General features: G+C 37.4%; 1 long non-coding RNA gene across 2 annotated transcripts; it reads left to right on the top strand.

The window, feature by feature from the left end:
• Nucleotides 1-25,890: 25,890 nt before the first annotated feature.
• LOC141436034 (uncharacterized) lies at nt 25,891-29,156 on the top strand. Of its 2 annotated transcripts, none has more exons than XR_012452250.1 (3): nt 25,891-26,475; nt 27,079-27,184; nt 27,661-29,156. It is a non-coding gene; the product is annotated as an uncharacterized lncRNA (long non-coding RNA). The 2 variants fall into 2 exon arrangements; XR_012452251.1 differs by lacking the exon at nt 25,891-26,475 and adding an exon at nt 26,741-26,785.
• Nucleotides 29,157-72,089: the final 42,933 nt, after the last annotated feature.

Below are 72,089 nucleotides of genomic sequence, written 5' to 3' on the forward strand. Positions count from 1 at the left end.
AAGCGGAGCGGTGAGCTGAGCGATGAGTGAAGTGGTGAGATGAGCGGTGAGCGAAGCGGAAAGAATCTGGTATTCACAGAGGCGTACGTTGAAGTTACACAGTAGTAAATATTTCGAGCTTTCACAGTAATTGTTACAACTAAATTTTTAGGATAGGCTCTCTTTCTCTAGAACTCTCTTTCACTATAATAATTTTATATTTTTTGCGTTTAACTTACTACCAGTCTCCGTTATTAGCTAATGCCTAAATCCATATTCAGAGTATTATTTTAATTTAATTTTTTATTATGAAAGGGAGGCAAACAAGTAGGTTTGGTCAAATTTTGACCAGTCTTTGTAAAAAGATATTATATGACCACTGTTTAGCTTACTTGCTTAAAGCCATCTTAATTTAACACTGTCTACAAATAACAAAATAAAAATCCCTTGGTAGATGCCTGCACATCTATCTCCCCTTTAAGATTGTCGTACTACTTACGGGAAAACCTGTAAATTAGGTAATATTACAAAAGTAATGCACAAGTGCGTTACTCTGTCTGCGTGCGCTTGAAAACACCTAATGTGTATCAAGTCTCAGATTCATTCAATCGCTGGTCTTTCTTCCTTCGCGTCCTGTCAAACGAAGACGCAGTATTGTGCGCAGCCATACGTCAAGTTTGACGTTTATCCAATATACTACGTGCTCGCGGTGGCTTGATCTAATCGCTGGCTGTCGACTCGGTGCTGTCTGTTGCTTCAATGATCTGTTCTCTGTTCCGGTTCTCGATGGAATCTGAAAGAGAATTCAAGCCGTTAACACATTCAGAGACCGCAATGGAAACATTTTCCTGACTTTCGCTCAGTGCTTTCAACGCACACATATATCTAAGAGAACTTTGGCCAAGTCGAAACGGAGAAGATTCGTTCGCGCTTGGCGCTCACATGGTCAACTACGAACGCTTACATGCGCATTTGCACCAACAGAATAGAATACGATTATTGAAGAACTTAGATATTTCCATTAACAATACTAACGGATCTTCAAACATAACTGTACTCCTGTACCACAGCAATATCAATGCAGCTTCTAAACGATTTAACACTACCGCACTGTTGCTAGTTATCCATCTATTTCTCAATTGAAGTTTTATTTTTTTAATTCCAGCCAGCATCGACGGATGCAACCTCTAATTTTCGCGGCGGAGCAGGAGCATCTAGGAACATCATCACACGAGTAGTTGCAACCTGTCGCCAGTAATTAAAGAGCATGGACGGTAGTCAGCCCTTTAGCTAGTCACGATAACTACTTATATGTTTTGGTGAAATAAATAAATATGTGTTAGGTGCATGGTATGAGCACACTCACAGACTCTGTATACACGGACAAATCGGACATGTTTAAATTAGACTACTTCATTTGTTCACTTGACAAATGAACCAAAGTATTATTGTAAATTGAGCAAAATCGAATTTAATACTCACTTATTCACAAATTACCATTCAATCCATCCAATGTCAAAGAATCTGCATGTTGTCTTTCAGTTTGACTTAAAGTTTACTCCACAACAAAGAATAACAATATAAGATTGACATTGCGCTTCCCTGCACCAATGAAAACCAGCGTCATGTCTCGAGAATATACTGGAGGGGGTCGCTGACATCTTTTTCAAATAGCCAAAGTAACGAGCCTATTCGTGACACAAAACCTTATAAATTTGATATTATATGACGAACAAAAGCGCCACTCGGTTGGCCAAATATTTGTTAAACATTGCCAGTCGATTTCACCGCAGCTTGGGTTTGACAGGGGACTATTTTATGGCATTCTCAAAAGGGAGTACGATTGTAAATCATAGACACATTTCGGGGTACCGCGGTAACATGGTGCCGTTTAGTGGCATATGTCTTTGAAAAACTGGCCAGCACTTTACCCCTGTTAACGATCGATGTTGAAATATTACACTCTATTTTTGTCTCAATGGACTGTTACTCTTTCAATCTGGTTAATAAACTTCCCATCAAATGTTGCCGATGAATCTATTGGTGCGAGCGAATAGTGATAACGGTGATTAAATACGTAGACGATGGAAAGTCTTTGGTTAGAGAAGAGAACGACCTGACTACACTACAAAGTTTAAGGTCCTGGGTTTGTACCTCGGTCGAGCCGGTATATTTGCATGATAAATACGAATGTTTATTCTCGAGAGTTGGATGTCGGATAAGGATTTAAGCATGTATCTATTTATTTAAGTATGTTTATCTCTTCCTTATTTAGTACCTACCAATAACAAGTTTTGCTTATACCTTGGGACTTGGTGAATTGGTGTTAAATGTCTCTGATATTTATTTATTATTTTATTTAAATAGAGTCTAGGCCGCAATTACTCCGTTTGACCATAGATTTGCAACATTTTCTCTATGAGATCATTAATAAAAAACACCATACTATTATATCATGATCATTAATCAATACAGTGGTTTTTACGATGAATACTCTGAGACTAAAGGTTTATTTTTGAAAGAGAAAGAATGAAAATAGGTTAAGATTGTTTTTTTTTTTGGAATCTTTTTGTATTTTTAAGTTCAATTGCAAGTAGTAATGTGTCCGTACAGATAAGTCAACGTTACATATTCGAAAAATGTATTAAGTTACATATCATTTCCGTGCACTACCTATCTACTACATACAACAAGTCATCTTCTTAAGTTTTTATTTTTTACCTAGGTATTGTAGGTATGACGGTTAGTTATTTCAGAAGTATCACACTTGTTAATGAAATCACTTTTAGGGTACCCAGCACTTTTGCATACAAAAATCTAAACAAAATAGAGTTTACCGGAACCCTCACTACAGTTCGCGAACAGGTTATTTGAGTTTTTGTCCATGCAAATCCTCCCTTTCTGACGTGAATATTTGATCAATAAGGCTCTCCGTAAGACGGTTTTACTAAAATATCTTATTTTTCTGCAACTGACGATAGGCCTCGGATTATTGAGGGAGCTTTTAATACTTTTTTATGGCCAAAAATCTAACATTAATATTTCACGATGGAAGGATTATATGTTCAGGTGCACGATGGGAATTGGATTAGTTTTTTTTTTGCAACCAAAACGTATGTTATTATTAGGTTTATTATATTTCAGCTCTATTAAAAAAGAAACGGAGGTGTATTTAGACGACCGGATGGCCGAGTGGTTAGAGAACCTGACTACGAAGCTTAAGGTCCGGTTCGAATCCCGGCCGGGGCAGATTATTTGATGAATAATACGATATGTTTGTTCTCGGGTCTTGAATGTTTAAATGTATTTAAGTATGTATTTATCTATATAAATGTTATATCCGTTGCCTAGTGTCCATAGTACAAGCTTTGCTTAGTTTGGACTAGGTCAATTGGTGTCAAGTGTCCCATGATATTTATTTATTTATATGTATTAAGAAGTTCATCATCATGGCAGCCTATATGCGTTCCACTGCTGGATTGGGAACGTCACACACATCAATGAATTGCTTCGCAGGTTTGTACCGATTTTTTCCGGAGGCTTTCCTGCATCTCAAAGTCCATGGTAAATTTCAAATGCAATTTAGCAAATGAATTTTGAAAAACTCAGTGTAAATAAAAATAAGTTTTCGGTAAAAAAATATTTTTAATACAAACTTTTTCTGCCGAATGTACTTTTTGTTGACTGTACTTACGTTGCCACCCAAACTACATTTGCATGCCATTAACCGTTGAAGAGTTCCGTCCTGCGTAGACGATCCTGGCCGGACTACCAGGATGTGATTGCCTGATTATTGTATTGTAACGCAATTTACATAAGTACACCAAATTTCAAGTCAATCCAACTACTGAAAGTTGAAAGAAAGAAAGAAAGAAAGAAAGAAAGAAAATACATTTATTCACAACACAAGACAACAATATTATTAGGTACAAAAAAAACAACACAAAGGTAGGTATGTGTCATTGCGGTTGTGAATCGGACACTGGCTCAGCATAATGCTGAAGCGTTAAAAACACCCCGGCGCTGATTTTCAGTTGGTCGAATTCAACTTGCAAGATTTGATTACAGACAGACAGACAGACAACGGGACATGTAAAATTAATTAAAAGCTTGTAAAACCTCTTCTTCTTTCAAAATTATACCTATGCGAAGCCAATACGGGTCGCAAGTTAATAATTATGCCTATTTAATATACATACCTATTAAAATTCATTAGATTTCTGTAGTCATCATTGAGGGGTCGTGTAAGGTAGCCTGCCGGTAATCAAGTTGCCCACTGTTGCAACGTGCATCACGCCCTGGACAGAGTACTCTAGATCAGATCCTGTATTTAAAGAAAGACAAAAAAAAATACATTCAAAACAACATAAGACAAGAAAACAACAAATAGACAACACGAAGGAAAGAGTGTGCCATTGCGTTTGTGAGTCGGACACTGGCTCAGCATAATGCTGAAGCATTTATTAATACTCCAGCGCTGATTGCGCCAGCATTTGACATTCTCAGAAGGGATTTTGTATTAGGGGCTAGCTTTTGCCCGCGGCTTCGCTCGCGTTGAAATTGGTATGACGCGTAAAGGTCTCTTATAGGCGTATAGTTTCTGCTCCATGCACGCTCTTGGTAAAAAATATATATGTACGGGAACCATCCTTTATTTGATATAAAAACTACCAATAAACTGAAACAATAACTTTGCTCACCATATACGGAAATTCTTCGAAGAACTAAAGTCACCGACGTAGCTGGAAAAATATGCAAGTTGAAGTGGCAATGGGCGGGCCACATCGCTCGAAGAACAGATAACCGTTGGGGAAGAAAAGTCCTCAAGTGGCGACCACGAACCGGAAGACGAAGCGTTGGCAGGCCTCCCATCAGGTGGACTGACGATATCGTGAGAGTTGTGGAGTTGTCGTTCATTGTGGCGTTCTTAGGGGGAGGCATTTGTTCAGCAGTGGACGTCTTCCGGCTGATGATGATGATGATGATGAACCTTATGTTAGCTACGTTTATGCAAGAAATGCGTGTTCATGCAGCAGTTCTTCCACCTCCACACTACAAGAGCACTCACCAATCAGGGTGACACTCTTTCCCGGCCCGGATAATACCGGGATGGAAATACCGACCCTGTTTTTCGTGTATACGCCCATAGAAGCTCCTGTCAGTTTCTATGGGCGTGTACACAAAAAACAGGGCCGGTATTTCCATGTCGGTGTTATCCGGGCCTGGAAAGAGTGTCATCCACCAATCACACTAATCCATCTATCACCGCCACTACACTACACTGATGTGTTTTGAACTCAACCAGAGCTCATAGAACTTTGATGCGCTTCATCTTCATCGCGAAACAACCGAATTTAGTAAATCAGAAGTAGGTAGCTACTTTACGTTAGCTACTCTGTACATAATACACGATCGATGGCGAGCTTACGTCGGTTTGACATCGATGTTTCATGGACAATTTACGCGCGTCCAGCGGCCAGCAACAATATTGTTGCACATAAATATCCAACACAACATGCATGCACCAATATACCCTTTGAATGTCGGAGTAGCGGACACTGTATTGCCACAATATACGTGACCTATGTTGGAATGCTAGAGCATGTGTTTTGTTATGCATTGAATTGCGCAAAATTGTGTGTGTGTGTGTGTGTGTGTGTGTTTGTGTTTTACTCTTTTGCATTAAAACGGCTAGATGCTAGACTTGATCGAATTTAGTATGTAAATAGTTGAATCTTTAGGAAGCAACAAATATAGGCTTATTTATATTCTGATATCGGGATCGGAATGTGCCTACAGTCAAGTCAAGTGTGTATACACGACGTTATTTTTTGATACTTGGGCCATATCGATATCTTTGTAATTGACTGTATACAGAACTGGAATTGCGTATTTTCAACCGTTAAGTCAAATTTTGCAGTGATGACAGGAGCTTCTATGGGCGTGTACACGAAAAACAGGGTCGGTATTTCCATGTCGGTATTATCCGGGCCGGGTAAGAGTGTCACCCTTCTGCATACAATGTAAACGACCACGACGTAACTTTTGGTTCGATCAGTTCCACTTTTATTTTCATTTTTAAGGGGCTGTCTCACCATCCATTGATTAGTGTTAACTGACGGTTAAATGTGATGCCGTCTCCGTCTATTCGAACAAAACAAATAGAGACGGCATCACATTTAACCGTCAGTTAACACTAATCAATGGATGGTGAAAGAGTCCCTTAGTGTGTGCTTTTGAATGTGCTTTGATTTAGTTTGACGATGATGCTCACATTTAACATTAAATAAAATGTTCTTAACAAGGTTAAAGAAACGAGACAAAAGTACAAGCTTTGCTTAGTTTGGGACTAGGTCAATTGGTGTCAATTGTCCCATGATAATTATTTAGGTTATTATTGAGAAGGTCACTGGGCATATTATCCGTTTTAACACAATAATTAAATCAGGCATAAGCAAATTGTGTCATTTAAGTTTAGTGTCGTCACAGTGTTGTAACTAATCCCACATGACCAATAAGATTAATCAAAATATTAAAACTTGTATATAACAGTCACAGTAGGTAATCGTAAACCGGTTTAAATCGCTTAAGAGCAGTTAGCGATGGTTTCCTCTAAATAGACCGCCAGTGCTATCTCGCCTTACCATGCATGCCGCTAAAACTTGGATAACGCTTACAGCGATGTTGTACAGCGAGATGTAATGTGCCAAAAAACGCCCGGCTTTTTCCTGTATTCTATACAACCATTGCATAATGAGAGGTCTTAAAGCTATGTTTAGGCTATGAGGCTTTGCTGAGTGTGCTAAATTAGTAACGAGATTTTAAGACCTAATTATGAAGGTAATGATTGTATAGAATACTTTTTCTACGAGTTAAAATACTGAAATAAATCAATATCTTAATTAATATTACAAATTAAACGTACCGTTTATTGAATGGAATAAACCTGGATAACCCACGTCTTAAATCGAGTTTACCTTGACATATTTCGCGCTAATTTGTAAACCTTCCTCTAGAGGCAACGGCGACACGGCGACTGCTGCAAAACGCGTACTGCGCGCCACCGCTCTGCTCGCGCGACTATATCTCGACCTTACGAATTTTCGTCTCCTATAATGTTAAATTTTAAATTTTCGAACAGTTCTTGTTAAGACGCGAGGTGCAAACTTAGTTTGGTCGGGTAGTACCTGTCGAAATGAATACCGGCGCACAACTACCCAAACACCCCCAAAGTTTCAAAATCAGCGTTAAAATAAACAAGTAAACAATCTTAAGTATACTTAATTTTAGGTAACTTGCTAACTCCGCTGACCGCAAAAGGGTTAACTACTTAACTGTTATTCCGGAACTGAGAATATTATGAAATTTTACTTTAAAGTCATTTTAAAATTGTTATTACGTAAAAACTGGACTATTTTCAGATAACTAGGTAAGTACATCCAGTGGCTAGTTTTACAAATAATTTTAATGACTATTGTTAGTAGATACTTACTTAGTACTTACTATCAATGCGCAGTGGCCTAAGGGATGGGGGGAGGGGGTCAGTGAGTTGAGTCTTGGACTTCAACCCCAGATCACGCCATGCTTTTAGTACAATGTGTCTTAAGGGCGGTAAGTAAGGAATTACGCACGAGAGTCTATTAGAATTAGAAGCCCGAAATCGAAGACTGAGGGCTTAAATGAGTCGATGTTCGTAATTCTAGTACCACCCGTGCGACATACAATGTTTTTCATCACATTTGCGAGTAAAATTTAATATTTCTAAAAGAAAAAATATAATTCTTCAAAATATTGGCGATACCTTAGGCTGCGCTCTTGGTAGTGCCGCCCTCCCCTCCCGCAGCATGCGCCGCAGCGTGCGTGTGTGTGCGGGCCTGCAGCAGCGCTATGCACGTGCAGCAGCAGCGCGCGCAGCAGCATCAGTACGGGCATTGACTCATTTACCGACCTTGGGTTTCATGACAAGCACATCAAGGTCGAGAGGGTTTTATTTGGGGGGTTGCAACCAAGCTAGCCTGCATGTTACGACACTGTTTACGAGTAAGTGTGATAAAAACGATCTTGAGCCAGCTCTTGCCAGCCTTCGATCGCGAGATCCAAAAGGTTTTTCAGGATCTCGTCCCTTCAGCGGTACCTGGGACGACTAACCAGTCTACGTCCACTCGGTCGTCCCAAGTATGCTCTCATTTACGGCTCGATACTCGCCCTACCTTTTTTCCTTTCCTTTGTTAGTAGATACATAGACTAATTAAACTAAGGCATAACATCTGCCTTGAGAGAGATCTCTCAATCAAAAAAAAATCCCCTCATCCTGTCCACCAGCGAGTCCGCTCTCTCGATAAAGAAAAACAATTGAATGTATATCTGGTTAAAGTTGCGGGTTCACGGTGGATGCAAGCCGCTTCCAACCGAGGCAACTGGAGGTTTATGGGGAGGCCTATGTCCAGCAGTGGACGTCTAACTCCTTATTGTACCTACATTTACGTGAAATTAACTAATATTAGGAGAAAGAGATGTACAAAGAAAGGTGAATCTACCCCTTAAAATGATTCCTTCCAAATCATCTCTTTTAAATAAAAATTTAAAGTAAATAACATAAACCGTACTTGTGGTACCTAACCACAACAAATGACTCGATTTTTTTTTATACTGTTGAATCTTATTATAAAATCTACTCGAACATTTGCCAAAGGCGATACTGGCCATGTGCAAGCCTATTTTGTGTAAAAAAAAAAAAAAAAGTTTATACTTGATAATTCCACCCTCATATCGTATGGCATCCACACAGTCTATCTGGCCAGTCATTTTTCAAACTCACCGATACCTATATCCAATTCATTGTTGACCCGTAAACTTACCACATGTTTATTTGCCGTCACCCTTAGATTTACGATGTCATCTTACTCGGGGTCAACGAACTGCAGGGGGCATGAATAGTGTAGCTGGCTGGCGGATGTGTTTTTTTCACAGAATTTCAACTGTAAGTTATGTACAGTCTGTCGCTAGTTTTTCGCAATATTTTTTGTTTTTTTTTTTTGTAATTTAGACACAAGGTTTGTTAATATAATTTTAATATAAGTAGCCAGTGTGATTTTTAAAAGTGCGGTTTTTTTTATTTTTATTTGCTAGATACCCAAACCTTGTGAGCAAATAATAATGCTATGAACAATGAGACTAAAGAGGTGTGTCTTTATAATTCAGATTCGCAAAAGTAATTAAGGATATTGTTAAAAGGTGACTTTTTATTGACATATTATTGATGTGTATGAAACAGATAGGAATTGAGTTCAAGTTTGACGACAAATGCGCGCAATTAAAGCTCTTTAGTTACTTGTTTCTGGCTATCATGAATACTTGACTGCATTTTTTTGTTTATTTAGTTCCTCTTTAAGAATATGTGCATTTATTTACTTGCTTAATGCATTCTGAAATGTACAGTATACGTTTTGAGTGAAGACAATTCGTATAACTCGTTTCGGTTTTAAAAAAAACTCGCTTCGCTCGTTTTTCATATCACCGAAACTCACTGAGTATTTTCTACTTTCTGCACTTTGGTTCATTAAAGGCTTTTTTGACACTCCCTTGTGACAGCCTCTTATTTTATTGTTCCACGAAATAAAGTCTAAGGCACAATGTATGTAGACAGAAATAGACAATAGATAGACAAGATTCCATTGTTTGCTTCAATGGGCACTAGTGCCAAAGATATAATCAGACTCGCAGGGGCCACATAAATAAAATGTACTGTTTAAAACTAAATACAAATATAAAATATCAGTTTGATTGTACAAACAAACGGCTCGGATGCAATTAGGAGTAAAGTATCCGACGGGCAACAGTAGCGGCGCGGTCTGGCCGCCGTCCAGCGCTAGTTGCCAGCGGAGTTAGTGGGACACGTCACGACGAGAGCGGGAGCGGGAGCGATTTGTGATTAGAAACTAACTGTACAAATACAGAGGATTAAAGTATCCGACGGGCAACAGTAGCGGCGCGGTCTGGCCGCCGTCCAGCGCTAGTTGCCAGCGGAGTTAGTGGGACACGTAACGACGAGAGCGGGAGCGGGAGCGATTTGTGATTAGAAACTAACTGTATATATACAGAGGATTAAAGTATCCGACGGGCAACAGTAGCGGCGCGGTCTGGCCGCCGTCCAGCGCTAGTTGCCAGCGGAGTTAGTGGGACACGTAACGACGAGAGCGGGAGCGGGAGCGATTTGTGATTAGAAACTAACTGTACAAATACAGAGGATTAAAGTATCCGACGGGCAACAGTAGCGGCGCGGTCTGGCCGCCGTCCAGCGCTAGTTGCCAGCGGAGTTAGTGGGACACGTCACGACGAGAGCGGGAGCGGGAGCGATTTGTGATTAGAAACTAACTGTACAAATACAGAGGATTAAAGTATCCGACGGGCAACAGTAGCGGCGCGGTCTGGCCGCCGTCCAGCGCTAGTTGCCAGCGGAGTTAGTGGGACACGTCACGACGAGAGCGGGAGCGGGAGCGATTTGTGATTAGAAACTAACTGTATATATACAGAGGATTAAAGTATCCGACGAGCAACAGTAGCGGCGCGGTCTGGCCGCCGTCCAGCGCTAGTTGCCAGCGGAGTTAGTGGGACACGTAACGACGAGAGCGGGAGCGGGAGCGATTTGTGATTAGAAACTAACTGTATATATACAGAGGATTAAAGTATCCGATGGGCAAAAGTAGCGGCGCGGTCTGGCCGCCGTCCAGCGCTAGTTGCCAGCATAGTGGGACACGACACGACGATAGCGAGAGCGGGAGCGATTTGTGATTAGAAACGAACTGTACAAATACAGAGGATTAAAGTATCCGACTGGCAACAGTAGCGGCGCGGTCTGGCCGCCGTCCAGCGCTAGTTGCCGGCGGAGTTAGTGGGACACGTCACGACGAGAGCGGGAGCGGGAGCAGGAGCGATTTGTGATGTTATTAAGTACTTACTGTACAATTACAGTCGTGGACACTGAATCACGTACCAGGGTACATTTTCGTAATAAACACCGATTTATTTGGCAAATGTACAGAAAGAAAGAAGACATTTATTTATTATCACGGAAGACACACAAATACAACAAAATATACACACATGAAAAAATTAACATAGTAGATAATTTTGTGTGTACCCGCAAAAGCGAAACGGTCGCTGACTCAGCATTATGCTGAGGCGTTAAACGCCAGCAGCGCTGATTTTCCGCCAGAACCGTCAAGATGACTTGTATTTGCCGATCCGCGTTCTCCATTCCCAACAGCCATCTGTTCTCTGTGGTACATGGCTTGCCCATTTGACTACATTATTATGACGAAATAGTCATCTAATTAACCATATCCGCTTCCCGCCTTCCGTTCTCTGTTTGACCGCAACCTTACCATCGCTACGCGGCGAGAATACGTTCTAACATCATATTTTATCAGCAACTAAGGAAATTTATTAAGGAACAGCACTGATAACCAACTCCGATCGTTAAACTATACGAGAATTTTGTTCCTGTTAACTTTCCAGTTGAATGTTTTCGCGGAGCTGGCCCTATACTACAAAGAGCAAAAATTCGAACTTCGTATCTTGCCATCCTGCAGGGCTACTACGAAACTCGAAACTCGAAGTTCGTGTCGTGCGGTCCCTCTGACACTTATACTATTTAATACGAGAGCGAGAAGGACCGCACGACACGAACTTCGAGTTTCGAGTTTCGTAGTAGCCCTGCTGCTGACGCTAATACGTAGCGCTAATCCCACTAATTAATAAATGCGAAAGTTTGTAAGTCTGTTTGTTTGTTTATTTGTTTGGTTTGTTTGTTACTCCATCACGTCTAAACCACTGAACCGATTTACATGAAATTCGGTATACAGATAGATTGAGTCCTGGGGAAGGACATAGGATAGTTTTAATCCCGGAAAATTTCATAGTTCCCGCGGGATAGTGAAAACCGAATTCTACACGGACGGTGTCGCGGGTAACAGGCTAGTGGTATTTAATATGAGGGTGAGAGGGACGGTACGATACGAACTTCGATTTTCGAATTTTGTAGCAGCCCTCCTGGCTAAGAAAGGAAAGTTTCGGAGGCTTTCGTAACAATGAAACGCGAAAGATCGACTAAGTTTTTACGTACGTTTACAAATCAGTCTATTCAAGGAACTTTGACTGCCGTCGGGAATTACTTTGTAATGGGACAAAGAAACGTACGGAAGTTTTTTTTTTGCTTTTTGTTTAGTTAATGTATAGAGATGATTGTTGATGTTTAGAGATTTACGTTTGCGGTAAAGTTGTTGTACGTCAAGTGCAAAAATAAGTATCTATTCGAACCACTCGAAAATATGTTACTACGGCCTTATTGCGTTGGTATAAATTAACTAACAAATAGTTGGAAAACCCCCGACTTTGTCACTTCAAAGTTCAATATCTCAAAAACGCTGAACCGATTTTGATAAAACACGTCTAAGAACCATCGCTCGATTAAAAAAAACCGCTAAAAGCTACGGTGCCAAAGACAGACAGACACACTCACAGACACACATAGCGGTCAAACTTATAACACCCCTCTTTTTGCTTCGGGGGTTAAAAGTCCGTGGTACATATTTTTGAAACTGAATAAGTATATATTTTTACACTTGACTGTACAGTCGCCATCTTCTAGTATTAAGGGATCAGAGTTCATGTGCCGATATTTTGACCACCTTGGCCGCTCCGAAATATCTGATAGCGACTGTATGTACTGTCAAACAAACTGAATCATGTTCAGGTTTTACACCCTGGTGTCAACATGACATTAGTAGCACAACATCCAAACAAACATTCAAACATACAACATGCAAATAAACATTCTATTCTATTCTATTCTATTCTATTCTATTCCATTCCATTCTATTCTATTCTATTCTATTCCTATTTTTTGACATTCATAAGTGCTTGTTATAGCCTAAATTGAATAAAGATATTTTGACTTTGACTTTGACCTAGTACTTTTGTCAAGTAAATCATAGTGAAATTGATTCTTGACTCTCATTCTTAAATAAAAAACATCGCTAGAAAACCTGATTTCAAATAAAAAAAACCGCATTCAAATCAGTCCACCCGGTTAAAAGATACGGTGCCACAGATAGACACACAGACACGGTCAAACTTATAACACCCCTCTTTTTGCGTCGGGGGTTAATAAAAAAAGGAATTATGCTCAACACTAGACTTTACCCCTGATTTTGCACGCGTAAACCGTGAGATCCGACAGCTGAATTGAAATTCTGTAATTTTACTTTATACCCTTGGAAATTTCCAAATATTACGTGGAAATATCGAGATAAAAGTAGCCTATGTATTATTCCAGATGTCCAGCTATCTAGGCATTAAATAACATCCAAATCTATCCAGCCATAAAGGAGTAACAAACATACACACAAACTTTCGCATTTTATTGGTAGGATTACCATAATAATATAAGGCGATCTCACAGTGAACCGCCAAGAAATTCTTATTTACTAATATTGCAGTGCTACTATATCTATGTATATACCTAATCCAGCCTGCAGACTAATAAGGCATACACAAATTAGTCCACAGTTATCCGGGCGTCCCCTCCCCCCACTATCCCGGGTTTAGTTGGGGAGGGATTATCACTAAATGCACCTGAATTCTGTTATGTTTACTGGATTAACTTAAGTTGGGTGGCGAGTTATGTTGATAATGGTTTTTAAGTGGGTTTGTGAGTAAATTTGTGGCACTTTTAGGATAGGTTATCAATTATCAAAGTCAAAATATCTTTATTCAATTTGGGCTTAACAAGCACTTATGAATGTCAAAAAAATCTACCAACGGTTCGAAAAAACCTCCGTTGGAATAAATTCGGTAAGAGAGTCAACGAGGTTAATTTTTTTAAACAGGTTTACAATGTTATTTTACGATATGTATACACCACAATCTTTCTTTTTTATCTCCTTTACAAAGTATAACATAAAGTCATTCCCGCCGTCTGTATGTATGTATGCTTAGGTCTCTCGAACCAGGCAACGGATTTTTCGCCATCGGTTTCCACACGACGTTTTCCTTTACCAAAAAGCTCAAGGTAAACCTGAAATTATACTCAATAGAAGAAATAATAATCCAATATTTTAATCAATAGATACCATAGTAGATTATTGTCGTGGCCTGGAAGTAGCAAATTGCTGGCTGAGTATGAGTATTAAACGGACGAGCTTGCGAGTCCGTTTAACTAATACGAAGCCAGCAATTGCTATTACAGCCGAGACTAATATAAAGCTTTTCTCAAAAATGATGAATAATTCTGAAATAGACTAAACTTTTTCTCAAAATATGTCATAACATTTAATTTTATTCCAATTATTTTCTTATGCTTTCCCGCCTTTTTTCATTAAAATAAACTGCAGCTGTATTTTTCCACCGAAAACACCACAAGCTGTTTCAGACCCAATAAAAAAAGTCCGAAGTTCCAACAAAATATCTGATACCGCCCATTAGATTTGGCTGTATACGACTTGTGCCATTTCCATGGCCTTTTTAACTTTAAAAAAAAGTTGTGACTGATTGCAGGCGCGCTAATTTATTATTGTCGAGCTAGCGCGCCTGCAATCTTTTTAACTTTTTAATTTTTCGCTGACTATAAACTATGTACTTCACTTTCTGATATGTAAAGAATAATGTCAACTTTTACGGAAATTTTTGAGAAAATATAATAACCAATATAATAGCCAATAGAAGATATGATATGACGCTTTTAATTACAAATGGTGTCGATGATGTCGAAAGCCGTGGTGGCCTAGTGGTTTGACCTATCGCCTCTCAAGCAGAGGGTCTTGGGTTCAAACTGTGAGTTTTTCGGAATTCATGCGCGGAATTACATTTGAAGTTTACCACGAGCTTTGCGGTGAAGGAAAACATCGTGAGTGAAGTTCCCAATCCGCACTGGGCCCGCGTCGGAACTATGGCCCAAGCCCTCTTGTTCTGAGAGGAGGCCTGTGTCCAGCAGTGGGACATATATAGGCTGAGATGATGATGATGATGTCGATGATACTGCGATGCGCCATGCGCCGTATAACCAACAATGGCTAAATGAGCCAAAATGAAATGCCGCGTATCGGACTAGAGATTTTTTGACATTAGAGCTTTAAAATTAAATGTCTTTGTGTTTTTACATACGAGCCGCGAAATATCAGCTACTTTTTAGGGTTCCGGAGCCAAAATGGCAAAAACGGAACCCTTATAGTTTCGCCATGTCTGTCTGTCTGTCTGTCCGTCCGTCCGCGGCTTTGCTCAGGGACTATCAATGCTAGAACGCTGTAATTTTGCACGGATATAAATGTAAACTATGCAGACAAAATTAAAAAAAAAAAAAAAAAACTTTTTTAGGGTGCCTCCCATAGACGTAAAGTGGGGGTGATTTTTTTGTTCTCATCCAACCCTATAGTGTGGGGTATCGTTGGATAGGTCTTTTAAAACCAGGGTTTGATGCGATGATTTTACAATTCAGTGATTTGTTTGCGAAATATTCAACTTTAAAGTGCAAATTTTCATGAAAATCGAGCGTCCCCCCCCCTCTAAAATCTAAACTGGTGGGTGGAAAAATTTGAAAAATTCAGGATGGTAGTAAGTATATCAAACTTTCAAGGAAAACTATAACGGCTAAGTTTTCTTGAGAAATATTAGTAGTTTAAGAGTAAATAGCAGCCTAAGGTATAAAATATACCTAAACTTGGAATATTCCGTATAAAATACGAAATCCTTAGAAAAATATTACTTAATTTTTTCGTAATGGCTACGGAACCCTATTTTGGGCATGTACGACACGCTCTTGGCCGGTTTTTTGTAAGTTTCTTGGCATTAGACATTGTTGACGCGTCATCGTAGTACATAATAAAATTATCATCGACGAAACGTTGGATTGTATGTAACTAAGAAAATGAAAATAGGTAAGTACCTACTATACAAGAATAAAAGACAAAATTATCTATGGTCCTTTTCCAAGGTTTTAACCAAAGCCGTCCAAACTGTGCAATATCGTGAGGAATGGTAACTGAGTCCCAGCAAATAATGTAACAGTTGGACCTTTCAATCAAGCTCTACAGTATCAGTCCGACCTTTTTGCGCCCGTGCCTTCACCCTACGAAATTGGGTACGAGGTACGTAATAACCGTTCTATGGGATGCAAATATATAAACTTGGATTTGATCAGCTCCAAATGCGTACGGGAAACTTCAAATCAATATGCTTTTGTGTGCACCGAATGCGACGTTTCATTCACCTGCTGTAAAAGCTAAGTACTTATACTACAGAAGGAAAATAAGGACCACGGAGTTTAATTGCTAAAACGAAAATACTAATAAACATCATTCTCTATAACATTCCTTGCCCAAAAATGATTTTATTAATAGTACATGACACAATACAAATACTTTTCATTCAATTCAAAATACTTTTAATTTCATTTTACCGGTGAAAATTAAGTGGCCTTGAAAGACAAAATTTAACATACAATCAGGGCTATTATTCGCCTAGCTCACCCAAAAACAGTGATATTTTACATTTCGGGGACCTCTCGCTATACTAGCGCCTCTAGCGGCGAATTCATACGCGATAACCCTCATTGGGTAGTTTCTCGGGTAAAAAATATCATCCTAGATATCTAAGTAGTCTGTCAGATGAGCGGAAAATATTGGACACGGAACACCATTTTTTTCTTTGATCAATCAAACAAAAAATTACAGATGAAGCGGGTCAAAGTTCAAGAAGGGGGGCAGTGACGTCATGCGGAACTTTCATCATCATTATCTACAGGCGAAACTGCTGAAAAATAGCTTCCCTTAACTTTAACTGGCTCTATCTTGATCTTTTTGTTTGATTGTCGAAATAAAAAAATGTGTCCAATATTTTCTTATAATCTAATTGACGAACTGACTAAATTTTTTTAAAGGCCCATTTTGTTATTTATCGAAAGTATCGAAAATCAAACTACAAAATGTTGAATTAATGTAAAGCTCCAGTATTCACAAACAAAATCAACAATCGCATTATAATTACCATGTATTTCCACGAACCCTGTGTGAAGATAGAGAAGAAACAAAGTAAAGACGATCAATAGAACTGCCTTCAACAGACTTAAAAGTAAGAAGTAAGCCTTTATCAATTTCAATTTACTTAGTATTTGCCGTCTCGAAACTCTTTAATTAGTAGACATTCCAAACTCCCAAAGGTTATTTCAAGTAACAAAACTATTTTAATAACGCTAAAAACTTCGCAAAAATATTTTTTCTCAAACAGAATTAAACAAAACTTCTTTCATTACGGCTGCATCTGCGGATTACATTAAGTTGCCAAAAACAAACGTCAGTGGGGTTAAGTTTAAATTGGCTGGGGTTTTAATTAAAATATTACTTGAGAGACAAAGGGAACGAAAAGATTAGCGGCCTGTAAACGCCCTCGCAATGTCAACGTTGATTTGGATACTGTGGCTGTGAGCACAACATTCTGCCGTCACTTTCGGAGACAACGAATTAATAACATATAAATAATGACTGTAACTTTAAAATAAGAAGAAGAAGAAATAATAGGTTTACAACTAGAATTTTAATGTCTCTCTGGACTCGTCGATTTTCTTCGTTTTCCGTAAGATTCATTTGAGAAAGAAAAGGAAAACCGATCTTCTGTTTCGAGTTTCGAACGACATTAGCAAAGTAGTTTATTTGTACCAATATTGTATGTAAACTCTTTATTGTACAAATTATTTTTATTATTATATATCGGGGATCTCGGAAATGGCTCAATTAATAAAAAAAAAATTTAACAAAAAAGTAAAACCGACTCCAAAAAATAAAAAAATAACAAAAAATGGAACCGACTACAAAACCCTTGAAAATATTTTTCTAGGTAAGTAGGTACGTACTAGCTCGAAGTCGGTGCCTCAGCACGAGCCAGCAGGAGTGGGACAATTCACAATAGTCGTCTACTTCACCTACATACTATGGGTTTCAATCCCTCCTGCTGGGTCGTGCTGAGTCACCGACTTCGAGCTAGTACGTACCTACTTACCTAGAAAAATATTTTCAAGGTTTTGTAGTCGGTTCCATTTTTGTTATTTTTTTATTTTTGGAGTCGGTTTTACTTTTTTGTTAAATTTTTTTTTATTTCTCACTTTTTAGTGATTCGTAGCCAAAGAACATCTCACAACTATTCCATTAAGCCCAAACACGACTTAGTTACGTTGTTTTATAACAGAGTTCCGTCGCCTACCTTCTGGCTTCAGCATCAGATCAGTTCGAAAGAATCATTAACTTAAAGCTTCTTCTTAGTTGCTTATCTAGGTAAGTATATTAATCATGATAATTTAAATTTAACCCGTGAAATACTTGTTATTGATAGTAGTAGTTCCGTTGGTCAAATCTGGTCTTCATCCTCAGTTCCACTTCACCAAATTATGATTTGCAAGAGCAAATGCACGAGTTACTGCTAAATATATCAAAATTACCATAGGTGTCCCTACAATATTTGAAGAGTTCCCTCGATTTCCTTAAGATCCGATCATCAGATCCTAATTTGCTGCTTATGGGACCTAATTGAAAGCATTCCTAGACGAACTCAAAAAAAATTTTTGAAATCGGTTCATAAATGACGGAGTTCTGAGGTAACAAACATTAAAAAAAAAAAAAATACAACCGAATTGATAACCTCCTCCTTTTTTTGAAGTCGGTTAAAAACATAAATAACACAAAAAAGTAAAAGTAAGCAGAAGTAGTTTGAAACCCATCAACAAAAAAGCCAGACACACTGACAAATAGTGATCAGATTTAATATAAGTTGCTATCTAATGCTTTTCTTATAGTAATTTTAGCATTTACGTATTATTTTGTTCCGAAGATTAATAGACTTTTAATTTAGAACCCTAGAGATTCCCACTCGATTAATATTTTCAAAGCACTAAAGTTTCAGTTGTAAAAGGTTTATTTGAGTCGTGTTTTGAATGTTACTTTAGCACAAACCTTGAAACTAATTCATTGTTTAAGCCGTTCCCGAATAGAATAATAAATAACACTGAATTCATTAGCTCTTTTAGAAAAAATGTTTAAAGCATTACTTCATAGTTAAGATTGTGTCGTTGCTTTCTTTTTTTCTAACCTCCTTATGGAACAAAACTTGTCAAATGCGAAATGGATGGTCAAAAGGACGGGTAAACAGACAAACAGATACGATGTGTCTATATTTCTAGCCCAGTAAAATAATGATCTCGTATTGGGCAAAATCGTGACACAAGAAAGTAACTTTTATCAAAAGTCTAGTTCACTCGAATTCCGATGAGTGTAAAGGTACTATAGCCGTTAATAATACAGTCAAGGAAAACGCAAGCCTAATAAATAAGTCAGCATCCCTAAATTACTATCACACGAGTGAATTTATAGACGTAGTTCGTATGCTGCTGTATTAGTGTTCGTCTGTGAATGTGTTCGTAGTAGTACAGAGAATGTCGGATGACACAAATCATTTTGAAGATGTTTTGAACTATAGATAAATAATTACTTTGCTCACTTGCGGCCATGCGATAGTGAGGAACTAAAACAGTTAGGTACATTGCTCACCCGCGACCTTATGATAGCTATGTATATGCAACAAATGCAGCTCCTCCATCTCCACATTGTAAAAGCACAAACACACACGCCATACTACGCTGACACGTTTCAAACTCAACTAGAGCTCATCATCAGAGCAACACAACCATTCACAACGCTACTAGATGTTTTGATGATGAATTCAGGTTGTAACGAACTGGAAACATTGACAATTTCACGAGAGAAGTTGTCAGCAAATTTAATCCTAATGTTATTGAAATCCATTGTAGTGTGAAAATAGACACAGACAATATCAGACAAAGCTGTTTCCTAGATTGTATAATTTAGCATTGGGTTACGTAAGCAATCTGTGACTAATATCTAATCAGTGCAGCTGGATGACTACCAGTCTAGTAACCCCATTAATCATTTCCATATTTGTTTCATTCGGTCAGATAAGTTCAATCTGATAGCCTTTTATATTTTTTTATATTGTTTTGAAAACATAAAAAACAGCCTTACTTACTTAGATTCAAAATCAAAAAATGAGATTCTTAGTGCTAGGATAAGATATTTCGGCCATTCTCATTTTATCGTGCACCTGTCTTATTACCGTACCGCTTTTTTTGTCAAGGAAAAGCGACAGGACACTGAAACTGAGTGCACATCTAAAAAAAGGATGGCTGCCATTTACATTTATCAGTGCCCTCTAGTCTAATTACCATGTCACTAATGCGGGAAAAAAGCGGTACGGTAATTAGACAGGTGCACAATAAAATGAGAATGGCCGATTTTTTCTAATAATTTAGTGACTGTCTTCAAGTCGATTAGTAGGTAATCTAACAACTTAGCTGCTGTATCCACGTGAAAGGGACAGACCAGCAGACACATGAGCAACAACGAGTTATGTTTTAATGACCCTTCGTAAAAAACTGTAAAAAAGTTATTTAATAAATAATAGACAAGAATTGCTGCTCTGAACTTAAACTTTGCACGGTGCCTACAAAATTTAAACTATTTACGTAATTAAATCTATCTATTATGCGAGGAAATATTGCTACCTTCTAATAATATAAAAACACGGTAAGTACATTCGCACATTTAATTAAGGGATACCTTTTTTGCTCCGAACATTTCGTGCACCCCTAACTATAAAGCCAGAGTTCACCAACCGTAGGTCTATCAAAGAAATATAACACAAGGTTAATTGCGCGAATTCCAGCCCTCCGCCATCTTGCGTGTTTATTGAGTAATAGAAATTCCACAGGGCCCATGTTTATTCGCAACGCGGATGTTGGCATTCAAAGAGCACTAGGTATATTATGTGCCAAAGGTTTGCTAACATCTGGGGCTACAAGAAATTAAGAACCTTAAAAAAACTAGTTTTGATGCTGTGGCAAAATTCACCTAAAATCGGAATGTTCCTGGTCTATTAAAGTGACAATGCAATCTAGACATAATCATCGTAGTTTACCATTGGAATCTTCAGGAATTGGAGATGTTTCTATAATTTTAAAATATCTGAAGAGCGTCTAATTTTTTTTAACAATGCCATAAAGTTGAGCTTGAAGATTTTGATTTTTCGGTTTTGAACACCTCTTAGGTCTATATATTTTTATTATTTGTTGCTGTTGCGGAAATAAAAATACACACAATTTTAACTCTCTCTATTACTGTAACGAAAAAAAGGACGTGATTGTCAAATAAATATTTAGAAAGTAGCTGTTAGAGTCACGTATTGCGGTAAATCTTTCGCGCATTGCCTTTGCCTTGGAGCTCTCTTTTACAGAAGCTTTTGTCTAGCTAGAGACTATAAGAACTATATTATTATGTTATGTAGGTGCTGCAAACAGTGCATCGAACATTTATTGCCACCGTGCAAAGCGGGTGGTTGAGGCGCCGATACGTCCACAGCGGTCGCTACAGCTAAAAATAAAACCAATGGTTGCTGGCATGAGCTGTCAGATGGTATGGTTTTTGCAAAAATTGATTGTTTTTAAGATATATGTGTCGTTACGTCGTTATAAATTGTAAAAACAAGAATAGTGACTGCAAGTTTTATAGGTTTCCAAAAGTATGGTGAAAACAAGAACAATGAAATAAGTGGATAATTATTGCTGTAAGAAGTTATGGGTGATGGGATGGCATTATGGCATGAAACCCCGCTTTTGTGACTAACGCGTTAATTTTAAATTAAAACAACAATGTTAAAAAGAAATTGCCGATCATCGGTCAGATTGTCTAATCCCACAAAAAACATTATACATGTGAAAGTTTGTCAGTCCGTTTATTTGTTTCCTTATTCCTTGTCCGTTTAAAACACTGAAGTGATTTAGAAGAAATACGGTAAACAGTTCGTTTGAATCCCGGGTAAGGACATAGGATAGTTTTATCCCGGAAAACCGGACAGAGTCGCGGGCATCAGCTGGTATAGTATCCTCGCTTGACAGTTGTGACAACAATGCCCATGTTGCCACCGCTATGTGGAGCTGTCGTCGTACATGGACACAATAAACAGCTGTAGTGGAGCTAGCTACTGTGAATATTCGATGTTTGAAAGTTTTGTTGGCTTCATTTGTTTTTCAGTATCACTGGCTGGACGCCAGTAAAATTACTACTTTATGATGTTTTGCATATAACCTCCGTGTCCGTGAAAAAGCCGTAGTAGTCAAGTGGTTTAAGTTTGACCTATGGCTACTTAAGCAGAGTCTCGTGGGCTCAAATCCGGACTTGCACTTCTGAGTTTTTGGAAATTCATGTTTACATAATATATTACAAATTTATCAGGAGCTTTACGGTAAAGGAAAAGATTTCGAAGAGACCTGGACAAACCTGTGAATGGTGTAGGTATGTGAAGTTCCCAACCTAAATTGGGCTCGCGTGAGAACTACGACCCAAGCCTGAGCAAGCATTCTGAGAGGCCTGTGTAACAGTGGCACAATAGGCTGGAATTTGGATGATATAAAATAAAAAATATATACAAAAAAGCAATACCTTAAAAACTTTAAACAAAACCTTCTCATCCAAAAAATTCCCAGTGATGGGTCCCGAAGTTTAAGTTACTTAGCAGAGTTTTAGACGACTAGACTTGTTTTTCCTGTTTAGTTTTTATCCAAGCTTTTTAAGGCAGTCGAGTTTTATTTTTATTTTTTTATTTTAATATTGACCTGACATACTTATTGCCGCGCCGCGTTCGACGATCAATCTGAAGGTCAATTCTCAGCTTGTTATAGAAATGTACACAACATTATTAATTTTAAACAATTTATTTTGTCGCATTGCAACAGTGCTCCAAGGCTAACATGAACCAATGGGTCTTAGATAAAAAGGAGATATATAGATATCTTGGATGGGATCTGACGTGAATAGAAATGGTCCGATTGCACCTTCTTTCCGTATTGGTGGATTCCAACTCGAATAACTTTTCTTTTGTTGAGTTCGTTGTCGGAAATATTGTCGGTCCATACGTACGACTTTCTGAATGAATTTTTAAATGTTTAGGATTATTTGATTTATTGTCGAAAATACAAACTGAGACATGGATGCACAGAAAAACCAGAAAAGAGACCAGCGCTGGGAATCGAACCCAGGTCCTCAGCAATCCGTGCTGCGTGCTATAACCCCTACACCACCGCTGGACAGGAATTTTAGACACGAATTTTTCCTATGCATACATATCTCAGGTTGCTTATTTCTACTACGCTACTTATGCAGCAGCACTAGCGACATCTATGTTTTCGCTCTCATCGAGAGACGTCAACATTCTTTCGGAACCAACCGCTCACCCAGACAAGAGATGTCGCTACTAAGCAATCAAATCATGATTGGTTATTTGGAGTCTTTTTGTATTTTTTATTTCAACTCCAAATTTGTTACTTTTACGGGTATCCCGTGAAACCATATCGAAAATACAAACTGAGACATGGATGCACAGAAAAACCAGAAAAAGAGACCAGCGCTGGGAATCGAACCCAGTTCCTCAGCAATCCGTGCTGCGTGCTATAACCCCTACACCACCGCTGGTCAGGAATTTTAGACACGAATTTTTCCTATGCATACATATCTCAGGTTGCTTATTTCTACTACGCTACTTATGCAGCAGCACTAGCGACATCTATGTTCCGCTCTCATCGAGAGACGTGTATTGTCGATATGGTTTCACGGGATACCCGTAAAAGTAACAAATTTGGAGTTGAAATAAAAAATACAAAAAGACTCCAAATAACCAATCATGATTTATTGTCATTAAGTATGAATCTCTTAGTTGTAAGAAATAAAAATCTTTACTATTATTGGTTTTTTTTAGTCGATCATACATACCTGCCTTGCGATGCTGCAAAGCGATTGAGGCTTTCATTCTGAGGAGAGGTAAAGTGCGCACGGGGGCTACTACGAAATTCGAAAGTCAAAGTTCGTATCGCGCTGTTCCTCTCATTCTCATATTAAATAGTATAAGCGTCAGCGGGACGGCAAAATACGAAATTCAAATTTTGCCCTTCGTAGTACAGGGCCTATACCAACGCCTATACCGCAGCAAAACGTTGCGTCGCTTTGTAATTTACTTTTAACAATGCTGTAGGGAGGTTGGAAGTGTTTTGTTTAAGATCGTGGTTAAAGGTGTTTAACGGTATTTTTTGGAATACAATGCAATACAATGACTCTTTGAACACCAAAAACAAGAAGAACAGTACATAGGTAGGTATATAGAGATTATTCAAGGTAAGCAATAGGCAGCCTTATTGCTTCAGATCGATTGCGAGGCAACCTTTATAATAGACAGAAGTAAGGGATAGATTTTAGCAGGTGGTGCAATAGGTATGGTAAACGTATCTTAAAAGGTAAGATCTTTTGTTTTTAAAAAATCGGTTGCTTGCTGTAGTACGCCACACTGAAAAAAAAAAGATTTGCTAACAGTAACAAAAAAAAAATTGTTGCTTCTAATATAACTTGAGTGACTACAAAACTAAGGCTTACTAGTAGCTCAAAGTTAGGTGATATCTTACAAAACCAGTTTTGCAATATTAGCATAATGTTGGTTCCTAATTAGTAAATTTTGGCTAAACGTCAAGTAACCAAACAAGTTCAGCTATCCTTTTCTTCAGTGCAACACCAATAATAACATCCCTTTATTGATTTGACCGCTACGTGTGTATCTATAAGCGGCATCACAGCTCCTGAGCGAGAAGTCCATTTCCATCCATCCACTTCGTCCATGCTAATCTGCTTCGTCTCTCATCATTAAATTTCGGCGTCATATTCGTCCGGCCTGGCACCGTTTGTTTCACAATACGATGGTCAAAATCGACCATTCTGGAACGCTGCTGAATGGTTTCGTTCTAAACTTAAAATTCGTCAAAATTAGTATGTATGTATGTATGTATGTAAACTCTTTATTGTACAAAAGAAAATTAACAAAATACAACTGACAAACTTTAAGATACTTGTACAAAGGCGGACTTATCCCTTTAAGGGATCTCTACCAGTCAACCTTTGAGTGCATGAGAGGAGAGGAGCAATACGTTAGGGTTAGGGTTATTAGTGTTCCAAACGTGTTCCCTATTTCTCTGCATCGCATCCATATTCCGCACATTCGCGCCACAAACTAAATTTATGAGAACATCCACGAAGACAGCGCCACGCTTGACAACTCTACGTAATTAATTAAGACGTAGCATCGGCTTTGACGCGAGCACTGTAGCTTTTGTTTAGCATTTGCGATTTTAATTATCCAGAATAGGGCTTTTTTGACAAGTCTGATTAAATTACGGTTTGAATTAGCTGCACATTGTTTTGCTACAGAAGTCATCATCATCATCCCAGCCTATATACGTCCCACTGCTGGGCACAGGCCTCGTCTCAGAACAAGAGGGCTTGGGCTATAGTTCCCACGCGGGCCCAGTGCGGATCGGGAACTTCACGCACCATTGAATTGTTTCGCAGGTTTCCTCACGATGTTTTCCTTCACCGCAAAGCTCGTGGTAAATTTGAAATGTAATTCCGCACATGAATTTGGAAAAACTCAGAGGTGCGAGCCGGGGTTTGAACCCACAACCCTCTGTTTGAGAGGCTTTAGGTCAAACCACTAGGCCACCACGGCTTTTTTTTGCTACAGAAGTGAGGTTGGCATATTTAAACGGCTCGATATCGGCTCGCATAGTTGTTTTTTTTCTGAATCCGATAATTGTTCCAAATTGTTATAAAACAAACCTAACCAAACTTACAGTTTTCTATAGGATGACCATTTAATAATTTCAGAAAAAAATACTGTTTCAGTGGGAAAAAAATAAGACAAACATTACATTACGACTTGCAAAAAATTATGCGAACTTGTCGCGCTCGCGTCCTGTTTAAGACGACGAATTGGGCATTTTGGTGAAAAACATCTAGTTTTATCTCAGCAATTACAAAACATATCAAAGTGATATTTGAAAACCTGATTCTTCATTTCAATGACTTTGTTTTCCAAGTTGCCGAAACACGATTCGTAAAATTTTATAGCACAGAAAAAAATATCAAAGATACCTCTTGTAAGACAGGGATTTGCTTGTTACAGGCAACCCAGATCAAATTAAGATTCCAAATTTTCATATTAAATTAGTTTTAACCCATACTTCAACCTTCAAGTTGGATTTTATTTTATTAAATTGTAATTTGTAGTTGAAACAACAAAAACCGTTTTGTCGCTTACGACATTTTAATATAAGCTAGCGCGCGCTCGTATTTTGTATGAAACTCTATGAAACCAGTCCCCTCTCAGCGCATGCCTCAGACCGCCGCCGGCGTTGTCAGCGACGGACCTATGCTAGTCGAACTGCCACGCGCCATCGATCGCATATAAAATAATACCGAGCAATAAATGGGAAAAAAATGCCGGATCTTCAAAAAGCAAAAAGAAAGGTTGTTTAATTCATAAATGTATGGTTATGATTAAGAAAAGGTGAGTAATCATTATATTTCTACAGTTCACTGGCACAAAACGTAAACAAATCGCCATGACAACGTCAGTTCTTAGTTTGTCGCCATGACGGTTCATGACATATGACATACTAACAAAATAATATGATATTTACATCGAAAGTAACAGAGCTATATTTCCAAAAATTTTATTGATATAATGTGATATTTTGGTATCTTACGGACATTTAAAAGGCATTGGATTACGGTTTGTGCTAGTGCTGCATTCTGACGGCAGCAGAACATTGCAGTAATATTCCCTATCTGCTTCTAGTTTTATACGAGTATAATAGGTAAGTACTTACCTACTTTTTAGATAGGTAAGTAGGTAGGTAGGTAAGGTAAGTAATAGTTAAAAATATTCTTAAGTATGTGTGTGAACCAATAGTGAACTGCAAGTACCTAAGTACGCGAAAACATTAACTTCTAAACTTTAGAAATCTAACGGTACTGTAGAAAATCGATTTTATTCCTTTAATTATTGCAATTCAGTGTTTGTACAAAAAGCCATTGACTATACTTACAAAACTATTCATATTTCAATAAGCAGTAACACAAATAATAAAAATACATTATTATCTTTCAGGAAGCAATCATTAGAACAAAGTTCTGAGAATAAAGTCATGGAGCCGTCTTCGAATTTAGGTGGAAATAAAACAATGTCAATCGATTTTATGCAAGGGTATGTAGTGGTATGTATCCATATTAATTTTAAAGATCTACTTACTTTGAATATCAACTCAAGTTAATATCGCTTCATTTTAATTTCGTTTCTTTAGAAAACGAGAAAATTCGCCAATGTATGCAGTTACAAAATGTATTAATCTCGTAAGATTTTAGTACCTACCTGGGCGTTTTCACAAAAAAGCGTATTCATTCTTTTTTTTCAATTTTGGAAAAATATAGTTTTTCCTTCTCAGAATCAAAAGTACAATCGATTCCGATGGTTTAAAAAAAGTCCCTATCAAAAATGACAGTTTTGTAACGTTTTTTTTTCATACACTCGGTATGGGCGTCACAAAACTGACTCATAAAGTTTATATGAAAAAATTAAATACATTTTGAAAGAAAAGGTACACTTTTTTTTGAAAACGCCTACCTACCTACATAGTAATTATAGTATAATTAATAACAAATTCAAGTTTGTAAATAAGAAAAAATATTTAAGGACTGCAGATAAGAATAATAAGGACCTTCTTGAAGAAACTATGTAGGTCTACAGCTACAGTAAGTATTTCTTTTATTGCCAATTTTTACGTGAGCAGAATAAAGATCATATTTTTTGGTTTGAAACTTGTAAAAATGTTTTTTTTTTTCTATTATAGATAGAAATATAATGTGAGAAAAATAACTCATCTCTCAACATAGTATTAGAATGCGCATCTGAAGTATCAGTAAGTTTTGTATTAACTTAAAGCCAGTAAACGAATGTACTTATACTTTGGTGTACAATAAAGAGTCGGAGTATTGTATTGTTTTGTACTTATGTTCTAAAAAGGTTAATTTTAAAGATATAAGACAGCTTTTTTCTACTTTGCCTTTTTTTACTGTGATTTCACTGTATAGTCAGCACCCAAAGTAGCGGATCATTTTTTTACTTTGTCGTATTAGGATATTGCCAAATTTGTATGGTGTAAGTACGTTGTTGTATAACGACAAAGTTTAAAAATACGCAGCTACTTTTGATGCTGACCGTACTGATCTGTGGTGTTACGAATATTTGTATTGTACTAAAAATAACACAGTTGAACCTTAAATAAAAAGTTGACCCTTACAATATCTAGAGTAAAATAAACGTTTGTTTCAGATTGAGACCGAAAATCAAGATTTGGGGCACCGAATAATTGATTTTAATCATTTTATAATGGAACTTGTAAAACTTTCTCAGCATAAGTGTTCGTTTGATTGCAGATTAGCTATAATGAAATTAGTTTCTGAAAATCAAGTACGAGTAGGCTTGCAATCTGAGTTTTCGGTGTGTAGCTAACGTTGACAACTCAAATTATGTTATGTCAGTTTCCGAATAATAACGGTGTTAAATTTGGGTAATTCTGGGAAAATACAAACAAACATAGATGCACGGAAAAACCAGAAAAAGAGACCAGCGCTTTCCTAATTTTTCTGATCTATGTTTCAGTTTGTATTTTCGATATGGATTTTACGGGATGATCGTAAAAGTAACAAAATTTGGAGTTGAAATAAAAAAAATACAAAAAAACTCCAAAAACCAATCTTAATTCTGGGAAGAATAAAATACAGATTAATTGTTTGGTGCCGACCGTTGCCAGCGGTGATGGCGGAAAAAAGGCCTTTATTTCTAAGAGTTATCTCCTTATATACTAGTTTAACAACGCCCTCTTCGGGCTGTTTATAGAACTTATTGGTTAAATACAGCCATTGGCAGATCTTGTAGATCTAAATGAATAAATTTAACAAACGGTTATAAATGCTTGTGTTGTCTTTTAATAATGTTTGTGTAAATAATATTTTTTTAATATAAATAAGTAAAATGTAAAATATAAATACCTATGTAAATTAGTAAATAACTGTGTTAAGTGTAAATAAGTAAAATATTAATATTAAAAAAGATAAATATAAAAAATTACCTGTAAAACCGTATGTTTGTATTATTTACTTTTTGCTCTGCAGTACTTTCCTACATTTACGGCCCGAGATTTTTTCCGATGCAGAGACTTTAATTATTGAGGAGTCCTGGTGCATCGTCACCCGTTCCATTTCACCATATGCATTACGATTAACTTAAATTGCTTAGCAACTGTGTTAAAGTCATTGAAATTCAACCCGTGAGGTACTTGTTATCGAGTAGTAGCTCGGTTGGTCAAATGTGGTCTTCATCATCAGTTCCACTTCACGAAATGAAGATTTTCAAGAGCAAATGCACAAGTTACTACTAAAGATATCGAAATTACCATAGGTGTCCCTACAATATTTGAAGACTTCCCTCGATTTCCTTAGGATCCGATCATCAGATCCTGATTTGGTGCATATGGGACCTAATTGAAAGCATTACTAGACGAATGACGGAGTTCTGAGGTAACAAACATAAAAAAAGAAAATACAATCGAATTGATAACCTCCTCCTTTTTTTGAAGTCAGTTAAAAATACTCGTGATTTCATTACCTACTGCTAATTTGCAAAAAAACTAAAAAAAAGTTGTAAGGGCAACTCTAAGACGTCTCTGTCTGTTTTAGCGCGCTGTCTAGGCGCTGTCAGTGTAACATACGGTCGACTGTGACACGCAAGCCGCGTAAAAAGTAGAGGGGTGTGAGCGGGTTGCGGGGTACAAACGCTCTGTTTTCGATTAATTGTTTAGCAATGCGTCACCTTAAACTCTAGCCTTTACTCGCGGCTTTGCAAGCGTAAATTATTATGTTCTGCACATGTGAGATTCGATACGCCGTAAATACTAGTTGCGATAATATTAATTTCCTAATCTCTCTCCTTTTTTCCTAATATTATTAATAGTAATTATAATTATTGAACAACTGAAGTGAATAAATATTATTACACATGGTATCTACTTCAACGTCACAATTTAATGGTAAAATTACCTGCCTCGACATGTCGACCATCAATTGGACCACCAATTGGGATTTCGACCCTATACAAAATAGGTACTTATTGTTTCTTTCTATCTTCATAACGTTTAGACGTACAAACTTGGAATGATAATAAATAATAAAAACTGATCAAGCGTGACTTTGTCTAAGAGAAAAATAAACTTTGTAATTTGTCTGTCAGTAGTACTTTCTGATCTGAAACTGTTAGTCAGTGACATTGTTTTTAATTTTGTGATTATTAGTTTTGTCTCTGGCTGTACAGAACCCCCATGCTCTAGCTCGACTCTTGGTCTTTTTTAGGGTTCCGGAGCCAAAATGGCAAAAACGGAACCCTTATAGTTTCGCCATGTATGTCTGTCTGTCTGTCTGTCTGTCTGTCCGTCCGCGGCTTTTCTCAGGGACTATCAATGCTAGAAAGCTGTAATTTTGCACGAATACGTATGTAAACTATGCCGACAAAATGCCTCCCATAGACGTAAAGTGGGGGTATATCGTTGGATAGGTTTTTGAAAATCATTAGGGGGTTGCTAAAACTATTTTTCGATTCAGTGATATGATTGCAAAATATTCAACTTTAAAGTGCAAATTTTCAGTAAAATCGAGCGTCCCTCCCCCTCTATAATCTAAACCGGTGGGTGGAAAAATTTGAAAAAAATCAGAATGGTAGTAAGAATATCAAACTTTCAAGAAAAACTAGAACAGCTAAATTTTCTTAAGAATTATTAGTAGTTTAAGAGTAAATAGCAGCCTAAGATATAAAATATACTTAAACTTCGAAGATTCCGTATAAAGTACGAAACCCTTAGAAAAATATTACTTATTTTTTTCGTAATGGCTACGGAAAATAGGGTATTTTGGCCATGTCCGACAAGCTCTTGGCCACTTTTTATTTAATTTTGACAAATTTGATACACAGTGTGTCTCATCGAGCGCATAAACCTAGCAACCAGAAACAATCCCCTCGTAAAAGCACAAACGAAAGCATCATCAACATAAACCGTTATCCTTCTTTTCAATTCCCCTAAAGCAACTATTCAATGGAAAATGTAAAAAACTTTTAAAGCAAATGGCTCTGATAAAAAATTCGTCTCAAATGTTCGGTTCAGTGGCTTTCGGTGAGGAATTTGTGGAATCCATCAATTTGTTCGATTTTCTTTAGCACCGAACGGAATTCTCTCGCGCGTCAATAAATTACGGTACCCTGATTTATTTGGCAATTTCTTAATCTTAGCGATTCGTATGGTGAAGGAATTTTCATAATTTATCGGTTCACAGTCACATTAAGTGAAATGGATTGCTTATCTTAATAGAATGGGTAGCTGGAGTTCAAAATGCACTCTTTCTTCAAATGTAGTCGGTAGCTTTCAATAGGGCTTGTAAAAATACTTACCTAAATATCGTCATATTCGTTATTTTGCAGGTCGTAGGACCTTGTGCAAGGTTCGCCCGGATTGCTACCACCATCTTGCACGCTAATCCTGCCGTGAAGCAGCAGTGCTTGCACTGTTGTTTATCGGCGTGGAGAGTAAGACAGCCGGTGAAATTACTGGCACTTGAGGTATCCCATCTTAGGCCTCTAGGTTGGCAACGCATCTGCAATACCCCTGGTGTTGCAGATGTTTATGGGCGGTGGTGATCTCTTACCATCAGGAGACCCACTTGCTCGTTTTCCATCCAGTCGAATAAAAAAAATCGCTTTACAGAGTAGTCATAAATTTTTTCACTGCTAAAAGTTTTTATTCATATCAGAGTTAGTGTTATTAGAGTTTACCTTCTTCTTCTTAAATTTAAGAGCTATGCTCTGGTCGATGGAGTAATCGCCATACCGCACGGTCTTTGGCCAGCTGTTTGGCTTCCTGATACGACACGACACTCACCATTTCCTTCACCTAGGTCAATCTTGGTCTTCCTCTACCTCGTCTTCCTTCTATTTTTCCTTCCAACAGGTTAAGAAAGAAATTGTCTTCTATCATATTTCCCCTTCGGCAGTGTATGGTCTCCAGTAACATTCTTTTTTTTGACCATGGTCCATGGAACTTCCCGTACCAAGAGACGGCGATAACACCGCCATGTCCGTTACACTAAGTTAACATTAAACTTTGAAGAGCAATAAATAATCTAAATTTAACTTTTCGAAAATGTTACAAAACAAAACAAGCTTAGCTTAGTAGAATCGAACCTTGAATTGAAATCCCCATGGTCAGAGACATCCCGTATGGAGAGACACACTTGGGAAGCGACTTTGTTTTATATTGTAGAGATAAACATACATAAAATAAATGAAAGGAATATAAACCCTCACGTGTTAACCAACACATAGTTGACACACATATAATTAGACAAGCCATCATGGGCTACAAATTGTCGCAGTAAAAGCGATTTTATATTAAGTCGTAAATTCACGCTAACAACGTATGAACCAATTTTCCGCACACTTTTGTCGTTTGCAGGAGCCTGCTGTGCTATTCGGAAGTAGAATAACAAAAGGGCGTAGGGAAGATGTTGGCGCTTGAGACCTATTAGTTTTTATTAGCGTATGTGTATAATGATGTGCAGCCGCCAATATTCCTTCCTGGAGGTGTAAGCCGTATTGTTGGATATTTTTGTTGATTTTGCCTTTGAGATATATGAATTAGGTATAGGATATTTTAATATATTATTGTGAGACAAGAATGAATACGGTAATTTTAGTGTCAGGCATGTTCTTCTAGGTAACATAATAAAAACGAAAAGCTTCACCCTCATTAAACTTTTCACCAAAGAAAATAGAGTAGAATTCTTTATCATCAATCTATAAAAATACAAGTATGTAGTGCGATTCAAAAAAATATTTCTTGGTTTGAAAGAATGGTCATATACAAATTTTATTAAAAAGTTCAGCAATGTAATTTAATTTATTTTCTTAAAAATTATTTTTCTGTTTATAGATATAGATAGCTGTTTACTTTTAGTGGTTCTTATGAAATTTCGCATTGCCACGAAAACAATGTATTTTATCTACGCGTATAATTTGTTTGTGGTCAAATATTAACTTTACAATGAGCAGTTACACTACAATAAACAATGGGTTGCATAAAAAGCAAAATTTTAATTGAAAAAAAAATGTGACAAAATTATTTATAAAAGTAGAAAAAACTTTGTGAATCGTGATGGCCCCTTTAATTGCTCTAAAAAAATAATAGAAACCTGTTTAAGAAAACTTACATTTCATGTACAATAGTGACTTATTCAAGTATTGTCAAACACTTACACGTACGCAGAATATGGCGTCCACTAATGAAACAAAAATCATTGGCAATATTTAGGGCAATATTGTCGCCAATTTTCAGCCGAGCACACCACTAGCGCACGGGACGTACATGGCAGACCCGTTATGCTCACAGAATGGCCTACGTGACGGCGCCCTTTTGACACCCTACAATTTATTGGAAAACGTGGCTTCAAAACACACGTACCTCATTTCCAACTGGAAAACACCCCGGTTTATTTCTAGAGTCGCCTTTTGATGATTGTGCTTTTGCGCAATAAATATCCCTGATGTGAATCATGTTGGATACGTTGGATTAACAGGTTGAATGGATTAACGTCCAGATAGATCATTAACTTTTATAATAATAATAATGATAAGTCCTCAGCAAAACAAAAACAAGACAAGTGCGACTTACACTCGCGTGGAGATGATTCCGTACTTTACACAAGATTACAGAAGTTTCTCATATTACTTCTCGAAGGCTTTCATGTAATGTATAGGTAAAAAAACTATTTTCTATTGTCTAGAAACGCGACCTTATAAGGGTTCCGTATTTTCCTTTTGAGGTACGGACCCTAAATGAAGAGATGACCTTGAAATAATGAGTTGAAATGCATTGATTAGGTACATTATCATTTTACAGCAACACGTGCGAAACATGTAGAAACAAATATGTCAAACAGCTTTACATTTGTTTATAAAAAGTTACAGTGTTATAGCATCATGTATGTCTTATTTTTGCCTAGAAATAGAGTATTTAAAATGGATATAAAAATTTACAAAAATAACCTGAACTGTTTTGTACTGTGGTAGTGCGATTCTTTGACAATAAAATTGTAGAAGTAATCAGACTCATTCCCAAGATAAGTCGGCTTAACAATTCCTATCTGATTTCGAGCTTTAATTTCAATTTAAAACAATCGAGATTCACTCAAAAAAAAGCTAGCATTTTTGTTTTACAACTAATTTATCTATATTAAAATTAGGAATATTACATTACTATCTATCAAATAACCCTCTTTCTAACTTTTTTTGTACCTTAATTATACCTAGCCAGCTACACAAGTTTAAAAGCTAACTGAAGCATTAGGCGTGTTAACAAAAGGCGCATTTACGAGTCGCAAAGTGGAAACCCGTGTACGGGGGTAAGCGAGTGTGTGCCATTTTCGTGCCCTAGGGGTTTATGATAGCGACGTGTTTTTTTTTTAAGTTATACCAGTGAGGTACCCTTATTGATAAATAAAGTATAGCTTCCATTGGGAGTTGTGTACGGTTGAAGCACAACCTTAAGAGAGCCTTGTAAGATGCCATGAGAACGAAAATATGTTGGTTTTTTAACCCCCGACGTAAAAGAGGGGTGTTATAAGATTGACGCTATAATAATTCGCTTATCTGTCAGCGGCATCTTACTCTCAAACGGATGGACCGATTTCGCTTCATCCGTTCGATTTTTAACGTGAAGGTTAGGTTCCTTGCGGTGATTTATGGCTATATTTCTTTAAAATCTGTTCAGCAGTTTTTGAAACCTTAAAATAAGCAACAAAAATCCTCAAAAATATCGGCTATTTTATGTATTAGTATTCAATTTCGGGGTTAATAATCAAAGTAATTTTCAATTTACATGGTAATTAATTTACTGATACACTAATAATTATTACTGTTTTGATTACTTACAGAGCCGGTCGGTACTTTTGAGATTTTAGGGGTTAGTTTTTAATCCTCATTTTTAACCCGCAACCCAATGAGGGCTATCGCGTATGAATTCGCCGCTAGAGGCGCTAGTGTAGCATGAGGTTTCCGAAATGTCAAATCTCATAGTTTTTGGGTGAGCTACGCGGGTTTATTTATAATTAGAATAGTTTTGTGAATATTTTGCATTAGCTGATATTAATTATGGCAATTATGCGTTACGGGGTAATGAATGTCTGTGTTTGGAGACAGTTTTGTCTTTCGGAAACTTTTGTCCTCCCTTTTTTTCCGAACAAAACGGGACTACGCAACACTGGTTGCGCAATATTTTTATGGTACGGTTTTAAGGGGGTTGCTCTTCCATACAAACCTACGGACAACCCGCATAGCTTCCACGGACATGTTTTCTTAGCGGATTTTTTGAAACTTTGTTTTCACGCCCGTAATAACAGACTTTGAAACCCACGCTTAAAAACCTCACGCAACAGTGGCGCCATCTAGAAAGATAAAAAACGACAGCACTCATTCAATTCAATTTAAAAAAAAATATAGCTCCATCGATACTATCGATGATTCCGCCAATGTCGAGGTAGCCCGCAACCCAAAAAGAAGGCTGTTATTCTGTGACGCTAAATGTCTGTATGTCTGTCTGTGGCATCGTAGCTCTCAAGCAGATGGATCGATTTCGATGCAGATTTTTTTTCACCGTGAAAGTCAGTTTCCGTGCGTTGGTTCTTAGCTGTTTCATTGAAATCGGTGCAGCCGTGTTTAAGATATTAAACTTTGAAATGACAATGTGTGGGTTTTTTTAACTTTTCTGAGTCGAACCTGAAACTACTCACTGATATTTAGTGAAATAAGCCCGGATAACTCACGTCTTAAATCGAATTTAGCTCGACATGTTTCAGGCTGGTCCTTTTAAAAACCCTTTCTCTGGGAGCACAGGCACATGGTACGGCACTACGTGCGCGTTTTGCAGCAGCCGCCGTGGCGTGTGCTCCCAGAGGAAGGGCTACGTATTAGCCCGAAACATGTCGAGCTAACCTCGATTTAAGATGCGAGTTATTTGGGTTTTTTTAAAGTTGGTTAGGGTGTGTTGTATTTGATGATTGAATATGTGGCAGCCTACAGTGGAGGTTGATGTCAGGCAGGACTTTGTCGCATGCCCAATGTTGACATGTGCATGTTGGTTGCCTAGTTACAACTTAAATGGATTATCCACTGTAAACATAATATGCTACTTAAATTGTTATTTATATAATGAGTCTATTGTCTTAATACCAGCTTGAGCTTGAAACTGTTATAGTATTTGATTCACAAGTTGGTACATTCATTATGATCATTTTAAATGTATCTGTCTTAAAAGGAAATAGCAATTTCCCTTAGTAGCAATTCGTCCAAATATTTAACGGTGTTTTCCTTGAACATTTTACGTGTTCCATTTTAACATTCATACTAGCGTCTACATTAAATCTACTTTTAATTTCATGGACATAAAAAATCTCTATTAATTAATTTCTTGTAAGCCTTAATTATCACTCTAATGGCTACATTACGTCGACATGGTCGGACATTGCTGCCATTAAGAGTAATGCGAGAGTTATGTTTTCATTTTAATATTATTTTACGCAGCCTATAAACCAGAGTCGTAACTTGCAAATATAGGCTTTTATGTAGGCCCTCGCCTACTTTACGTTTGTTTGAATTAAGTACAAAATAATAGGTAATAAGTGACTAAGTAAGAAACACAAGCTGAGATATGAGGTGCATAGGGAAATTCGTGTCGGTACCGTTGACCATCAGTGGTGTAGCGGTATAGCACGCGGTACGGATTACCGAGGACCTGGGTTCGATTCCCAGTGATGGTCTTATTTTTCTGTTTTTTCTGTGCATCTATATTTCAGTTTGTATTTTCAAAATAATAGGAACGTGTTTTAATACATAAAGTTTAGAAATAATAATCAACGAAATACATTATGGTCATATGAACTATTTTATTATGTGCCGAAATATCGAGCTTCGTTAAAATCAGGTACCCGGAACAAAACCCGAATTTAGTTTAATTTATTTATTTCATGTAAAATTAGTAACTTTACTTGTCTAAAAATATTTTTTGTATTATTCACATAAATACAAGAATTTAAGAAAAAATAACCATATAAAACTTAACTATAAACTAACTACCTAACTTAAAACTTAGTACCTACTAAATTAAATCTAAAAAAGTCCCCCGTGGCATGGTGCCTAGTGTTGCCCAAATGCAAGAACAAGACGAGACTTAGCCAGTCTTGGTCTTGGTCTTGCGCCAATACACCTGGTCTTGGTCTTGGTCTTGGTCTTGCGCTCCCAGTCTTGGTCTTGGTCTTGGTCTTGCAGCAAGAGTCTTGCAAGTCTTGCAATTACCTATTAGTCTTTTACTATTTATTAAAGTTTACTTTAAATCTTAGAAAAACGTATTAGAATTGGAACATTGTGAGCTTGAATTAACATAGCCATAGTAAAGATCAAGCAGATTAATAAATAACTGAAGATTTGATAAGAAATTCGAAAAATCAACTGACCTATATGTCGTTTTCCATGGAAGTAACTGTTTCTTAATAAACATTTATGATTTATAAGCTTACATTTGCTAAAACATGTAAAAAAACAAATTAATTACAAAATTACAATAACTTGACTGTATTTTAAAGAACAACCTACTTGTACAGACGCGACGCGTGAATAAAATATATGTAAAGAATTAGTGCCAATCACTATTCTTTACATATAAGTGAATGTTTTGGCGTACATCTATACTAATATTATAAAGCTGAAGAGTTCGTTTGTATGTTTGATGACAGAAGTTTTAAAATAAATAAATAAGTCCTGAACGTCACTATACCTCCAAAGTTACTATTCCTCGTGGACGAAGTCGCGGGCACAGCTAGTAAATACTTACTCTCATCATCTCTCTCAGAGATATTCGGGCTGGTAAGTAATACAAAACTCTTATCGCAGGCTTTTTATTTTATTAGTAGGTAAGTACCTACGCTTTTTATATTATTTTATTAGTTTTGTAGAATTTTTTTACACGTTTCAAGTATATTTAAAAGTGGCTACAATATTTATTAAACGGGTGATATTTGAACACTTTTTTGCTATTTTTTCTTGTAAAAACTTAAGAAATATAATGACTAAATGTACAATAATAGTACCTAAGTAATTAGTTTAAAACCATATAAGTAATCAATATTATAATATATACTTACTAGAATGAATTAATATGACATCTACTACCTATCCTTACCATTTTATCCTAATCATAATACCTACTACTTGCGTGATCAGTATAATGTATTCATTTTCATTCTAAGCACTCTGAAACTTATTTATTCTTTGGAACACCTGTAGGTACTGTTAAAATTCGAAATTATTTTGCATGATTATACCTACGCCCTATGGCGGCAATCAAATAGTGTCAAATGTTATGATTTCGGCGTGGCGGCAACGATTGTTTTAGATTTCAAAAGAAGCCGCCGGCGCGTGTATCATAACCATGTACTTCCGAAAAGCGGCAAATTTCTTTGAGAAGTAAGTACAAAACCTTTGATGCCGCATTATCAAAGTGCCGATGGTTAAAACATAACTATGCATGCACTCAGTTTGATTTTAATAGATATTTTTTTATTCGCTATGTTTATGGTATTAGTCGTAATGCGCATAGGTCCAGTTTTTCATATTCTTTGATACAGTTTTTTGCGTCTCATAGAATTCCTAAGCGTACCTACCTATACACCGAACTGTTACACCTAACTACTCAGTGAAATAGCGCTAAGTCCTAGCTGCAAGACGCAAGAGTCTTGCAGGCTATGTCTTGTTCTTGCTCAAGTCTTGCACGGTCAGTCTTGGTCTTGGTCTTGCTAAAAATACGCGGTCTTGTTCTTGGTCTTGGTCTTGCAAAAACGCAAGAACAAGACCAAGACTGCAAGACCAAGACTGAATTTGGGCAACACTAATGGTGCCCTAGAGGCAATGACCGCGATAGTCTAAAGTATTGTGTTGAACTATACTCAGCGGCACAAAATTTGGCCCATCCTTCATACAAAATTACCGACCGCATACATTTGAGGGCCAGATTTTTTGCCACTCAGTATATTTTACTAGGCGAACCGTGTGGTGTCGGGTTAGACTTACACCACTCCAATTCTTCCGTGGAGGTCGTAAGAGGCGACTGAAGATATAGGTTAATGTATACTGTAGGTGACAGGAGCAACCTTTCACTATTGTACCGTTTTTGTCAAACTTAAAACATAAAAGTGCTAAAAGTGGCTCTGAAGAGGTAACGTTTTGTGTGCTCTGCCTACCCCAATAGGGAATACAGGCGTGACGTTTGTGTGTGTTGTGTGTGTGTGTCAATAACTATGTGTGTTTTATCAGAGTTTAGGAATAAATGAAAATAATTTATTTGTCATTATTTTATAATAAGTGTACTGTTTGTACCCATATGTAATTTAATACGAACCCGAACTTACACCGAAGGAACATCTTCTGGTGCTAGGCAAGTTCTTAAGGAAGGGTATAACAACGTAAAAATTGTAATGCTACTTAGACTCGAGATAATCTACTCGGATCCTTGGTATTTTTCCTTGAGCTACCTCGCGAATGTCCTTGAATTATTTAGGGATAAACTAATAAAAAAAATATTAGTATGTACCTACGTCCATAAATATTTCAATAATGACTTTTGTTCATGTAATCTATTTATAAGGGAATATGGATTAAATATTCGCGATGCTTAGGGAAAAAACTTTAGAAGTACTTTTTTAGTTTTTAATTTAATTACAGTTTTTTTTTAACGAGATCATTTTTTTTATTGTAAGTAAAAACTGTCCAAGAGCGCGTTGGTCCGATACGCCCGAAATAGGGTTCCGTAGCCATTACGAAAAAAATAAGCATGATTTTTCTAAGGATTTAGTATTTTGTACGGAATATTCCAAGTTTAGGTATATTTTATACCTTAGGATGCTATTTACTCTTAAACTACTAATAATTCTCAAGAGAACTTAACCGTTATAGTTTTCCTTGTAAGTTGTAATACTTACTACCATCCTGATTTTTTTTTAATTTTTCCACTCACCGGTTTAGATTTTAGAGGGGACGCAATGAAAATTTGCACTTTAAAGTTGAATATTTTGCAAACAAATCACTGAATCGAAAAATCGTTTTAGCAACTCCCTAATGGTTTTAAAATAACTAATCTACGATACCCCACACTACAAGGTCGAATGAGAAAAAAATCACCCCCACTTTATGTCTATGGGAGGTACTCTAAAAACATTTTCTTTTTTAATTTTTTATTGTACCATTTTGTCGGCATAGTTTACATATATATTCGTGCAAAATTACAGCTTTCTAGCATTGATAGGTCCTGAGCAAAGCCGCGGACGGACAGACAGACAGACAGACATATGGCGTAACTTTAAGGGTTCCGTTTTTGCCATTTTGACTACGGAACCCTAAAAAAGAGCCAATACTCATTTTTTTTCGAATTGGCCTTGTTTGGTCTGTAATTGGATAACTAAATAACATCTAGATTTATTAGGAAGCCCCAAACACTATCTGAACACACTTTATCACTAAGTTGAAATGTTTAGTCTAAATAGGCAATCCGTTGATCCAATCTGTTCGCAACCTGTATTAATGCAAGTCATCAGTCTTCCTAAATCTGATTAGAACAGCCGACACTATCTTAATTCAAGAAAGGAACAACGCAGAACGAACACGGAAGCACTTACGACCTTTTGTAAATAAGCGGCCACGAACAAATGTTCACTTACAGCGAAGTGGTCTTATCTCAGTGTTAAGGAGTGCAGAGTTAGAACCTTGCCGAGTTAGAGGGTGGAACTTATTAATGATCCTACTTCAAGTCGTCGGCAACTCGTTACTGCAGGCAATAAATAACGTACGAACTGCCTTTGAGACTTGCCTCTTTCAATCTTTGCCGCGGAATTGGTATTGAATGCTTTTTTTGTTTTTCCGTGTTTATGCTTTTAAATGACGAGAAACACGGTTATGAAACACATTTTATAACGTTTAACTTTGGATCAAGGAAGAATTTGGTGCCGTAGCGATTCTCACTGAGGCACCTAAATTATTGACGTGACGTTAGTGGTGACTAGTATGGCAGAGCTTGTCTAAACTAACTACGAATATTTGCATTGAAAATAGACTTAACTCACGCTTTTTCCTAAGGGCCAATACTGATTACGATACTAAGCTAAGCACACTGTCTATTTACATCCGATTATAAGCAATGATATAATATTTAGTATACCAAGTGGAGCCTGGCGGCAAAACACCATTTGAGAGCGGTAAAATAGAAACCAAGAAATAAAGGAAACTTCTTTAAAATTCGGTTATTCATCATCGCAATGACAAAGACAAAAGATCATCGATATCTCGTTTAATTAGTTCTCAGACGCAATTCAGCAATTGTTAGTCCGCATAAACAGTTCCATTGAATGCAATCGAGAACAACAGCTTTTGAGGACCAATTTTCGTAATCTACGACGTTTCTAGGCAAGCCTTTATCCAGACAAGGCCTGGGGCGACCCGAAATTAAGTCCTGTGTTTGTGCCAGCTACCTGGACCGGTATTGAACGGGTTCTTTGACGGGGCATATTGGAATCGGAATTCAATGTCTCGCCGACGTGAAGGACAAAAGTTTTACTAGACTGGTTGGGGAGTCCTTTTGTGTTGGCTACTGGATGTACCCTGATTACTTTTGATGAGAACCTGATTGTTCGACGCTGTTGCATGCATCACGTTCATAGGTAGATGAAGAATTTACTGAATTGGTGTATGTGTATGAGTTAACTAAAGATAAGATGGGTTTTAGACCCGATAGGTGGCGCTGCTATCGTGTGTGATGTATAGGTAATAAAGTTGCAAATAACATCTAGTATGAGTGTCCCGAGACCTGAGGCCGTATTGCCTGACGTGTTTGACACTCGCGATCGCAATCAAATGACAAATTTCGCATACAGAAACTGTCATTTGAATGCGATCGCAAGCGTAAAAATCGTTAGGCACTACGGCCTGTCCTGGCCTCTGGCCGTATTGTCTAAAGCTCTGACGTTCAAAATCGTCATGATCATCTCTTTTAGCAAATGAGCGGGAGCGGGGAAGCGGAGAAGATCCGCGATTGGAAAACAGTCCGCAACTCTGCTTCGCATTACTGTTTCTCTAATCTATTTCTATTCTACGGATAAACAAAATATTTTCTATTAACAAGGTTAGCTGGAAGAAATAACTTTTTAGGGATAAGCTCGCCTTTGTTCTCCTCTCTGTGTATTTGTATTTTTATTTTTATGTGCATTTAAGAGTTTACATATATACATCTTCTCTATATTAATAATTTCGTACCGGTCTACGGTAGACTCGAACGAAATGCACATCAAATTAAAGAGCGTAAAAAACTAGTCAATCCGAGTCGACAACTTGTAGGCGGAAAATTCGGATTATCGAGTATTTTCAATATAAACTTGAATAAATTACTAAGTATATAATGGCGTTGCGAAGTAAACATGTCAAAGTCATCACATCAAAGTGGCGTTAGTGTCACGTCATCACGTGTCACAGGTGTCACAGGTTTGCATTTCGTTCTCCATTGTGACCTCTTAAGGGCCCCACACACGGTACGATTCGTCCGTATATGGGGCCCTTTAGGTCTAATTTCTTTGATTATGAGACACATACATCATAGTTATTTGGGCAAATAAAATTTAGGAGAAATATCTACTGGTGGAATATCGATACGTAGGTTAGCTGTGAAAGTACGTTTGTGATAATATTAAGGCTGGGAATATACGTCAGATTTTTCGATAAGTACGACAGTCTTTACACTGGCAAACATTTTTTTTTAAACATATTACGAGTATGAGTACATTTTACCTGACCGAAGCCGGGTTTTCATCTAGTACATACATAAATAGTCCGCAAAACACGGCCTATCTTCGAGCACTTGAGAGCTGACAAACAAAAGTAGGGAAAGAAAACAACTAAATTGGTAAACCGAACATTGTCAATTTGCTTCATTTAAAATATTCTGAACCAGAAATAAAAATAAAAATGCCCCGTCAGTTTTAATGGTATCGGTAAAACGTCACGAGTTTACGAGAGTGAAACAATTTGGACTATTTTACATCGACGATGGGACGTGACAAGCTTATGACAAAGCAGCTCAGATAATCGTTACAGGGTAGTGCGTCGCCTGTCAAAAACTCCAACAATTTTATTGTACGTAAAATAATAATACACTGCTTGACCTTTTTTAATATATTACAATTATTGACACCAACATTCAGATGGATCAGTCAACAGAAAACTTGCTTCAATCCCGTCTTTCACTGTGCCCGGTCTAAAAATTACGAATACAACATACGCCAATTAAATTTTAGAGAGGTTGCATACTATTTAGAAAATTTCATGCTCGCCGTCCTTCCGTCAGTTTTTTTTTTCTAAAAACGGCGAAATGTAACTTACAAAGTGCAAATTACGAGCGTAAAGTAAGAAGATAGGTAAAAATACTGACTCGGCAACACATACGAACTAATTTAAAATAAAAAAATCGCTGTGTCTGAGGTTTTCAGTTATTTAACTAAAACCATGTATAAATTTTCAGGTGTAGGAATGGAATGTCGTCAATGTACACTCTTGAAACTAATCTAACGAACCTGCCTTTTCCTGGCTATAATTACACAGCTGTCACGGTAAAACTAAATCCAACCGGACCTTCCACTCAGTGTTTTTGTCATAATTAATTTAACGATTTCACGTGTCCCTTGATAATCTAAGCTCTGGACCGTCATTGTGTTTGGGACAATTTATAAGCGACAGCGCATCAAAATAAAAACGATTATTTTTCAAGTTTGTTCAACCACGAACCGGAAAACGAAGCGATGGCAGGCCTCCCATCTGATCTGGACTGACGCCATCGCTAGATTTGGGGGCAACCGGTGGATGCAAGAGGCGAGTTGACGTTCATTGTGGCGTTCTAAGGCCTTTGTTCAGCAGTGGACGTCTTCTGATCTGACGATGATGACGATTCTCCAAGGCAAAGGGCTCTTTTACGACATGTCACTTTTTTATACTACCAGAGCTTTCGGAAAGACCATCGTTGCCTAGAAGAATACGACGTGTTCGTACGTGTGTGTGTGTGTGGATTTGGATGAAATTTGGTATGTAGGTAGCTGGACGTCTGGAATAACACACTGGCTACTTTTTATCGCCATATTCCCTCGATTATTGAAATTTCAACCTCTGGTTTTAGAGCCATGAAATTTTAGACAGGTGTTCATAGTCACCAAATTAGCCGTAGGGTGTTAGCCGTTTTGTCACCAAATTAGTTTTAAATATTGATTATAATTATGTATGTTAGTCTGTAAGGTATTTATTGTATGGGCCAAGTTGCCCGAAATAAATGAATTTATTATTATTATTATTATTATTATAGTACAAAGTGGTACAACGTCATTGAAGACCACTATACAAATTTTGGGAATTCTCAGGGGAATTTTGTAAAATCCCAGAATTTCAATTGTAACTACCAGATTGAATAGTTTACGCGTGCGAAACTACGGGTAAACTCTAGTTTCAAATAATTTTGAATGTCAAAGAACTTTAGGACACACATTACGTCCTTATCAAATGCTTGTAATCTTGGACCGACACGTCAATCTGAAATATTAACAAGTTTTTTAAAAGATTTTCGGCGAAAATTTGGCAGTTTCGCCTGTCCCTGGTTCCGCAGTATAAAAGGATGTGCATAATTAACCATGTGTAATACGATTAGGGGCCCACTGGAACGAGCGGAGCGAGAGGGCTGTCCTTTAAAACAGCCTATTGGTTCCCTCCACCGTGGCACAGGTTTAATATTACACGTTGTCTTTTCTTAGTTCGTGCGTGACAAGAATTATGTTAAGTTGAAACTTGATAAATTACTTGGCTCTTTTTTTATTGATGGCTTTTGTGGCTAACAAAGTTCAATTATAATTCACAAATCAGAAGATATTTAAGGCATGTCGTTTCTTCTTCTTCTTATTTTTACGTAGAGAGCGGATTTTAGGTAGCGGTTACAAGTGTATAATATGGATAATTAGACTAGTACAAGTAAGTATTTATTTTTCTTTACATATAGTTTGTTGGAAGGATAAAATTTATTGAATTTAATTATCTATAAAATTGCATTGCGGTAAGTAAGTATGTATCTAAGTAATAAGATAACTGTAAGACCAATATACAACATGATATCTAATAAATAAATCTATCTAACCCATCGCACTAGTCATACCATAATCAACTTAAAATAGCTACTTTAAATCCGTCCTCTATTTATAAGTTAAACTCTTGTCAGTGTAGACGATGAATGGCTCTCCACTTTTCTCTACTCAAAACTGCCTCCTTATACATGTAGTTTAAAATACCGAAAACTATTCTTATTACTAACCAAACAAAGATACTAATAATATCGCCCTATTTCCTTCTGGTATCGATTTATTTACAAGATTTCTATTCTCGTATAAAAAAAAAAAACCGTCTCCGGTGGCTCGGGCACGTAGAAAGGTTGGGAGAGGATCGAGCCATGAAGATAACGTACTTGGGACGACCGAGTGGACGTAGGCCGGTTGGTCGGCCCAGGTATCGCTGGAGGGACGAGGTCCTGTAATACCTTTTGGACCTCTGGGTCGAAGGCTGGCAAGAACTGGCTCAGGATCGCAAAGCGTGGCGTAATCTGGTGTTGGAGGCCAAGACCCACTTCGGGGCACTGCGCCCTGGTAGTAAGTAAATAAGTAAGTAAGCCGCGGGTAAAGACTATAGTGAACGATATTTTCTTAACTTACAATTTGAATGTTTTACATGTTTACATCTCAAATCTCTCATGAATAATATACGAGATACCTATTACCTTGTGGGGCCTGACACCGTCTCTACATAAAACTCGATATTGGCCCCGTATAACTTGTTTTATGTCGTCACATTACACAAACAAGATTTGGTATGAGCGAGAATTTGATATTTACTCATCTATATTATACATTTTCATGATTATTAAAGTATGAATTCCAGGTTGAATTTTGTTGTGGGTAGCTGCGACATTTTGTTTGGGAGGCATTAGGAGCATTTGCAGTGGTATTTTTTTATGTAATAATGCGTTTATATTAATATGTGATTTTTATAATATAAGAAACAAACGAATTTACTTTTTCCTTTTTATTACTTTCAAACATTCATATAAAGGACATAATATTTTTTTATTTTAATAATTTTTATTTAATTTGACAAGTATGGTACGTCCTGGAATTTTCCGATCTGTATTTTACCCACTTTCGGGTAAGTACGGTGACATTATCAAGCATAATCAAGCATAGCCAAGTATGGCGAATCAAATGTACTTACAACCAGAAAAAAGTTTTGTATGAAAAATATTTTTTTTACAAAAATTCAATTTGCTTTTTTACTTTCGATTTTTTTTAACACATCTGATATCAACGACGTTATTAAGTACTTATTTTTGACACTGAAACACGTTTCCGTATTTGCTGCGTGCTCACCCTAGTTTACAGCGGCTGTAAAAGACATTTTAGAAAATTAATTAAGGGTTGTTAAACTTTACATAAACAAAGAATACGACTCCAAACTTTATTGGAACCGGGCAAAGCCGTATTTAAATCGCATCCGAACGCTAAATCGAGCAACGAAATTCAGGCCCTCACGTACTACGAAGTGCAAAATTCGAACTTCGTATCTTGCCGTCCTGCTGTCGCTAATATTATATAATACTAGAATGAGAGGGACGGTACGATACACACTTCGATTTTCAAATTTCATAATAACACCCCCAGGGCTGAGATTAAAATCGTAAAGTGTCACACTTATTGAAATTGTTGTTTATAATTCGGTAGCTTTTACGATTACCGGATTTAATGCCATCTATAAAAAATGGCCGTCGATGGAAATTAAATGTTTTACAATACATCATCATCATCATATCAGCCGTAGGACGTCCACTAATGGACAATTTGGGCATAGGCCTCTCGCATTATGCCTCCAGTCGCTTCGGTTGGCAGCGGTCGTTGACATATTACAATGACTCTCTATTGAAAATCACATAGTAAACGATTGAAATAAATTTCAAGGTAAACGTACTAAGAAAGAAAGAAAGAAAGAAAATAATTTATTTATAACAGCAATGACACATAAATTAGCCTCACTTGTGCTCGTCACTGTCCCAATAGTTGTCATCTTTAATATTATGTCATTAGCAATAGAGATGACAGCAGGGATCTATTAGGGATTAGCGTGTCGAGCACTCGGACTATTACCTTAAATTAAGAAAATTTACAAGGGAAGTAACGGGCGATCTTATCGCTACAAAACCAAAAAGAAAGAAATATAAATAATTAACTGGTGACGTTTTTATAAAAAAAAAATTGCCAGAGTCAACTAAGGTTTTCTTCCTTAGACTAAAGCTATCAAGTTTCAAGTCAATCCTATTAACGATTGAGGAGAACCTTTCTGCGGAGATGATTCTGGTTGGATAACCAGAATTTCACAACCAGATTATTGTGTTCATCCCCGGAGGTAATAAATATGAAAAATTTCAGATCAATCGGATATCTACCAGGAAGTGGGTGAAATTATATTGATTGCTATATTCAAGGACATGAAATTTAATCCTCTTAGTTGACTATACGAATCCTGGAATTTCTGTGTTCTTTGATGCTTTATTTTTGTTAACAATTTATTTTCTCAAGAAACTGTTTTATTCCAAGAGTTAGTCTCGTCGCTAAAAGAAGTGTCTAGTCCGTTTAATTAAATTTTTCAGTAATAAATTATTCCTGTAATGTATACCGAAGCCACAAATCCTTTAATTGGGCAGAAGCCTCAAAAGACGAAATTCGACAATTGCTCTTCTTGGTTTATTAGGACCCGGTTTCATCAACAACAAAAAAATTAATTAACTTCCTTATGAAGAGCCCGCGAGGTGTATTCTGGGGAAAGTTTTTCTTAATTTAAACCGAAAATGAACTATGACCCTTTAAATCTGTACAGGGTTTTTACGCTTAAGAATTTTTCCCTTTTTCCCGTTTTCCGTTTTTTGTTTTATGTTACGGCTTTATTAAAGCCAGTTGATTAACTCTTTCGTTCTTTGTGGATTAGTTCAGTCGGTATTTTAAGGCATTATCGGTTTTTTGATTAAAATATTATCTATCTATACCTTTAAATAAGCAATTCTTGTATAAACATAAATATAAAATGCCTAATGCCTAATGCCTTAAAATACCTATACTAAAGATACCAATATTAAAGAATATATATTTCGGGGATCTCGGAAACGGCTTCAACGATTTCGATGAAATTTGATGTGTAGGGGTTTTCGGGGATGAAAAATTGATCTAATTTGGTCTTATGTCTCGGAAAACGCTTGTTACGGAGTTTCAGCCCGAGCAAAGCTCGTTCACCCAGGTACTATTGGTAATACCGGTTTAGGGTTAGCCACAACTTAATGAAGGAAGTCGTTATTTTATGTCTACCACTTGGAACAAAACTAGACTATTTCAGTCCGGTAAATGCATGATGCAATGTTCAGAACGAGACAATATTGGACTCCATTGTTACCTTGTTGTTTGTTGTTGTGTGGCGTGTTGCTGTTGTTAAACTTATTGTTATTAATTTTTGATTGCCATATTTTCGTTACTAATAAAGTATATGGAAATCTTCCGGTTTTCAGTTTTTTTTAATGCCATATCATCGAATTTAGGTTAGGTATGAACCAGCTGCAGCAATGTAGTCGAAGCGTGTACTCGTAAGTCTAGCAAATAATAGTAGCCGTGATAAAATTTCGGGAGATTTAGTCATTGCCATTAGTTTAACAATCAAAATTATTCACGTCGCATTTTATTTACTCCACAACAATATTCAATCAGGATCTGAATGTCTGAGTGACGAACTCAGGAATAATTATTTCCCCATTTAATTACGACTTGTTTTTGTCAAATTAATTCAGCAGGACTAATACGAAACTCGAAACTCAAAGTTCGTGTCGTGCGGTCCCTCTGACACTTATACTATTTAATACGAGAGAGAGAGGGACGGTGCGATACGAACTTGAGTTTCGATTTTCGTAGTAGTCCGGCAGGTCCGACATTCGTCAGTCTGACGACATGATTTGTAATTCAAAACGAGAGTTACGAATTTAAGCTTTTCAGGGTACTGTCGACGGAGTTGAAAATCCATAATAATAGCTTATTTTAATCGTCCCAAGCCCTCTCTTTCTGAGGGGAGGCCTGTGCCCTGCAGTGGGACGTATATAGGCTGGAATGATGATGATGATGATGATGATGATTTTAATCGTCGTAGCATCAATCGCCTTCTCATCCTGAGAGGAGGTCTACATAGGTACTTATACTCTTTGGAGGAGGCCTAGCACAGTGGGATGTATACATACCTATAACCTGGGATAATGATGATGGATGTCATGGATGATGGGTGAGGGTCAACAGTATCTAACGCTCTTGCTCTCTCTCTCTCTCTCTCTCTCTCTCTCTCTCTCTCTCTCTCTCTCTCTCATACCTATTTATCTACATATTTATGATTGATGAGATGCTGTGAACAATAACTTTGGCCGAAACAAAATGGATCAAGTAGAACTTGTATACGTAAGCATAAGACGATTTCTGCACAACACAAGGAAATATGCATGAAACACAGATTGTCTCTAATTCAAGTTTTTTTTCTGTAAATCAAGTTTTAGTTTCCATCTACAAACTGGATTCAAAATAAAAAATTAGCGTAAAAATGGTTACAAAAATATGGCAGACATTAAAAATACTCAATAAAAAGTAAAAATAACCAAAAAAAAATATATTTTCAATTGAAAATTTTCTTCCATTGTGCTCAAAATAGCCGTGTTTTAATATACGTAACAAGTATCTTGAAGGAAGATATATAAAAAGATAAATACAGTCATAAACATTAATTAAAAAGGAACAATTGAGGTTACACTAAACTATCCTAAAAATAAATTAACTATATATACAGTTCGCCCAAGTCTTGTCCCTGAGGAAGAGTGCCCATAAGGCTGGCTGCATTTCCGCGCTGGATCGTGATTCCAATACGTTGGGCGAGAAATGCACCAGCCCTATGGTCATTGGTAATTTCGAATATATTTTTTTTATTTGTCCAAAAAGTTTGTGAGCGTCCGAACTCCATGGACCCAAAGTTTCAACAGCAAAAGCTGTAAATATGTACCTAGTCTTTAGAGAGACCTGTATATTTGCGGCGTTTTATGAAAAGTATGAGACGTAAAACTTCACAAAATGAGTACGGAACTCTGAGTATGCAAGCGTAACTCGTACTTAAGTAGCATTTTTCGCCGAGGGCAGACTTGCAAACGCGCTTAAGGTTTTTTCTTTCAGGAAACTTTCTTCGGTTTTCTTTTGAGGAAAAAAGGAAATTAAGTGACCCAAGTACTGATAGCATTGTTACGAGCTTGTATTTTTCTAAAAGCCTTGGTACAAGAGATATGTAGAAACCATAGAATTGAGAACCACTACCTTTTTTTTATTTTACTACATACATACAAACAATCCTTTGAATTTTTATAAAGTTTTTAAGGCTTTCAAACTTTTTTCAAGCTCCAGCACTGAAATATGTCCGAAAAGAATGAACTATGTATTTTTTTACAACTTTGGTAATTAATTACTGACAAGCTCACGGAACTATTTTGATTGAGACCTCAGATCGTGATACTACAGACAAGGATACTGTTATTTTAATTTGTGAAGTGTGATATTATTATAATCTTAAATCAGATTATGTTTAAAACGCGCCCTTATAATAAGTTTCTGTTAAAAATGCATTTTATATACAAGATTTTTTGCTGACTGTACGTTTGTCATTCAACCTACATAATGTATACCTTTCAAGTTAATTCGACCACTGGATGTGGGTCAATATGAACTTACAACATTTGATTCAACAACAATAACAAACAGGGCTTGTCAAAAGTTTCTGAACCGAATGGATCTTTTAATTTTATGTTTTTTCTTTTTTATTTCTTCTTTAATTTCTTCTCATTTTCATTACCTAAAGTAGAACATATATTTTTTCCACACACAGCAGAAAAACTTTGATCGTAAAAGGCTTACGCTGAAACAGCCGAACTTGAAAGTATTCCATTTCATGTAACGTACATTGTACACAAAATTACGCGCTCATCCGTCAAAGTTGCAAGTTGCGATGAAATTTTAATTAATATTGACGCGAGGTCGCGGTTTAGAGCACTAAACCAACCGGAGAGGTCAAACACAGGTTTACAGATCTGTTCACTCACGAAGGCGCGCCCCTTCACATTTTATAATTGTTGTTATAAACGTATCCGTACGACAAGTCTATCTGTGCATAGCTCGAACGTGTCCTCAGTCGCAAGGCGTACCGTCGCACACTAAAGAGTAAGGCAACGTGTAATTACGAGGTTTACTCGTTTGATAATCACAGTTATTTAATGAACGGTAACAACGCAATATACGCAACAGGCTTCGATAATTAGTATAGGAGGGGCGCGCCTTCGTATGTGAACAGATCTGTACCAGACTATTCAAAGTAAAAATAAGTGTATGAGCTACGGTCATGCCCAATAAATGTAAAGGTGTTATTTCCCTGCCAACTTAAAATTTGAAAACCTCAAATTGTCATTGTCATTATCAAAGTTCAATGTTTCAAAAACGGCTGAACCGGTTTTGCGAAACATAGCTAAGAACCATTAATGAAAATCAAAATTCGAAATAGACTGACAAACAGATAGACAGAAAGACACTGGCGTCAAACTTATAATACCCATCCCTGAGTCGGGAGTTAAAAACAATTATTTGTTTTATCTTATTTTTTTATTCACGTATTAATAGTAGACGTATGCCCGACATGTTTCAAGCCAATACATGGTTCCTGAGGAACTGCGAAGCCAATACGCCCCTAAGCAACTCCGCAGAGTGGCAACTATCGTAGTCTGATATCACTTGCGATATTCATCGGTGGTAACCGATAACAATGTTAGTAGCAATGACAGTGTAATTTCAAGTGACAACTGCTAAAGAGAATTTTATTGAATCACGTATCAGCGATAGTAGTGAGGATGTACTTACTTATATTATACTCTATTGTATAGAGTTGTAACATGTAAATTAAAAAAAAGTCAAATATAAGTTTACAAACAACAGTTCTATAGCTCAACATCCTAGGCGTTTTCTTGTAGTTTATGAATACAATTTTAGCAGCTTCACTACATATACTTTCGTTACATTTTTTAAATACGGATACGATTTCTTGCGGAAGTATCGCATTTGTACATAGGAAGTGAGGTTTCTTTACAACCCTACTCAATTGAATGAAGTAACGAAGCACAGGCGACGCGCGACATCGAAAGTGTAGTTTTTTGTGCAAAAATTAGTGATGACATCTCCGTTGGAGTGGACTGTAAGGATTCTCTTACACGCCAGTGGAAGGATTAGCCGGTTAAAGTTTCGTAAATTATTTAATGACGCGAATAAAATGGTAATTGCATGGAAATATCTGGTAATAAATAGTAGATAATTATGTAATTCTTTATCAACCGACAAATGAAAAGGATATTCTCAATTCGACGGGTATAGCTTCTTCTTTTTAACTTTATATTATTCAGATATATTTAATGGAATTTTAGTAATTGAGTCATGTTAATCTACGCAACATTACTCTAAATGTTACCTCATTAAAAGGCAGTTTGAATATTAACTTAATACCTTTCTGGGGTGTAATGAAGAACTATGTAATAGCCAGGAAGCACAGTTATAAAAAGTCGTAAATCGCTTTCCCCTTGTAGTGTGGTGTAAGTACAAGACTCACGCGTTGTTATAAAACTACTAAGTTTAAATTTATTCTATCTCAATCAAACGTACGACATTAATAACGATCAGTGGAAATAATCATCATCAGCCGAGAGACGTTCACTACTGAATGCCTCCCCCTTAGAACGCCATAATGAACGACAACTCGCCACTTGCACCACTGGTTGCCCGCAACTCCCCCGAAGTACCGTAAAGTCAGCGATATAGCTGGAAAAATATGCAAGTTGATGTGGCAATGGGCCAGTCACATCGCTCGAAGAACAGACAACCTTTAGAGGAGAAAAGTCCTCAAGTGGCGACCACGAACCTCAAGAAGCGTTGGTACGCCTTCTACTAGGTGGACGACATCGTGATTTGATTAGTAGAAATAACAGCGCTAATTGGGGTTGTCTATTTTTTTACATTTTGACATAAATGTTTTGTAAACCGTTATGTAAGTTCGTGTCGTTATTTTATTTTATTATAATGGTTTGATGCAATGCTTTTTAAAAACACCAATGATTTTGTTACGTTATTTTACGAAATTGCGATTAAATCTTACTATGAGTGTCGAAACACCGAAGTTAAGGAAAAAATATTGAAGAAACCAATATCCACCTATAAAACGATAAATTGCTGTGTGTGAATTTTCAAATCCGCATTGGACCCGAGACTACAACCCAAGCTCTCTCAGTGTAAGGGAAAGCCTAAACTAACCAGTGACCTAAGTAGTCAGACGTAAAACATGATTATCTACTCGTATACTATATAGTATAGATAATAATCTACAAGCCGCTTCCAACCGAGACAGTTGGAGGTCTATGGGGGAGGCTTATGTCCAACAGTGGACGTTCTATGGCTGATATGATGATAATCTAAAAATCTGTGATAATACTCGTAATCTGTGTTCTTTTCTAGCGTATGCTATAAAAGAACGTGTACATTTTCAATTGAAAAACTAAAAATCTTGTACATCGTCGATAAAATACATATTATGCACTCATTCATACACACGTCGTAATATCTGTCCCGACCAGAGATCGATCCGAAACATCACGCTTCGTAATATTTTTGAATGAATGAATGATTCGTTTATTCACAGAAACATTATGGTAGCTGAGAATCTTACATTACAGTAATAATTAGGTATTTCCCATAATATGTTTAGCCAAGGCATGTGAAAAGCAAATTTCAGCGATTTAATCGCTTTGTCTAACTACTCGGCTATCCAGTCGTCTATAAAGATTTAAGTGGACAGTATTAATCGCCAACAACTTGAGCAAAAAGCGGAAAACAATACGCATTACACCACAATAGTTAGTGCGGCAATATAAGGCGTCGTAAACTAGCGCGAGGCTTTATTGCTGCTTTATTATTGCGTTTTGCAAAAACAAACGACTGCCGATGTGGGGATATTGTACTCATGTACTGTCCCCTGTGCGATACGACACACAAGTGTTTTATAACAAGCTTTTTAGCCCTAATAATATCAACATCAATACCCTGTACAGGTAGATATAGATAATATTTTACGTTTATTAGTATTTGATAACACTTGCTATTACCCGCGACATGGTCTGCTATGACTTAATTTACCATAATTTTCTGGAATAAAAACTATCCTACGTAAGGGCGTAGGAAGGCCCAGGGTCTCAAACTACATTACCTTGTGGCGACTATATTTCCGCTTCCGTTTTGATCATTAAGAATGCTCATGGTGCGCATGTACGAAGACAGAAGTTCGCCATTACCAACTGTATTCTGACCGACACATTTGTTGTATAAAAGAATTCTATTTTAGTTTATAGTGTTTTCCCATCGTTTTATACATAAGAATATGTATGTATATTAATTCCTTCTGTAATTCTGTTTGTGTGTAAAATATATTGTATGGTAAAAAGTGTGTTTGAGTGTTTAATTATATACACACATACCCTATAATATTTTTATCAAATTTCATCTTAAACGATTCAGCAATTCAAGCTTGAAAAGGTAACAGTCCGACGTACGGACAAAATTACTTTCACTTTTATGATATCCGTAAAATTAGGATTAAAGATTATATGGGCAAGGCGTATAGAACGGAGAATAGATGGTCGTTGCGGCCGAAAAGTTCTCGAATGGAGATCGCGAATCCCCACCAATAAGGTGGACGGATGACCTGGTTAAAGCCGCAAGTTCACGGTGGGTGCAGACTGCTTCCAATCGAAGCAACTGGAGGTCTGTGGGGTAGACCTATGTCTAACAATGGACGGGACGTCTTACGACATGATGATGATGATGGATTAAGTAATATAAATTAATGTGCATACTATACGTAACTCAGGATAATATTCGCTTCGCGGTTCCCCCCTTGACGTTAGCGACTAAACTTTTGTTTCGCGAAGAATTAAGTGTAACTTTACCGCCTACAACGTTGGCATTTGAAGCTAAATAGGCTGGAGGTGCACTTGACTATTTATTTAGCTATTGCGCGAAACTTTGTCTGTAATAGAGTTCGTGCGAATGGCTAACTAAAGTATTTCAAGTGGTACCGTAAACTGCTTCAACTTTGCCCTCTGGCCCCAACATTGCCTGACTCGATTTAGAGTCGATAATTTAGCACTCTCATAGGTTGTACGCTTTTACACGGGAATTATTATTACGGGGGGGGATAAAAGTTTAAAAACCTAAAGGGTGCTAAGTTATCGACTCTAAACCGTATCAGGCAATGTTGGGGCCAGAAGGCAAAGTTGAAGCAGTTTACGGTATTAGGTTTTTATTTTGATAAGTATTATTTATTTCTGATTAAGATGACATTTGCGGTAGTAATAGCAGGCAAGCTACTAAGTTTCGTACTTAAAGAAAAAAAAGTGATGTCAACTGTCACTGTACTGTACCTTGTCAATAAATATCATCAAATAAAATAACCTTAATTTATTAGGAACCTTTTTGTTGACATAATAGAAGATTCTGTTACAGTTTCCAGGTAAGCTTGTAGTACAGGACATCTTAAAAATAATCGAAAATGTCATCAAATTCTACAGTCCATTCTTAAAAAAATGTGGCCACGGAAATTGAGGTGGTAGAAACGCTCGAATAATATCCCTTTTTAGGGTTCCGTACCCAAAGGGTGCCAACAGAACCCTATTACTGAGACTCCGCTGTCTGTCTGTCTGTCTGTCCGTACGTCTGTCACAGGGCTCTATCTCTCTCTTTTAGTCTTTTAGTTGCTCCCATACAACAAACGTTTTTTTTTTTTGCGGTTTTTTGTTCAATATTAATAACGGCTACAGGTAGACGCTTGAAATATTCACAGAATATTTAATTGTATCATCACATTAAAAATAAATAATTAAATTAAAATAAATAAATATTTGAGGGGGGCTCCCATACACCAAACTAGTTTTTTTAGCCTTTTTTGCTAATGTCTAATGTTGTATAGATAATGGTACGGAACCCTTCGTGCGCGAGTCCGACTCGCACTTGGCCGGTTTTTGTCTCTGTTTCCTGTGCCTTTTGATCTAATGACGCAGTCCAAGTGGTACAACACAACCTAAATTTTTTGAAAAAGCCATTAATTATTTAACTTCTCCAATCACTCAATATGCCCCAGCCTTTGCCGGCGACATGAAATTAAGGGTGAACGGCGTAACACGATACTTTGCATTGATAACATTGTTTAACACTCAGATTTTATGAGCCCTTTGTGAGTGTAATTTGTCGATGGCGCTACGTGCTATTTAATGGATTAAAATATAAATATATATACACAGCTATGTCGGAGTTTGAGTGATTCATGACATTTAATGCATGAGCTAATTTCAGTGACGTAGCTAGGTAACCTCAGGCACTGGGGCAAAAAATAAACTAGAGCCCCAACTAAACTAGGTATTTAAAATCGTGTGTTATGTTTTCGTCGTGTTTCGAATTCGACGTACTCCAGATTTGTCATTTATAGTTTGTAAGTCAGAGTCTAACCGAGGGGCTCCCTGAGCTTGGGGACCCCGGGGCCCTCCGGTAGCTACGCCACTGGCTACTTTGGCAATCGTCTTTATTTACAACCGAAAATTCGGGGCCGAATACGAGTTAAGCCGAAGTTGAAGTGACAATAGATAGAACCGAAAGGCATAGCGTTGGCAGATCTTCTATTAGGTGAATTAAGATTGGTTTTTGGAGTATCTTTGTATTTTTCTATTTCAACTCCAAATTTGTTTTTTTGTTTTTTGTTGTTTTAAGGTCATCCCGTGAAAGCCAACGAAAATACAAACTGAAACATGGATGCACAGAAAACACCCAGAATAAGAGACCAGCGCTGGGAATCGAACCCAGGTCCTCAGCATTCCATGCTGCATGCCACATCCCTACACCACCACTGGACAGGTGGAGTCTAGACACAAATTTCTCCCATGCACCACACATTTCAGCCTGAATTATTCTTAGTCACTTAGCAGCGACACTAGCGACATCTATGTTTTAGCTCTCATCGAGAGACGTCAACATTCCTTCGGAACTAACCGCTCACCCGGACAAGAGATGTTGAAGTCTTTTTGTACACACTTTTTGTTCTCCGGGAAGAAGAGCCAAAAATTAGCCCGAAATATGTCGAGCTAAAAAAAAAAAAAAACTGATGAAAAAGAGAAAAATATGGCAATAGTAACACAAAGTAAAAACAAAAAAACAATAAAACCTCTCCCACCACGGCCCGTCACCGAGGGAGAAAATGACCACCACCTTGAGCCCAGAAGCTGGAGGAGGCCTTTGCTAAGAGGCAAACTGAATTGCACCCAATTCAGAATAAAGGGGCTTATTATTATTATGTCGAGCTAAACTCGATCGAAGACGTGACTTATCCAAGTTTATTTTATTTTACTATTACTATTGATTTAGATGCCTAGAACAGTCAGGAGCAGAAGTGGATGAGTGGTTACGGTACTCAAAACGATCTACTCACGACTTTACTGCCAGGGAAATAAGCGAGTGTGTCATTTTGAGCACCGTAACCGCTCAGCTACTTCCGCTGGTGACTAAATAACCTATCCAACAAAAAGTTGGAAAACCTACGACTTTGTCACTTCTAAGTTCAATATCTCAAAACTAAGCTAAACCGATTTTGATGAAACATGGCTAAGAAGCATCGCTGATTTCAAATAAAAAAAAACAGCATTCTAATCGGTCCACCTGTTTTAGAGCTACGGTGCCACAGACAGACACACATAGCGGTCAAACTTATAACACCCCTCTTTTTGCGTCGGGGGTTAACAAAAAAAGCTCGTCGTACCATTAGTACGAATACTCGTATGTATGTGAGTTTACTAGTACGTTTTTGCGACCGTTTAGCTGAAGTCATCATATCTGGTTACTCTCAGCAACAGTGGCTAAATAAATGTCATAATTTTTACATGCTACCAGTTCGGCACTCCCTTTTAAAGCGAACAATCCAGATTCTGCTCAAAAAGGCAATAACAAAAAGCATAAGCTTAGCATTGCTCGTAAGCCCGACGATTCTGGATTACGGACAAGGCAGCTGTCGCCGGGAATTAAACAAAGTTGCTGGCACTATGATGCAGAAGCATCCGAAACGGAATGTGTTTTAGGTCCTTACTAAGGTTCTCGGAAAGTCATTATTTGCACGTTTCGCGTGCTTTTAGACGTCCTGTACTTCTACTAGGTAACCCGGAAACTATAACAGAATTCTTTCATGTCAACGGGAATAAAAATGTGCCCACGTAAATCATATGAAATAATTACCCCAATAACCACTCCTCGAGCCATTGGGTGCTTTAATAGGACTTGTATTTGTAAAAAAGTATCGTAATTATAAATTTCTAGCTTTTGCTCGCGGAAGCTTTACTCCCGTGAAAGATACTTGCTCTCTATCGCATTCGAAATTTCTAAAAACCCCTATTCCCCATTCTTTTCTCATTCTATGATAAACTATACGTCGTCTGTCTTATTTATAGTCTTAATTATAGTAGTTTAGGCTGTGCGTTGTTGTGCGTTTTAAACTTTCACGATTCTCACTCATCCTTACTAATATTATAAAAACGAAAATAACTCTGTTTGTCTGGCTGTAACTTCTTCATCCTTAAACCGCAGAACCGATTAAGATGAAATTTGGTATGAAAATAGTTGGAATATGGGTAGGACAATGAATGAATTGTATCCCGAAAAATTCCATAGCTACCGCAGGGTCGTGATATAATAATTCTTCACAGGCGAAGTTGCAGGCAAAAGCTAGTAACAGAATCTCGGCACTTAGTTACGACTAATCGCGAGATTTTCAGTGACTTTTAAAAAGTGACTTTTAGTAGTAAGGATTTGGTTATTTAAACCATAAACACAACTGGTCGGGCTGGGTGCACAACTTACTGCTTCCAACTACGTGTCTTTTTACATTTCTAGCTTCCGAATACCATCGTTTTAGTTGGGAACTGCAGACATTTTATAACCGTTTTATGAGGCACGCTTCGAAAAGAAAGTAGAGAAATAAATTTCGAAAATTAGTCCTATTATCATCAGCTGGAAGACGTCCACAGTTGAACAAAGACTTTATAACGTCACAATGAACGACCTCTCTCCACTAGCATCCAATGGTTACCCGCAACTCTCGTGATGTCGTCAGTCCACCTACTTTCCAACGCTTCATCTTTCGGTTCGTGATCGCTACTCAAGGACCTTTCTCCCCTAACAATTAACTATTAGGGGAGAAAGGTCCTTGAGCAGCGTTTTGAACCGCCCATTTTGGCTAAAAATATATTTTTAAAATTATCTATTACTAGTAAAATCACTGTAATTTTTAATTTTAAGCATGAATAACACAAAAAAAAAACTAAATCGGAGAGAAATGGTACACACGCCATTTTTTCAGCTCGCTTGTTCATTATGATCTCAGCACTTGATACCCATCAACAATAATTGCAAATATTTATACCAACAACCAACGAAGCCGTGGTGGCCTAGTGGTTTGACCTATCGCCTCTCAAGCAGAGGGTCGTGGGTTCAAACCCCGGCTCGCAACTCTGAGTTTTCATGTGCGGAATTACATTTGATATTTACCACGAGCTTTGCGGTGAAGGAAAACATCGTGAGGAAACCTGCACAAACCTGCGAAGCAATTCAATGGTGCGTGTGAAGTTCCCAATCCGCACTGGGCCCGCGTGGGGGCCCAAGCCCTTTTGTTCTGAGAGGAGGCCTGTGCCCAGCAGTGGGACGTATATAGGCTGGGATGGACACCAACAACAGTTAGGTACAGAATATTTGATTCTTGATAATGATCATTGATGACCAGGCACACGAATGAAGACCCCAGTTTTATTACAACAGCTTACTTTCATCGAACCGAACTGTACCATGGCTGTAAAATCCCTACAAAATTACCCCTCGATACCTCCATATGGGCATGCCTAATTAATTGATGCTATCCAGAATCTACAGAGAATCAGCGTTTTTATCCCAACCTTTCCTCCTCGTGCCCCGCTCAAAATTCCACCTTATAACAGACAAATAAGGTACCCTTTTGAACTCGAAGCTTCACCTTTTAATTTGCAATTTTCCGGCTTACTATTACTGAGGGATTAAGTTCTAGCTACGGATAGAATCTTTAATTTCCTTTGGGCGTAGCTGTCGTCTCGATGACGTTCGGTTCGGATTTGCAAAAGTCAAGATTAGATTTCTACCCGAGTGGCTAAAGGAAGCTGTATTGTTGTAGCTGTAGTTGTGATATTGTGTAACAAAGGGTCGAATTCATCTGGTTTCGTGCCGTGTTTGAAATAGATTCTGGCAATAAATAGAAAAAGGAAAGTATAACTAAATAAAAATCGTACAAAACTGGCGCCAACTTTAAGTTTTCATGCAAACATACAGTTTAATTAAGAACCACTTCATCATCAGTTTAGCCTATAATACGTCCCGCTGCTGGACACAGAACCTCTGGAGTCTGTAAAAAAGTGACATCGTGTTATTTAAAATAGAAAATGGCACCAATTTAACTTCTATATTCGTTATGTTCAATGTGTAATATTGTTTGGTCGTTTTAATTCATTTCTACGAGTATTTGGATTTAAGTGAGTAGAGAAGACCTGAAGATGTCTTCATCATCATCATCATCATCTCAGCCGTAGGACGTCCACAGTTGGACATAGGCCTCCCCCACAGACCTCCAGTTGCTTCGGTTGGCAGCGGCCTGCATCCACCGTGAACCTGCGGCTTTAACCAGGTCATCCGTCCATCTTGTTGGTGGACGTCCTACGCTGCGCTTGCCGATCCGCGGCCTCCACTCGAGAACTTTTCGGCCCCAACGGCCATCCGTTCTCCGTGCTATATGGCCCGCCCATTGCCACTTCAACGAGCCATGCAGCATTCGGATGGGCAGCGTTCGGGAAACTCCGCAATGTCTTTTCGTCGAAAATTCCTCAGTGCCTTAAGACGAAAGTCTTTAACCAATGTGTGTTGCCAGTGATGACATATGGATCCGTGACGTGGTGCTTTACTTTAGGCCTTATAAATAGGCTCAAAGTTGCTCAGCGAGCTATGGAGAGAGCTATGCTTGGGGTTTCTCTACGGGACCGAATCAGAAATGAGGAGATACGTAGAAGAACAAGGGTCACCGACATAGCCAAGCGAATAAGCTCGTTGAAGATGTATTTATGCAGCCACAAACATTTTGATAGTATTTCAATATATTTCTAAGCATGCCCATATCGTAGAGCAAACGTTTTCAAAGGCATGCTACTTTGAAATCATTAATAGCTAGTTTAATATAAAGCTTTTTGGGGTTTCGTACCTAAAGGTGTCACTAGTCACTAGACCCTTATTAAAAAGAGTCTTATACAAATCCAAAAATTACTATTCTCTACGACAGGCGTTTTCAACCTTTTGTTTTTAACGGCACACTTTTCGTTCATCAAAATTTTACGGTACACCAGTAAAAAATAGCCAAGTACGAGTCGGACGTTGCCAGGGTTCCGTACAGTATGCCTATAATGCATGCAAAGACTTGTATTGCTAGTTGATTAGTATGAGTACCTAAGTAACTTGACGTTTATATTGTGGTATTTACACAAACTTTCAGCTAGGTTGATCATCTCTACGTATTTAAACCATTACATCAAATTTGACTGTGATATTTTTTATTTCAGTTTGTACTTTTTTGTTTCTTTATGCAAAAGCAGCTCAATTTTTATTCGAAAAATTTAGGTATAAGAGGTCTTGTCTTTACCTACCTAACTAACTTTCCTTGTTATATCGAACACAAAAATCTTAAAGAAAACATGCCAGCGACAAAAGTAATAAGTTGCCGAATGTTGTACCCTACTTAAAACTATTTTTCAATAAAAGTATTTCGGATAAAATATGAACATTCTGTTTTTGTAATAGATAAAACTATACCACCCTCGGGTGCCGTAGGAGCCTGCTAAAGTGTTTTAGTGGTCGGCAAATCGGCTGGTTATTCCATTTCTACTTTAGCTCTATTCCTCTCGAGAGAATTTTTAATAAACACCGTATCGATCGATGTATCGCTGTATTTTTCTTGTAAAATTGATGTTTTGTTTCCGAAAGCATTTTATGACCGTACATATTTTCGTTTTATTTGCACTAGCGAAGCTTTATACGCTGTTTATTTTATACAGAATCTTAAAAAAATTAAAAGGATTAATAATTTTTCATCGAATTACACACTAGTTGTTGCCTGTGACTACGTCTGCAAAAAAAAACAATGAGAATTCTCAAAAATTATATCGTGGTCTTCATTAACATAGCACTAAAATAACTATGTAAAATCTCAAGCTCAAAATGATGGTAGATATAAATATACTGCAAATCAAAAAATAACAAATCCGGTCACGCGTGAGCGAGAAATAGTACATTGTTGTAGAGGCTCGAAAGTAAGCAATAGATGAACGAGTTAGTTTGAAGGCCGATCCGAAGGGGAGGCCTTCGATAGTACGAGTACATCTATTGCACTTTTGGCGGAGACTAAGCGTTGTGCTTTTCACGATCACTGAGAGGAAATAAAAAATATTTATCACAAAAAAAACAATAAGAATCCAATGACTGCGTTGCTCCCGTCGTGTGACACTTTACCGGCCCAGATAATCGGTATGAAAATACCGACCCGATTTTACTTGAAAATGATGTCAGTTTGACACGAGTTTGTATGGGCGTTTACACTGACGGTATTTGCATGTCGGTATTATCCAGGCCGATAAATAGTATCACCCCTCCCACCGATTTTAGTTTTTCTTTTGTGACATTTTTTTTTTAAACAATTCCGTTCTTGGTGGCCAGTACGCACCACATATTTAACAAATCAAAATGTAAGCCTCGTCATGTCCGAACTGCGGCGATGCTGTGGCACCTATTTTCGGTGGAAGTTTGCATGATAATGTAACTCATATATTTTTTTTAGTTATAACATTCTCTTATTGTACTACGGCTACAAACACCTTATAAAAGTCATGAATGACGCATTCTCATTGGTCAATTTAATTTCACATGCAGCAGACTGCTTGTGACTGATTATTTTTGATTGGTCCAATTGTCGTTTCAGCGCGCCAAGAATGAAATTCTGAAATTATATTCTAAAAAGTCGTATCGTATTATGAAATACATATATTGATACGACATGTTTTAGTAATGTGTTACATTGTTGTCGTGTTTTGCGAGCCATATATGAGTCAGCTGTTAGATGTATATACATATATTATAGGCAGTTTTGGGTACTGGATTTAGGTTATATATATGGCCACATTTTCGAGCAGTGTCGTGAAAAAACATTTGTGATTCGTCTGTCAGCGGCCTCTATGAACTAAAACGGGTCAGCTTAATTTTTTGTAATTTTGTGATTTATAGGTATGCGTAGGATTTTTCCCATTGACTATACTTATGTAACACGTACTCAGCGCGTGAGTTCAAAATACACTTGGTCGACTTTTATTTAAATTACCAGCACTTTCGGAAATACTGGTCATTACCAGAAATAATCCGCCGCAAGAAACAAAGCATATTTTAATCAGAATCAAAACAATAGGGTAAGTTTAAAGAGACTGAGCAAAAATCCCAAACAGAGACAAGTGCTGGAATAAAGCAAAGTTTCGAGTCCCGAGCACTGCACTGCTGAACGGCCGTCGTTTATGGACCAACCCCGACATCCAGTTTTAGTTGCTTTTTACAGATAAAATAAATGTGCTACTCAGATTTTGTTGTATTTTTAACTGGCTTCAAAAATAGGCCAAGGCCAAGTCATCTCTATATTTCATCTATTGTTGAAAATTTATAGTGTACCTATACATTCGTAATAACAACTATTTATAGTTTGCTGTGTTTTTTTATGATATACGGGGAAAACGTGCAAACGGATCGCCTGATGGTAAGCGATTACCGTCGCTCATTGACATCTGCAACACCAGAAGAGTCACAAGTGCGTTGCCGGCCTTTTAGGGTAGGAGTACGCTCTTTTCTTGAAGCTTGAAGGTCATTCCAGAATTTTGCTGTGCAGGAAATTTCTGGAAAAACGTTCAGTAGAGGACTGAAAACCATCTAAATAAGTGTTTTCGCGTAGGGCGGTGGCGGAAGGATGTGGCAGGGATCAACCCGAATAACTCCTCGGAGCACTCCCCGCTGTACAGAAACAGATTAGTTTGACTGTAAAATTTTGTAAATATTTTAAAGTTTTTTTTTATTTAGTTCGAAAAAAATTAAACGTTTCCACCCATTGGTCGATAATCTAGTTTGTTTATTGTTAACTATATTACATTTAATAATTGCGTGGAAATCTGACAACTGCTAAAATTTCTATTAAGTACTTGGCCAGTTTTTTCTTGTTTATCGATTGTTTTACTTTTTTACCAATACAATACTTATAACTGCCACGCGCCGAAGTTAATATAAACCTTATACAAATATTATCTTTCCATATAATGTTTCATCGTGCGAGTGATACGCTTCCCGGTATTCTCTGGAATATGTAATGAAGCTTGACAAGCAAATCAATATGCAAAGCACTTTCATATTAATACTTTATTAATGATAATACGAGTATTATTACCGCGAATGTTTGTACGACTATAGTCATTTTTAATATTTCATGCTCGCTTGAGTATGAAATGGGCAGAAGGACCGTTTTTGTCCAGTATTAAAACAATATGTTTAGTGTGTTTTCAAAAGTTTATACTTACTGAAACGAATAAAGTTTGTAATGTTTTATTGCTATAAATTTATTTCAAACGTATATTTAAACAATAAATGGCCATAAACGGTACTTCTGCCCTATTAATATAAATAGTACTTCACCTATTTCACTAGGGCATATATAGGTGACTTGCCGTGCGATCTGGTTTTAGTTTGTATCACATAAAAAAACTCTCATTGCATATTTTTATGCAATGAAAATTTGAAGCAAATTATATACATCCGCAAAACTAAGCCGCAAAGCAAACGATGCGCAGGGTGGCCAACTATAAAAACCATAAATTTTCATAAAATCCATTCTTCACGTTACCGCACCGTTGCGTGCGCCCCGCTGTCGAGGCGTCGCGCAAATCCTCAATAGAATCTATTACGGCTTGCATGTGAATCGACAAATTTCAAGGATTCAGCATTTGCTAGGTTTGAGCACGCAGGGATCTAGTGGAAGTTATCTTTATTAACTGAATTAGAATTATCTGTGGTGGTATGTGGAGAGGTGGTTATTATATGTGGTGTGGTATTACGTGTGGTTTGGTGGTCTGTAATATGGTGGATGTCATCATCATCATAATCAGCCAGAAGAGTCCACTGCTGAACAAAAGCCTCCCCGACAACACTCTCCACTTGCATGCACCAGTTTCCGGCAACTCTTGCTATGGTGGATATAAAGTCCATTTATCTTCACATACATAGTAATTTTGTCCACTAACGAGATGGTCGGATGACCTGGTTAAAGTCGCGGGTTCACGGCAACTGGAGGTCTATTGGGGAGGCCTATGTCCAACAGTGGACGTCCTACGGCTGATATGATGAGAGTGATTTTATGTTAAATGATATTGTAACGGATAACTCATGTCTTAAAAGTTTGAGTTTAGCGGGTTTCGTCGGACAGTCGCGCGAGCAGAGCGGTGGCGCGTAGTGTGCGTGTTGCGGCAGCCGCCGAGTCGCGCGCTCCTGAGAGGAAGGGCTACGAAATAGCCCGAAACATGTCGAGCTAAACTCGGTTTAAGACGTGAGTTATCCGTTACAATATCATTTAATATGAGTAAGACTCACGGTAGTTTCATGTTGAAAAGTGATTTTATGCTTACAAAGTACGTTAGTTGATGAAATAATGCTTAATATTCCTAAGTTTTGTAACGTAATTAAGTATTACCAAGTTCTATTTCACTTATAAAGATCGTATGCGTGTTGTCTTCAAATCTCCCAAGTCAACTTTTACACTGTAACACTTTGTAGTACGGCTTGAGCTCTGGGTTCGCACTCCCGAATTTTGATGCTTCTTCTTTGTAATTATTTATTCGACTGACAAAAAAATTACATTTCCTAGACTTTCTAATAATCTAGTTGACGGAGTAAATAGAATATAACCATTTTTAACTAAGGAAAGTATTCTCATAATATTTGATAATTCGTTCGGGAAGTTTGTTGCGTCAAATAAAATTTATTAACTGGACTAGCTCTTAAGATAGGTATCTGATCTGAGGGTCTATTGCGTAACGTTTCTGACTAGCGATCAGAATCAAATGACAGTTTTGGCATACAAAAACTCTCATTTATTTGTGATCGCAAGTGTCAGAAATATTAGGCAATAGGGTGTTTTGTTTTGCAATATGTTATGGATATTAATTACTGTCTGGTAAAGCGCGCGTATTCTTGAGAACCGATATCATTATCTGGAAAACAAAACCAATTAATGACCCAAAAAAACTACACAATATGTCACACGTCTCTTGCATTTTTAATAAAATCCTACAAGTTTGTCGCTAAATCATCGGCAAAAGATCGCAATAATTTACCACAAGTCTTGATATTATTCAGAAAAGTCTGGAATAGGGGGAAATAATAGACATTAAGCGCTGCTAACTCGATTACTTGCGCTCCATGGCTGTTCTTTAATGCGTCGTAAAATATCCCCACCGTTACTGCGGAAAACAATAATATCGAGATAAAATATGAGCTATTCGCGGGAATAATATTACCAACATTTTTATTCGTTGCTATCGCTGTTTATTTGTTTTCACGCTTTAACTTAGCGTTTAAGAGGGGTGAGATTTTCAAAAAGAAGTTCGTCCTCGAAATCGTCGCTGAGTTCGGCAAGTGCCTTTTCCTTGATCGTCGTAGTGAGATTGAAGCTGGAAATACACATGCTTGTAGCTTGTAGCTCGTACATTTTCGTACAAGTAGCTGGGGCGCGGACGTCAATCTTCATATCCATATGACACAAGCGTGCAAGCTACTCGGATGAAAATGTACGAGCCACAGGCTACATTGGCTGGTATTTCAAAAAAAAAACGTATTTTAATTTACATATGAAGTTTATCTCATTTGCTTACATTTAGTTGTTACGTGAATTGTACATTATCTATGCATTTTAAAATATTTAACGAGTATTCAACATAATTGCATAGTGAACAAATATCACTATGCAATTATGGATTATATGAACCATTTATTATGTTCCCAGAAACTGTGCGGTTCGTTGTTATGTGGGTGTTACACATTTCATGCAGAAGCCTTATTGTCTGACTCACTTGATATCATAATCATTTTCACCACTTCTTTTTGTCACAAGGTGTAAAAATCCATACGAAAAGTATATATGCGAAAATATGTGTGTTTGTAAGTTTGTATGTTAGTCCGTCTTTCACGTCAAAACGGAGCGACGGGTAGACGTGATTTTTGGCAAAGAGATAGTTATAGGCCAGAGAGTGACATAGGCTAGTTTTTATCCCGGAAAAATCCACAGCTCCCGAGGGAACACCGCGCGCGCGACAACCAAATTCCACGCGGGCGAAGCCGCGGGCAAAAGCTAGTGAGAATAGATAGATATAGTGAATGCGATCGCGAACGTCAGAGCGTTAGACAATACGACAGCAGATTTTAAATTATGCATTTCGTTTATATGCAAAGTGAAAATTAGCAAAACTGCGCTTTTATGCAAATCATCATCCATGACAATCTTTCCACCCCTTACTTTCCGTTACGAGTGTAAGTCTGCGCTCTCAAAGCAAAGAAGTGTCAGCATAACACAGGATCGATATTTTAAAAACCCGCACTTCCCGGGCCAAACTTAATTTGCGAGCTGATCCAATTCCCTCCGCCGCCTCCCTGATTACCGGCGAGATATATAACACCATCCCTCTTCCAGGAAACGACGTGCTAACATATCGTGCTATTAAAAAACGGTTTGTGCAACGTTGTACAGTTACGCTGCGCTGGTTATATCAAAACAATAGAGAACGATATGAACAACATCGCTACTAGACTAAAGTTCCCAACGTAAAATTGTTATTTCATCGAAATGTGACATGTGAACTAAATAAAAAAGTTTTACTAACTTAAGGATCCGTGTTTGTCAATTTGATTACGAAATCCATTTAGTTAAAATGCAATTCTCTTTTTACACTTCCCTTTCTTCAAAACTTTAACCGCACAGATTTATTTAGAGCTGGAGCGCGTCGTGAGTTATACGCATTATATACAAAAACCTTCAGTTAGAAGTATTTAGGTACGCACCTAAATAAAACGGCGAAGAACTTATTAAAATTCGCCGCGTAGGTAGTTTAACCCGTCACGCGGCCTAGGGACTACATTAGTCCCTAACTTTTTTTATGTGGGAAATGTCCTAGAGACTACCAGTAGTCTACCAGTAGCGAGTAGTACGCGGCGAAGTTTAATCCACAATTAGACCACATATTTGGCTGATGGTACAGTAAAAACTTCTTTAAATAGTACAAAATAAAGTATTTCCGCCGTCTGTCCCGCTGTATGTATGTACTCTTAGATTTAATTTACCCGCCACGTAGCCTAGAGGCTACATTAGTCCCTAACTTTTTTTGTGCAGGAAATGTCCTAGAGTCTACCAGTACCAGTAGTCTCTAGGACATTTTATTGTACCATCAGCCAAATATGTGGTCTACCACCATAAAGTAGATAATCGTGTGCATGTCATAAAACAATAATGCTGTCGCCCCTTCTATGCTTCCATAAATGTCATACATATATACGTGGGGTGCTAATGGTACACAGCAATAATAAGGCGCCAAATATCACTGAAGTGATGAGTTCTTATTTTGGCTTCACAAGAAGATATGTGATAACAGTGATTCCTAACACGGCGCCGTGTGGCTGTGCCACGTTCCTATCACAAGCTAGGCCTAAGGTAGCATGCTTAGCTTACGGTCGATTTACTCCGGTCTAGGCACAGCGCTATGCCCGGGTGCCTCAAGACTTAGATAGAGAGATCCTGGGCCTACCAGTGATCTTCTGACCAATCTCGACCAATCAATAGGCTCCTGGCTGGTTCAGTTTGCCCATAATCTGGCCTGGCACCCGCCGGACTTGGGACCTTTGCCCCCACGAGGACCTCCAACATCCCCAAAGTCCTGACCTCGGTTGCTCCATCATCATTACGACCGTTAATGCTGGGCAAGAGATACTTGCTCCATGTCTAGTTTATGCGCTCCGCTGTCTATGACATTACAAAGTGTACATTGTACTTTAGCGCTTACTGGACCCATGTACGTAATCTACCCTGTATTCAATTGCGGACATCCTTACACACTCCATGATCATGGCAATTAACATTACATAACAAAACACTCACCTGAGGTATCAGCCGAGTTTCAGGAAGGAACTGACCTCTCTAAACTAGGGCTCCAGCTTAATTATTTTCCCTCGTTTGTTCATTTGTATCGCCATTAAACTATACGCTAGTACCAACACACAAAATTAGACAAATAAGGACAAGCAATGTGCCCACATTAAAAATGTATTACACATACTAGGGCGGTGACACTTACCGAGTTTTGTATGGAAAATCGCGCTGTGTGCGACAAATGCCAAATAGAAGTGTCTGTCAACTTGAAAGTTCGACTTTAGCGACATATTCATGTATAGGATCATTATAGGAACTTGTTTAAAAATTGATAGACGACTTATTTGGCTGATGGTACAAGTAGGTATAACATCACATAAATTTAATATTGCGTATGAATCTCTTTCTCCCTAGCACATTACACTACTTACTGTTCTGATAGTGACATCTATCGGAAGCTCGCGGCACTATGAGCCATCAAGCAATCGTCGGCATGACAACATGAATATTGTCGTTGAAAATTGTGTTGTCATTCCAACGACAATATTGTAGAACGAACGACGTCCTCACGACAAACAAAGGGCAACTTATCGCGATCACATTTACTTTATTGATCACTTGTTGCATTTTAAATGGCAATTTTATGGATTACCTCCGAGCGTAAGAAATACTCGTTAAAAAGAAAATATTATTTTATAGTACCTACCTAGATTTTATAAAATATTACGAAGGGTAGAAGTACCGTTTGTGGACACTGTACCGTTTAAGTTTAAATATACGTTTGAAATAAATTTAGAGTAATACATAAGTCATTACAAACTTTATTTGTTTCAGTATACACTTTATAAAACTCACTAAACATATTGTTTAATACTATAACTTTTTATAGGTATTACTTCAAGTGTCAACTGGCCAAAAATGTCCGTGGGGACAGACAGGCAGACATTGGTGTCATACTTACAACGCCTCTCTTTTTGTATCGGGGGTCAAAAATGTTATTCAATTTCAGCTGTGCTCTCTTATACCTTTTTAATCAGCAGTTGAACGTTAATGATTTGACATGCACGGCTGAACGTTGGATGCACTCAACTCGAGCACCCGGGTCTTGACTTGAACACGTCGTGTGCTTGAACACCCACTTTACAGCATGCATGATTTGGGCTGGCTCTAGACCGGCGTGCTGTACGGTCGGCAACAGAAGTTGTGTTAGTTCGAAAATTTCTTGGTAGTTACAGTCAGCATCAAAAGTAGCTGGTTACTTTTGTACTTTTTCGTTTTACAGCCACGTACTTAGCGCCATACAAGATTGGCAAATGTGTTAATGTGACAGAGTAAAAAGTAACCAGCTACTTTTGATGCTGACCGTACCTATTTGATAGATTTATGCAAGTATAATAATACTACTACTATTACTATAATACTACTATTATTACTTATATTTAGCTAAGTATTTGTATAAAATGAAAATAGTGTGTTAAGTTTTCGCAGGGTTATTTTTATTTAAAATATACTGAGCGGCAAAAAATCTGGATCTCAATTGTAGGTAATTTTGTATGCAGAGTGGGCTAAATTTTGTGCCGGGTGAGTATATCACCATAATCATCTGAAACACTTTGCAGGTGGAACTCGTGTGTTTCGTGTCAACGCACAGCCTGAAACGCTGAAGCTAGAGACTTGAAATTTGACACACATTCCTTGAGTGTCATAGAGATGGCCTAAGAAGGAAAATTCCCACAGGATAGCGAATAAAAGGGAAGGGATTAAAAGGGATTCACTATTTATACCCCGGGATTACGAATAAAAAGGATTTTATTGTAATAAAAGAAAACTTACAACTTAACCCGCCACGCGTCCTAGAGACTACATTAGTCCATAACTTTGTTTGTGCGGGAAATGTTCTAGAGACTACTGGTAGACTACTGGTACTTTGGTAAAATGTTTTGTTGTTATCTTTATTTAAAGTTATGAGTCGTACCTTTTATATGAAAAAATGAATGTTCAGATGAGACATTTGGACGCACACTAAAAAAATTCTTTTACAAAAGTCATTGTACTCTTTAAAGGAGTACAGTGAGATTTTATGTTGACATCATATAATATATCATGCATATTATGCATTTCATTTTTGTTTTTATGTACCTTGTTTTGTACTCTTGTTTTTGTTTTGTAGACATTTTTTACAGTTTTGTGAAGTGAATTTTAATGTTATATTTAATTTTATTGTTCGTTTGAATGATTGTTCCTATTGCATAAATTTTGACTTAGATTTAAGTATATTCTTCTTTTGCTTTTAATTATTATTCTTGAATTAAATTCTAATTTGACATTCTAAATTTATTTTTTAATTTTTTATTCTGGCTGACAATTTATTGTAATAAGGTTTATTTTTTTGTATACATTTGACC

Source organism: Choristoneura fumiferana, chromosome 16 (genome assembly GCF_025370935.1).
Source record: "Choristoneura fumiferana chromosome 16, NRCan_CFum_1, whole genome shotgun sequence".
NCBI classification, from domain to species: Eukaryota; Metazoa; Arthropoda; class Insecta; order Lepidoptera; family Tortricidae; genus Choristoneura; species Choristoneura fumiferana.